General features: G+C 35.5%; 5 protein-coding genes and 1 pseudogene across 6 annotated transcripts in view; 2 read left to right on the forward strand and 4 right to left on the reverse strand.

Annotated features, from left to right (window-relative positions):
* The window catches only part of LOC128211564 (aspartate aminotransferase, cytoplasmic-like), a 13,279-nt gene extending 4,336 nt beyond the window's left edge, over window positions 1-8,943 (reverse strand). Inside the window, exons 1-8 of the mRNA XM_052916507.1 lie at window positions 8,781-8,943; window positions 6,718-6,841; window positions 5,523-5,580; window positions 4,589-4,697; window positions 3,916-4,028; window positions 2,780-3,035; window positions 1,857-2,022; window positions 394-536 (exon numbers count right to left, since the gene is read on the reverse strand). Of these exons, the coding sequence (XP_052772467.1) occupies window positions 394-536; window positions 1,857-2,022; window positions 2,780-3,035; window positions 3,916-4,028; window positions 4,589-4,697; window positions 5,523-5,580; window positions 6,718-6,841; window positions 8,781-8,937 (1,126 nt within the window). The 5' untranslated portion in view covers window positions 8,938-8,943. The remainder of the gene's footprint in view (window positions 1-393; window positions 537-1,856; window positions 2,023-2,779; window positions 3,036-3,915; window positions 4,029-4,588; window positions 4,698-5,522; window positions 5,581-6,717; window positions 6,842-8,780) is intronic.
* A 15,430-nt stretch (window positions 8,944-24,373) lies between these two features.
* LOC128211951 (omega-amidase NIT2-like) lies at window positions 24,374-25,720 on the reverse strand. Its single transcript, XM_052917115.1, has one exon. The coding sequence runs from the start codon at window positions 25,683-25,685 to the stop codon at window positions 24,831-24,833; it is 855 nt and encodes a 284-aa protein (XP_052773075.1). The 5' UTR covers window positions 25,686-25,720; the 3' UTR covers window positions 24,374-24,830.
* Window positions 25,721-32,218: 6,498 nt separating this feature from the next.
* Window positions 32,219-33,885, reverse strand: LOC128212120 (omega-amidase NIT2-like). Its single transcript, XM_052917402.1, has one exon. It carries the CDS (start codon window positions 33,751-33,753, stop codon window positions 32,899-32,901), a length of 855 nt encoding a protein of 284 aa, XP_052773362.1. The 5' UTR covers window positions 33,754-33,885; the 3' UTR covers window positions 32,219-32,898.
* A 147-nt stretch (window positions 33,886-34,032) lies between these two features.
* Window positions 34,033-54,284, forward strand: LOC128211573 (WD repeat-containing protein 91-like). 2 transcript variants are annotated; one of them, XM_052916529.1, is made up of 18 exons: window positions 34,033-34,167; window positions 36,197-36,309; window positions 38,024-38,175; window positions 38,587-38,709; window positions 39,745-39,827; window positions 40,869-40,975; window positions 42,399-42,798; window positions 43,118-43,225; window positions 43,946-44,297; window positions 44,742-44,773; window positions 45,214-45,308; window positions 45,821-45,917; window positions 46,428-46,522; window positions 47,410-47,569; window positions 48,254-48,362; window positions 48,878-48,990; window positions 50,250-50,441; window positions 51,107-54,284. In XM_052916529.1, the coding sequence occupies exons 1-18, from the start codon at window positions 34,045-34,047 to the stop codon at window positions 51,266-51,268; spliced, it is 2,616 nt and encodes an 871-aa protein (XP_052772489.1). In that variant the 5' UTR covers window positions 34,033-34,044; the 3' UTR covers window positions 51,269-54,284. The 2 variants fall into 2 exon arrangements, with proteins under 2 accessions (XP_052772489.1, XP_052772488.1); XM_052916528.1 differs by having other exon boundaries at window positions 34,045-34,167; window positions 43,979-44,297.
* A 2,775-nt stretch (window positions 54,285-57,059) lies between these two features.
* Window positions 57,060-60,106, reverse strand: LOC128210487 (uncharacterized; annotated as a pseudogene).
* Window positions 60,107-63,330: 3,224 nt separating this feature from the next.
* Window positions 63,331-70,509, forward strand: LOC128212457 (protein TEX261-like). Its single transcript, XM_052917926.1, has 5 exons — window positions 63,331-63,481; window positions 65,154-65,233; window positions 66,333-66,486; window positions 66,894-66,961; window positions 67,099-70,509. Exons 1-5 carry the CDS (start codon window positions 63,412-63,414, stop codon window positions 67,330-67,332), a joined length of 606 nt encoding a protein of 201 aa, XP_052773886.1. The 5' UTR covers window positions 63,331-63,411; the 3' UTR covers window positions 67,333-70,509.
* Window positions 70,510-72,089: the final 1,580 nt, after the last annotated feature.

The raw sequence follows: 72,089 nt of genomic DNA on the forward strand, positions 1-72,089 counted from the left end.
ATGAATCCAACAAAAATGAAGGTAGGTTTTATTCTATCAAGGGAATTATGATTTCGTCATAAAGAGTTTGTCAGGGACAGATCCAGAAATTGAAGTTAGTTACTTAGGGCACAAACTTTTGATATTCGCCCTTCCCTTTGCAATCCATAAAAAATATAACAGTGTTATACAATGCCAGTCCACAAGTACACCAGCTGTAACGCTAAATCAGCCTATGACAGATTACAATTGTTATCTATTTTATGTAACCAAAAAATATATTGAGTCTAGGTACATTTGTTTGGCCAGGGTAAATTAAATATATATTTTTCCTTTTAATACTCATATAACAATATCCATGTTAAGGTTGTGTGGGGAAATTGTCACTTGTTCACAAGCCTATCATTATTATACCATTGAGTCCAGTGTAACTGAACATTCCTCGTTGCTGGACGATATGATCCCAGTTACCAGGACAACCAATGGCCTTCAACTTCTGGTGCAGCTGATCTCGCATGAGCAGTATACGATCAGCCATTGTCTTGATGTTTTGTTTCCTGTGTGTGAATAGATGTAATAGGGTGTGAGGGGCAAAAAAAACAAGAGATGTTTGTCAAACATTATGCCCCCCCCCCTGAGCGTCATGTTGTCAGGATTATTTGGACAATTGAATGAAATATGCATGGACCTCCAAGTCAAGTTTAAGGGCCATGGGTGCAGGCAGTGTCAAGTTTTCACACAGACAAGCTTTTTGCATTCAAGGTCACTGTGACCTTGACCTTTGGCCCGATGACCCCTAAAATTAAAAGGGGTCATCTAAAGGTCAGGCTCAACCTCCAAGTCAAGACTGAGGCCCATGGGTGCAGGCATTGTCGAGTTATCACTTGGACAACCTTTTATCCTTCAAGGTCACTGTGACCTTGACCTTTGGCTCGATGAACCCCAAAATCAAAAGGGGTCCTCTAAAGGTCAGGCTCAACCTCCAAGTCAAGACTGAGGCCCATGGGTGCAGGCATTGTAAAATTACCAATCGGACAACCTTTTATCATTCAAGGTCACTGTGACCTTGACCTTTGACCCGATGACCCCTAAAATCAATAGGGGTCATCTAATGGTCAGGCCCCGCCTCCATGTCAAGTTTGATGACCATAGGTCTAGGCATTGATGATATATAACTCAGACAAGCTTTACAATCCTTTTACCATATAAGGTCACCATGACCTTGTCCTTTGACCCGATGACCCCTAAAATCAATAGGGGTCATCTACTGGTCAGGCCCTATCTTCATGTCAAGTTTGACGACCATACGTCAAGCAATTGTTGAGTTATCACTCAGACAAACTTTGGTCTACTGACGGACCGACTGATCTACTGACCGACTGACATGTGCAAAGCAATATCCCCCTCTTCTTCGAAGGGGGGCATAATAAATTGTGTTTATGTAACTGCCCATGGGGTTCTCCTCCCTCTTATGTTTAAAGTGAGAACCATGAAGAAAGAAGTATGAAAGTATGTTTAAGTATGAAAGTATGTTTATAACTGCTACATCTTGAAAACATCCACAAAATACTTTATGAGATCTTATTTTCAGCTAGTTTTTCTAACATGTGATTTTTTTTATCTTTATTTTTGAACACTTTTAATCAATCTGGTTAAGCAAAATTTCTCCAATTTTTTTACATTTGTTGTAAAAAATAAGTCCAAAAATAATAACTGGTTTTGGTCAGCTCATTACTGTTATGCGTACTGATTTTTATTATATATTTATATAATGATATATTTTGTTAACTATAAAACACTGTATACCTATTGGAATGATCCTCAAATTGAGTAAAGAAAAAAGAAACAAGAATGAACCGTAATTCAAAAATTCCTACCATTCGGCACAAAGTGGTTGGTTGTTGAGGACGCTAGCAACAATCCTGGCCCCATGGTTGGCGGGGTTGGACCAGGTCGTCCGCACGATTATCTCCATCTGCGACCGAACCTTCACCATGGCATCCGAGGTCGTACTTATCACACACAAGTTACCTACACGCTCGTCTGCAAAATCATCGAAAGGATTAATATTCCAATAATGAAATTTTCATTTATGCTCTTGCGAAATATCATATTATTTTTCCCGTTTTGCTTAATAAAAGTTGATTTTTTTGAATGACATCACAATGCCATGTGTTTCAATAGATAATCCAATTAAAACCAGTTGAAATGAAAAAAAAAATTAAAAACCTGAACATAAAATGAACATAAAATTTGTTCAATTTTGGTTTAAAGCTGCACTTTCATAGATTGAACGTTTTGACAACTTTTGTAATTATGGCCTTGGAACAAGTCTATTTTTGCAAAAACCAGTGGAAACCAGTAGTTATATAAGACTGCTGACAAAAAATCAGATCGCAGATTTTTATATTTATGTTCAAAAATTGATGTTTTATGCATTTTTCTTAAACTGTTAGTAACGGTTTCAGCCACAAAACATTAGTTTTCAAACGGAAATATGAAAATATACAGTCTGTTTCTTTGCCAGCAATCTTATATCATTGGTTTGCAGATATTTAGGCAAAAATTTGCTTTTTCCAAGACAAAAATTGTAAAGTTGTTAAAATGGTCAATCTGTGTGAGTGTAGCTTTAAGATCAAACTCATTTCACTTGTGATTTCAAATTTTTTATTCTCTATCATGGTGAGACTCATGAATAATTGCTTTCTGTGATCACTCAGTGAAGATCTTAAACCGCAACCTTTTATTAATGCCATGAAATTAGGGGAAGACGACAAATTTACATGACAAATTTACTTACTATACAACCCAAAGTTTTTGCTGAATGACTGGGCTATAAAGAACTCAAATCCTCTTGAAGAGAAGTATCTGCAGGACCACGCATCCTTGTCAAGATCTCCCGACGTGAAACCCTGGTAGGCGCAGTCAAGAATAGGGAAGAGTTTCTTCTCTGCGCACACATCAGCGATCATCTTCCACTGCGCTTCGGTGGCGTCAACACCGGTCGGGTTGTGGGCAACGGCGTGAAGAATAACAACTGATCCTGCTGGAGCTCCCTGAGGATAGAAAAATTGTTATACAGTCAAACCATGTTGGCACAATGTCGCTTGGCTCGAAAATTCCACATTGGCTGAAAATGGATGTAAAGGACTGATTTCTTTACACTAAAGGACCATTCCTGCTTGGCTTGAATGTTCCGAGGCTTGAGGTATTTTCAACGGTCACTGCCAGTTCAGGGTTTCTACTGTATACTCACTTTCACTCATCCCGTGTCATCATTTGTCTCATGGTATTCAAGTAGCTGTGTAATAGCACTTTAAAGTTAATCATTTACTAATTAATTTTACAAATACTTTAACACGGTTAAAATCTGCCATAAACGTTTTTGTAGTATCTGTTTGCAATCATCAACAAGATATTATACCCATACACATTCTGACCAAATTTGGTGCTGATTGCAAAATGCTTCTTAAGTTATTGATGAAACAACATACTGGACAACACCCGCCGTGGGTGAAGGGAACTTATAAAACTTAATTACTGTTATTTTTATTGACGAGCACTTGATATTCTTGCTATAACTTGATATTGTATGGCATGAATGTTCAAAATACAGCTTGAAGAAGCCCTATTGATCCTGCTTGGGCTGCCTGCAGGTTGAAAATATTCCTTAGTGACACTAAATAAACAATCAGTTATTACGTCCTTGCTTTCACACCTTATGATAAGGCCATATGTAATTGATTCTAAGTTTAGCATCAGGTTTCAATTCTCATTCTCATAAATAACTAACCGTTAATCTGTTATGGCCTTAGTTTTTTCCATGCTAAATTTAATTATTTCATTTGTTGTTGGTGTTTTTGGTTTTGAAGGCCCAAAGCCTACCAGCCAGATGAGACTACACATGGACTCAGGTCTGGCATGGATTAAACATACCCTGAGATCCTCCAGCATGCCGTCAATATCAAGGCCTAGATTCTTCGGGTTCCAGTACCGGTACTCCTTCACGTTTGAAAAGCCCACACTCTTGAATATACCCTTGTGGTTACCTGAAATTGTATACAGATATATAAAATATATATTTATATAAAGGAACTGCTTAATTCCTTTGATACCCCGGATATTTTTCAAATAACAATGTCAATGATTGAAATATGACCACATTGACAATTGATCGTATACATTACTAGAACAGAGAAAGAGGAAAATCCCTGAATTATGAGAGCCTTTATAGTCTAAACATATTTTATTAAACAAAATATCATACATTGCAACATTGTGTGTCAAGATATATATTATATATTGAATCAAATTCAAACGAAAGCAGAGCTTATAATGTTTCTCTCCAGGCCTTTGTGAGGTTGTACTCTCCCAGCTGAGGGAAACATTGTAAGCTATGTTTTCATTTAAATCCATGTCAATATACCACATACACGTATTTAATTGAATCAAATACATAAAATATTGAAATCTGATGGCTGAAATATATGTTGAATAAAATATGGTTAAACTAAAGTACTAAGACTGCTGAACTTTGCTCCAACATTGAAATATCACAAAAATTCTGCTTGTTACATCAAGTCGGACTACCTGTATTACTGTCACTTACCCCAGGTAGGATTGGAGACATATACTGTGTCATACTTCATCTGTTTCTTGAGGAAGTCGGCTGCAATCCTGAGGGCACCCGTCCCTCCCAGGGCCTGCACCCCGCATACCTACATGCACACACTAAACAACTTAGAATGTCATTAAATGTCATTTAATTTATTGTCAAAACCTTTTTTCCAGTTGCAGTATTTCTTATGTTTTTCCACACATGGAAGATCTGGAGAAACACTTTTACAGAGTGAGATACAAAAGATCTGGGTGTAATACCCTAGCTCTTTGTGAAGAAACCTCTTGGTTCTTTAATGTAAAATGTGCTCGGTGTAAAACACTGATACATGGGATACAACTTTCCTGGGTTAAACTATTACCGAACACACCTTTTTTTTCAGTATTACCCGTTAAATGTTGAGCACTAGGCAAGTGAGCTACTGGTGCAGGGACGATGCAAGAACTAGACATGAAAAAAATACATTAAAACTTCAGACAGGTTCTTCTTTAATTTAATAATTAAAACATGTATTGTCCTAGATGAAACATAATTTAATTCATCTGACCAATACCTTTTCAGGTTAGAAATTGAGGTTAGTGCGGGCCTAACTTAGAGGCGTAACCTTTTGACGTTTGCCCCTCCCTCAGTACCCTAATTCATATGGTTTAAAATGTTGGCAGAGGAGTTTGGGGATAATCCCCCAAGACTGTTTTTAAAAAGCTTTAGTCCGAAATGGTGCATTTTCTATTACTTTTATTCTCTGATATTGACATAAATTGTAGGCTTGGACGAATGAAAGGGGTCGGGCCCTCCCCCCCCCCCCCCCGAATCCACTTGTGCTATTTATCAATGTTTACACACAAATAATTAATACAAGTGCAATCGAGTACACTTTGTATACTAGTATATTGCCTATTTCAAAAGTACAAAGATGTTGTGTTACCCTGTTCTGGACAATTCCCTGGTCATCCTCTCCTAGCAGCATCTTGCAGGCAGCCGTTCTACAGGGAAACCAAATTACTCTTACATATAGTTTACATATGCATGTATTTGATCATTTTAGTACAAGTGTATACCGTGCTCATAATATCAGGTTAAGTTTGACATTTTTAATATCATATTGTTTCTAGGGTTTTAGCTAAAAAGTTCTAGAAGTAAAGTTTTAACCAGGTTTTAAAAAGGACAGGGTGCTAAGGTACAAAAGGGCACAGTGAATCAGGCTGTGAATCATTAAAGCATTGTGAATTTCATAGAAAATGTTTGATATTTTGCTTATTTCAATAATATTAGGTTTTTAACAACCAATTATATAAAGTTTGCTTAAATGCATAATCATATTTCAAGTTTTAATCAAAATGAAATATATATTTTATTATCTTAAGCTTTCAATTCTTTGAAGGCAGGAGGGTGCACATTTTAGTCTCAATGAGGGCAGAAGGGTGCTTCCAAGAAGAGACAGGGTGCAGCACCCATAACCCTCTAGCTAAACCCCTCAGAAAGGTGCTGCCCCCTGACCTTGCTTGGAAGCACAGTTGTGCTCTCATGGTGACCTCAGACCAAAATTGACACCATTCTGAATGAAACAATGTGCTTAAAGAGCATCAAATATTTCTTTTGTTTTGATTAAAAACGTTTAATATGTTTATTATAAGTAATTACATACAAATTTTACATATATATATATTCGACCGTTGAAACAATGAAACCTATATTACATCCCTGTCCCTTATTTCAGCACCCCGTCATTTTTTTTCAAAAACCTGGCTAAAACCCTATGTGAAATCCATAATTATGGTGCAATATATTTCCTGTTTTTAATTTATACAGAGGCCATTGAAAATCATTTGCTTACAACAAACATATTCAGTCATTGAAATTAGACTTTCGGATGAACAAGCCCGAATTCTTATACTATTGCATAGAATTATATTTTTGAACAAGCCCTGCAATATAAAATTCAGAATTTTACATTCTACCATTGCAGGGCTTGCGGGCTTGTGCTAATTTCGACCACTGCATGTTTGTCAGTAATAAAAGCTTTTCAGACCTTGAGAAATTGTTTAGTAGTGCAACATAAGTTGAATATCCCTAACCAATTGTATTTCCTAACTTAACTTTAAATAACAAAAGTCCCTTACCTGAAATCTGGTAGCCCAGCTACAGGGAGGTATTCATGGTTCAGTGTCGGGTCGTTGGCCATCTGGGCCTCTACCGTCCTCACAACCGGCAACACCCACGGCTTGCCATCATTTCCTCTGTATGCTAGAAAATAGGGATAATAGGATGCATTTAGAAAACTGTCTCATGAATAAAATCAACATGAAAACAGTCATAGGAGAAAGATAAATAACAGGCAGAGTCCAGTTGTTGTTTTTTTCAGCCTTTTTAGGGGCCCATATCCCATAATTGTCTAATGCCAATGCCTTTTTGTTTTGGTTAGGCCTAAAAAAAAAAATTGTTTGGTTAGGGTTACATCCTTTTCAAAAATAGGTAGGGTAGGTAGGCTTTTTATTTATTTTTTTATTAGGCTTTATATAAGAATGTCATTTTCATCATTGGAGAATGGTGTTAAAGTTATCTTCTATATAAGCAATTAAGGTTTTAAACTACATATTGAAAAGCAAAAAAAAAAAGATTTTTTTTATTTTTTTATTTTTTTTAGTTTTTCATTTTTTTTTTCAAACTGACTATAAAAACGTTAGGGTCGGCGCCTATTCCGTAGGTAGGGTCGGGTAACCCGAACCAAATGTATTTCTTTTTTAGGCCTTATTAAAGCTAGTTTTATGTGTCTGCTATACAAGAGCAAGTTACTGGCAACATGTACCTGTACCAAATAAGTTCCTTTCTTAAGTTAACATATTTAAAACAAATAAAACAAATAAGAAGACCTCATCATAACTAGAATGCACTGGCAAGCACCTGCCTATCATTTTATGCCTAACATTAGATTTCTGATTTTACTTCAATGTTTCTTTTTTTTTAAGAAACATTTAGCTACAAAGTCAATAGAGTGATTGGTAACAATTTGAACTTTGAATAGCTTCAGACATTGTTACAATCGGGACCAATAACAGCACAATGAATCACTGCCCTGCATTCAATATTCAGTAAATAACAAAGGCATATGGGAACCACTAGCCTACCAATAGCAAAAATTGTAAGATCCTCCTAGTGTTATTTATATTAACTGTCACTTACAGTAGGACAGTAGTTCTGGGATGATCACTATTTTCGCCTCATTTTGAAATCACATACCAAAGGCCTGGTTATTATCAGTCAGGTGCTTAAACCATAACTGTAGGTACTGACACTTTCCAACAGGTAAGGATTATTTTTAATTAAACACGAAAAAATGATCACACTTTATTTCCGCTGGCTATTTCAAGGGCAGTACGCATACGCGGAAAAATACCGTAACACTGCAGATTTAATTTCTAACTAAAGGAGAGAAAATCTTACAGTTTAGAGTGTTTAGCATAAGCATAAGTCACGTTCCCTCTTACATATACTTACCAGACATACAAGGTAAGTCATAAGTGTAATGACATGTATACAAAATGTTTGTTTGTTTGGTTTATAGTCATTTCATACCCTAACTATTTCAAACCCTCCGATTTTTGCTCATTTTGTTACCTTTAGATAGTCATTTCGTACCCGACCCATTTATTCGGCTTAATAGAGTTATTTTGGCTTATATATTTAATCTTTACTTTGCCTTTACTAGGCAAGATTCCTGGTTTTCTGGTGTCCGAGAACTACTACTGTTGAACTAGAATTTGACCTCTTGGCTTGATACTAAATATACAATTCAGAACCAACGAGAATAAAAGTTATTTAACTTCAGTTTATTGTGCATTTTTAAACAGAAATTGAGCTGATGTTTATTAAAAAGAAATTTGTATTCAGATTGTCAGAATACTATTCTTTTAAACTCTGTCCGAGAACTAATCGCCGTGCTCGTATGGCCAAGCCCAAGGTTAATGTTTTTGAGCAACTGTCAACGATAACGATGCCACTGACATCAACGCTATGATAATATCTCGAGCTAATCGACGAGTAAACAAAAAACTAGACAGTCAAATTTAACCTTTAAATATGAAAACCAGAACAAAACGTTGTTTTATAATTGATAATAAGTACGAAACATGTTGAGTACGAATAAATTATAGTGCTACAGTGCAATTTTAAGTGGTATTCTTACCACCGACACTCAGGTTCACTTTATCTTGGTGTGGATCTTGATTATATTCCGCAATCAAGGCAAAAACCTCGATCGGGGATGCCATTTCCACATCTTGAAATACGGATGATGCCATTTTCTCGTATGCCGGATGGTGATCGGTAAAGTGATCACCCATAGGTCAGGGTCAGGTCAATGTTACCAAGGTGCGTGTTTACCGGTTTGTGTTATAACCCGGTATCCGGTACCCAGTATCTCCCGGTGTCCGTATCACTCTCTGATACGGGGCTAGCTGATACCAGGATATTAGCAGATTATAAATCCCGGCAATGCATGGCACGGTATTTTTTCCTTATTGACGGTAACGTTATAACATTGCGATAGCTGTGGTGGAATTATAATTAAGATTTAATGCTCTGGTGTGTTTTGTTAATGACAGATAAACTTGCCCTCAAACTAAATGGCTATGGCTATTAAATTAATTAAAAGGTTTTTTGGTTATCGGCGCCAGATTATTGTTATGAACGAGTCTTCATCAGAGTCTCATCTGGAGTTTTCCATGTACTGGGGCCACTACTTGTTCTAGATAGTGTACATTCTTTCTATCTCTGTTTAATGTCAACTCCTCTTCCGAGTGTTACTGACATGAACGGTGCGCGCCGGCTTGTTAGTGAAAAAATAAAACACTGATGTGGCAAATCACATCATAAAAGTGAGAACTAGGGTATAAAAGAGAACACAATTTAGGTAACATGATAAAAAGTGATTGGTGAACTGGTAAAAGGATAAAAACACTGCTCGCTTATCTAATGCTTAATGGTTGCCACAGCCACCTTGAATGTGTCAGGGGTGGGGATAGTGACAATATGATTTGGCAAACTGTTCCAAAGTACAACCGAGTGAGGATAGAATGAAAATTTGTGATAGTCAGTTTTTACTTGAATTTGTCTGAAACATAGTGGGTGCATTAGTCTGGTAAATCGTATTGGTGTTTGAATATAAGATGGCAGCGTAATAGCAACATGATGATGGTATATGTTGTAAAACATTACAAGTCGGGAATCTAGTCTACGTTGTTCAAGTGAGCGCCAACCAAGACTTTCCTGCATGTTTGTAACACTGGAGAGAGGAGAGAAGTCATGTTTAACCCAACGGATAGCCCGACGTTGAACCATTTCAATTTTATTGGTGTTTGATTGTGTGTGTGGGTGCCAAATTGTGCTTGCATATTCTACCTGTGGACGGACACGGGTTTTGTTAGCTAAAGTCCTGACACTTTCTGTTTTTGTTTTTATATTTCTTTTAATGAAGTTGAGAGTATTATTTCCATTGGTGGTAATTCTCGAGATATGAGTGTTCCAGGTGAGGTCTGCTGATATGTCAACACCAAGATATTTAGCACTTCTGACTGGCTCTAAGATCTGGCCATGGAGAATGTATTGATTTCTGATGATATGCTTATTCTTTGTTATGTGCAAAACTTGACACTTGGAGGGATTAAACTCCATATCCCAATCATTTTCCCATAATTCCAGTTGTTTGAGATCATTTTGAAGGATAGCACAGTCAGAGGGAGAATTGATGGTAAGGTAAACAGCAGTATCATCTGCAAAAAGTCGAACTTGTGATTTGATACTAGAAGGGAGGTTATTTATGTAAATCAAGAAAAACAAGGGACCCAGTACAGAGCCCTGAGGTACACCAGATGTTACGGGTACTTCTTCAGAATGATCGCCATCCAAGACTACTGTCTGACTTCTATGAAGGAGAAATGCCTCAGACCACTTGAGAACCTGTGGACAAACACCATAATCCTGTAGTTTGAATAGAAGTTTGAGATGATTTACCTTATCAAAAGCTTTGCTGAAGTCCAAAAGAATTAAGTCAGTTTGATTACCTGATGAAGTGATTCTTACAAGATCGTCGGTCAGCTCAATAAGTTGAGTTTCGCATGAGCGCTTTTCTCGAAAGCCATGTTGTAGGTCATAGAGAATATTGTGTTCGGTCAGATGTGCAGAGAGAGTTGAGGCAATAATGTGTTCTAATGATTTACATAAAATACATGTAAGTGAGATAGGTCGATAGTTTGCTGGGTTGCTGGAATCACCCTTTTTAAATAGTGGGCATACAAAAGCCTTCGTCCAGGCAACAGGGATAGAGTTTGTGGTTAATGACTTTTGAAAGAGGACTGTTATAATATCAGCAATCTCGTTTTTTAACTCTTTAAGGACAAGAGGGCTTATACGGTCTGGCCCTGCAGCTTTGTTGGGTTTTAAATTGGCAAGAATTTTCAGTATGCCATTTCATTTCTGTGAATGGTTATATCACTCATCGTGGGGTAACTGCAATAATTTTGTGGTACAAGGGATCTCAATTTCTGCAAACAAGCTTGTTTTAAAGATAGAGGGGATGTTTTTGAAAATACCGATTAAAATTGGTTATTCAGAATGTTTGCTTTTTCCGTGTTATCAGATTTCAGGCTATCTGTAACGGGATCTTTGAGCGATGACACACTCTGAGAGTCTTGTTTAGAGTTTTTTAGTAATGAGTATATTCATGACCTTTCACAGAATGTTCAATCCAAAGTCAGACTAGAGTCTGCCATTTATTTTACTCTCTTAACATCTACCCAATCCGAAATTCTACATAAACATCTTGATATACTAGAAAATTGGAGCCATGAATGGGACATGGAATTTAACCCATATTAATATTAAATCGTTAACATAACAAAAAGACTAAAAACCTAAAAATCCTAATTCAAAAAATGTTCAAGAGCACAGGTTTTCAGTAAAAACATGTACCGGTAATTGCCACATTTATTAGCATCTACCGTTTTGAACTGCATCTATACTCCCCTTATGTTCTGCATGAATGGCATAATCCTGTGTGCTACGCTATAACAAAAAAAAAACCTTGACCAGATCACAGTTTGACATCATGCAAGTCGGCAATAGGATTATACTTTCTATACCACATTCTTTAACACGTCAATGGGCATTGTTCATGCTTTCAGTTGTAATACTAAATGTATACACAATAATTTTCAAACGCATAAATATCATCTAGATTATTTAGAAATTCACTGAAAATTAACAGGCGATCTCTTATGTTTTCTTTTTTTGTTTTTCATTGTTCCATACGTATTGAAACTTAATCAGAAAAAAACAAAATGTACAAATTTTACTGTGTGCTTTTCATTAATATAAATCGTTAAGACTCATTAGTGCATATTATGTCTTTGTCATCTTTTTGACACCCATCCATGAAACAGTTTCATAATGTGCCATCTTTTTCAAATTTTAACAATCAATAAAAAAAATCAGATTCAAAAATTTAATTTCGTTTTATATCTACTAGAAACAGTAATAATAAAAGTTACATAATAACAATGTAGGCCTACCATGCTTATCGATACTGGAAGTTCTGTACATAATCCGGTACAGACTTTAAGAAAACCCCGGTATCGACATAGTCAGGTATCACACACTGTTGTACCGGCTTTTCCCATTATTGATAACGGATACCGGGGTTAAACTCATACTTTAAAAATGTTTTCAAAAGCCTTAATTTGTAACAAAAAAACCCCGCATTATTGTTGCTGTGCAGCAGCTGGAACCAATAACAAATTAATCTTCTCCCAGATAGCAGCTGATAGCCGTAATCTTCTTCCTTTTAGAAATATTGGCCCCAGCGCTAGCAGATGTGGATATTCTTTATTAAATTCAGCACTTAGTGCAGTATGTATTTTACCACGTTAGCTGGTAATGTTACTTGCCGCACGTGCCCACGAGCCGGTTCTCGATCTGGACCTGAAATACATGATAAATAGTAGTGGTACCAATATTTGACACCCTCCATCATGTTCCCGGATTTTTACCTCCAGTACCCTTCATTAAAATTACTTCACACAGTTGTTCAGGACCACTCCACACAATCAGGTTACATTACTCCATATTATCCTAAATACAAATTAAGGCCCCTGATTGACTTAGGAACTTAAGTTAAAGCTTTAGGTCAAATTGTATCCAGTTAGTATAATATATAATATAGTTAGGAATTTTACTAATGTCTTCTATACCCTTCATTCTATTGACTTAATACTTCACACAATTATTGACGACCATCTTACATTTAGGTTACATAAATCATATTAATTAATTTTGAATACAATTTATTGCCCCTGATGGACTTAGGAACTTAGGTTAAAGCTTTAGGACAAATTGTATCTGGTTAGTTTAAGGGCGAATTAGGTATTTTACTTATAACTGCTATACCCTTCTTTCTATTTACTTAATTAATACTTCACACAAGGATTGACGACCGTCTAACATTTAGGTTACATAAGTTCATATTAATTCTAAATACAAATTCTGACTCTTTATTGGTAGCAAATAATATTAATGACAAGTGTTGTTTTATGATCTCAGATGCGCTTAATTGACACTAATTGGCACTAGTTGTTATTAAACGGATTGATCATTAATCTGTAGGAATTGATCGTCCAATCACAAGTTAAGGGTCGTGCAATCAAAGCTATTAATGACCAATCGTATTTTTGATGAATATACATGAAGAAATTATTGCTATCTGAACAATAAAAACAAAAATAAATTTGTTTATCTTTTCACTTTTCAATCAAATTTCCATCATTTTGCATCTTGTAATAAAGTCAATTCTACAAATGAGAATACATGTGTTGTATAAATGTTTGTCTAAGCCACTGATATCTAAAAGTTTATCCAAACAGTTACTGAGAGTATTTTGCTTTCAGGGACAACTAGCAGCATTGTACAGATAGCAGCTTTGCACGTGTCCTCGGGACAACACCTGAATTTATTCGTAAAACCCAAATGTGGATACATTCCCACTACTGCCTCCAATATAACAGGTCTCGAGTTCCATGGTGGGGTATTATACCAGCACTGTAAAGAAGTGACGAGCGTGGCAGCCAGCGAAGCACTTCTTGCCTTCAAACGCTGGCTTGAGGCATTTGGAAGTCATATTTTGCTTGTGGCACACAATGTCATGTTTGACGCAAGACTGTTAGTAGCAAAATATCAAGAAGAAGGAATAACTGTCCCAGAAACTATAGGCTTCGCAGACAGTCTGCGTTTATTTAGAACAGTTTACCCCGGGAGACAGAATTACCGCCTGGCAAGTTTAGTTCATGATATTGCAGGTGTAGACTTCGGAGCTCATGATGCCTCTGAAGACGTGTACGCGCTTTCTTCAATTCTCCAGTTGCAAACAAACCTAGATAAACTGTCGAATTATGCTACTACTGTGTCATCCGTGAAATTCAAACTTCAGGAATTAAACAACGAAAAACTATACAAGGGATCATATACAAGTTTTGTTGAGTCAAAAATAATATCAAAAGCACAGGCCACGCGCCTATCTAGGAGTGGAATTTCAATAGAACACTTGAAAAAAGTATATTCAAGATCGGGCCTAGATGGTATGCAGGCTGTATTGAAAGATCGGGGTGCAGGGAAATTTTACACAAAATTGGCATCAGCGCTTGATGCAGTTTTTAGCGAGAATAAAATTAATTTAAATTAGAATCGATCATGGCTTCTGAGTTTATCCCAGTTTTAATAGGTTCATAATAACCGTAAATTCTTGTTTCAATTCTGTAGCTATATTTCAGGTAGTAAGAATTTGATTTTCCTACTATTTTCTGATATTCTACTTAGTTCCGATACTGGAAAATATCTGATTAAAAATAAAAAAAGATACAGATACCATCGTTTATGGACGAATACAACGTTCCATCCACAACTATTCTCATGCATCAAACAAACCAATGGCGTCACTAACTTGACGTGTTTTATATTGACGTTGACGGTGGCGTTGAAATCACGCTAACTCTATCAATTTTCTTAGGTTACTTATATCTTTTAGCAATTAACCTCACCGTCAATTTTTTATTTTTTTACATAATTTTATTCATTATTCCGTTCCGTTTCCTATGACTAAATAAAAACATACCCTACCCGAGTTCGTTTTCGAGATAAATACGTCAAATTCACCGATGGGTATCTGTTTTTGGCGATTTCTTATTAAAGCCTTTTTGTCATAAAACTTAAAATTAATTATTTTTTTCTTAAATACTTATACTAAAATTATAGGATTATTTATTCATCGTACAATAAATTATATTCCGATTTTTTTTTTTGTAAAAAAAGCCGTAAAGTTATATTTTTTTACGGTTTTATCAATATTAGCGCCAAATAGCACGTGTCCGCTAGGTGGCGCTGTAATTCAACAAAAGACGGGATTAAAAAAAAAAAATTACACCTCGTTAAAGTAGAGTCATTGACGATTGTTCGTTCCAAGTTTCATTGAAATCGGCCGACATTCATATTTTTCGGTTAATGTTGTGTAGTGTATTTTATTTTTCATACGATATGTAAACCTGTTTAGTTTATTGATAAATAAAAAGTACACGCATGTAAATAAAGAAAAATCAGATCGTCTTTTCCGCAATTATATCCTTCATTACAAAACACCGCAGAAATTGTAGGTATTGCATTAAATCAAACAATGTAATGAAATAAAATTACAATCGACTTTCAAATAATCAAACTCGAAAGCACGTGGCAGTAACCAAGTGGACAACTATGTCAAATAACAGAAGGTGGGTGACATATAATAGGAAATTTACTTATTGTGAAAACAATTTGATACGAGTATCCGGATAGTATTCGAATACTTGATACGAATATCCAGATACCGATTTGGTATCCGGTTTCATCCCTACTAAAAATAGAAAAATAGTTAGTACTGCAGAACTTTTGTTAGAGTTTACATATTTTGAACAAACTTGGTATGTGGGAAGAGTTTATGTAGACTTTTCATGCGATTGTGTTTTGGGGCCCCTACGGTCAAGGTAATGGTCACTGTAATTAAAATAGACAAAACACAGCCGAAACTGAATCTTACAACGAATACTGAAGTTCTTCTGCCAATCATTGAGTATATATAACTGCCGTTTCGTCGCATTGCGGCGTTTCTTCTTTACTTTTTAATATACATTATTGTATACGTTTTTTTGCTTTCGACAGGCACATATAACATCATTAATATAAATTGTAATCATTTCTAAGACAAATCAGTGTATAGGCGAGCGCGCTGTTCTATGGCAGCTCTTTTTTAGTAGATCTACTTGAAAAATAAGAAAATGAATATTTTTTCAACTACTAAGGAAACATTAGAACGACCATCCTCGATATCTAGATACTCAGATGATACAAGCCTGACCGGCGATGGTGTCCACCCTGTAAAGCCGGAAAACGTTTGTAGTTTAGTTTAAACATATTTATTTTACAACGATTGTGAAACAAGTTATTACAACATTATATTAATCACTCTCGTTGGCACGATTTTACGCGAGAGTGTGGTCTTGTGTTGTGGGGGAAACCGGAGAACCCGTAGAAAACCCACTTGTCCGGCTTGGTGACCACAAACCAACGTTTGTAAACCCTCGACTACCGGATATAGAGTGGATACAAGCTCGCTGGAGGATTGTGTCCTACCGCGAATACCGGATACATAGTACATACAAGCCCGTTCGAGAATGGTGTCCAACCGTGAATACCGGATACAGAGTGGATACAAGCCACCTCGAGGATGATGTCCAACCGAGAATACCAGACAGAGAGTGGATACAAGCCCGCTCGAGGATGGTGTCCACCCGCGAATACCGGAAAGACAGTGTATACAAGCCACCTCGAGGATGATGTCCATCCGCGAATACCGCATACACGGTGAATACAAGCCCGCTCGAGGATGGTGTCCACCCGCGAATACCGCATACACGGTGAATACAAGCCCGCTCGAGGATGATATCCACCCGCGAATACCGCATACACGGTGAATACAAGCCCGCTCGAGGATGGTGTCCACCCGCGAATACCGCATACACGGTGAATACAAGCCCGCTCGAGAATGGTGTCCACCCGCGAATACCGCATACACGGTGAATACAAGCCCGTTCAAGGATGGTGTCCACCCGCGAATACCGCATACACGGTGAATACAAGCCCGCTCGAGGATGGTGTCCACCGCGAATACCGCATACACGGTGAATACAAGCCCGTTCGAGGATGGTGTCCACCCGCGAATACCGCATACACGGTGAATACAAGCCCGTTCGAGGATGGTGTCCACCCGCGAATACCGGAAAGACAGTGTATACAAGTCACCTCGAGGATGATGTCCATCGGCGAATACCGCATACACGGTGAATACACGCCCGCTCGAGGATGGTGTCCACCCGCGAATGCCGCATACACGTGAATACAAGCCCACTCGAGGATGGTGTCCACCCGCGAATACCGCATACACGGTGAATACAAGCCCACTCGAGGATGGTGTCCACCCGCGAATACCGCATACACGGTGAATACAAGCCCGCTCGAGGATGGTGTCCACCCGCGAATACCGCATACACGGTGAATACAAGCCCGCTCGAGGATGGTGTACACCCGCGAATACCGCATACACGGTGAATACAAGCCCGCTCGAGGATGGTGTCCACCCGCGAATACCGCATACACGGTGAATACAAGCCCGTTCGAGGATGGTGTCCACCCGCAAATACCGGAAAGACAGTGTATACACGCCACCTCGAGGATGATAATATGTCCACCCGCGAATACCGGATGCAAGTCCGCTCGAGCACGTAACTACAATTTAAGATTTATGCACAAAAATACCCACGTCATCAGATTTTGTGATACATATTTTTAAACAAGCTTACGTCAGGACAATTTGAGGTCACATTTTATAAAAAAAATGCTGTTCATTTTTAGTACTAACGTAATGCTTAGGCCAGAACAATTGAAATCACATGTTACACAAATATATACATATTATTTAAATCACAATTTGCTTTAAAGGGACTAGGCAAGAAATTTTAAAAACAAATGTCAAAATTTTACATAAAAAATGATAGTACAACGCATTGAATTTTACTTACTGGTTTATCACATCGCTTCCGACACGTGTATTTTGCAGTTTTTGTTTGTTTGTTTGTTTTCAAATTCGAAATTTACTGTGTCTGTCTACTATGAAAATATCAGTTAATTTAAGAATAGCGTCGGTACCCTTTTAGTGCCTTTTTTTTTGCATGAAGTTACGAAATGATGTCTGAAGTTTCATTTTTTCGATGTTCCCAGAAAAAAATATTTTCCAAAGATGCTTAATATTCAAGATGGCCGCAAAGATGGCAGCCATAAAATGAAAATAAACCATTTTTCATAAGCTGCCTCTCAGTTACTCCAGGTAAAATTGATACATTCACTTACATGTTTATCTGATAGCGGAATTTTATGTTTCAATATTCTTATTGTCAGAATTGACTTATTCTGTCCATAATGTAAAAAATATACGTTAATAATGTGAAAATATACTGATGTTTGTCCCTTTTTTCCATTACACATGGCATCATTATTTATCATTTTTAATTCTTTGTGATATTATTATTAAATTTAGTTTAACTCAACGCGTTTAAGTACTCCTTCTACAATTAAGTCAAATTTATACATATTTATGACCAACCTTTAACAGAAAAACGGAATCAAAGTGGGTGGGGTAAATCGATCCAAGATCAGAATTTTTCATTTAAATGGATTTGTTTCTGATATTACATTTATTTAACATAAATGATCATCAGTTTGATAAGTATAATAACTCTGAATCATTTTTTTCCTCACAGTATCCGTTATTGATATCATAACATATGAACAATATAGTCAAAACTGACAAAAAGGCCTTTATTAAATTATATAAGTTAAATTTTTACAAGTTTTACTTTTATAAAACCACTTGAAATTGACTGTATCAACCATTTTCTGTACCTTAAACATATATTAGTTTATGTTTTATTGTTAACAAAACAGAATATTAAATGTAAACAATGATATAAAAATATAGTGATGTGTAGCCTTTTGTTATTTACTTTCAATTGACACACAGTTGTTTCCCCTGTTTATAATTTTGACATTATTATAGTGTCATCTCTACCTTTTTGAATGTAAATATGGTAAGTTTTATGCATGCAAATCGACAGTTTGCATACATTTGAAGTGTATTTAGCAGTTATTTCAGTTTTATCTTATATCTTTTCAATAAATTTATTAATAACAAAATAATGTTATCAAAAGTTAATAAATTTGACCTGTTAAATGCAAACATATAAAATATTAGAGATAAACGGTTGTCTGAACCATGAAAAATGGTCACTCCACCGGAAAGTTATGGGTCAGGATTTATGTGCCAAAAAGGCAAAGTATCATAGTTATTGTTATAACTTGTTCAAGTTGGAGTTTGCACAATTTTCAAAGGCAGAACCAAAATGCGCAAATCACATGCAAAAATCTGCTCACGCAAATGCACTAGACACCGTAATAATTTACGTAAGAGAAAATATCATTCAGAACAATGATATTGCCAAACTTTCTTTTCTCCGCAACTTATACATACAAGAGTTGCAGAGAAATGGTGTTGCCAGTCCCAACTACAGAGCAGACAAACTGAAAAAGAAACTTACCCTGCATCCAGTCGGTACACAAATCACGTTTGTCACTGTTAGTGATGACCATTCTGGTTCAAGGTCAAACAGTTTTGTGTACAGTTCTAGCATGCCTGCCATAGATGCGTTTAGAAATGCCTACACAATGGGTTCTAGAACAATAGCTGAAGATAAACATTCAATCTGATGTTAGACAGGCATTTTCTAAATCGAATCCCCTCCCATGGCCCCCAACAACTGATGATTTAGATGGAATGTTGCCAAACATCATTCCAAAGCCATTGGTGGAATTTCTAAGCCTTCTGTTGTATGGCCATCGAGATGTTGGAAATGAGAAGGCACAGCGCATAGTATATTCAATTTGTCAGGTATATCTATTACCCGTAATGTTTTGGCATTGAATATAGTATGTCATTTACATCGTAATGATTTTAACTGATTAATTTATAGGTGAAATACTTGAATATAATTGTTATTGTCAAAAAAAAAATTGTCATAGATATTGCAGAATATATACATTTGTTAATAATCACATTTGATCATAGCCATTGATGGCAAATGCCAAACGTTTATTTTTCTCCATATTTTGTAAATTTATTCCCATCTAAAATAGTATGATTTCTTTCTTTTGAGCAGACATTTTGCCTTCATATATAAACTTTTAGATACATACTATTAACAGTCATGATACAAATAATATAGCTTTATTTTTGTATATACCATTATACCGTTGATGTTTTATGCATAGTACTACATACAATGGACTTTGGGACTTATTTGTTATTAATGTTTTTAAAGTATTAATTAATATTTCAGGATATCTGCAGAGCTGTGACAAATGGTGATTGGAAAATGCCAAAACATGTTCTTCTATGCACTTCTGTCAGGCATTTGTTTCGTGGTAGACAATTGACAACAATTCTCAATCGCTTAGGTCATTGTGAGTGTTATGACTTTGCATTAGTGCTTGAAACTGCAACAGCTAAAGCCATTGGGCAGTCGTCCACTACATTAACTCCCTCCATAATCACGGGGAATGCAAATGATGTATTTAGTCTTCAATGGTATGTATGTATTTCTTTAGACCTTGCGGTCAAGGATAACCCGTGAAAGTGCAAGCACTTATTTCGTGCTCGGTGTAAAGCACCGATACACGGGGTACAACTTTCCTGGGTTAAACCAATACTGAGTACATTACTTTTCCAATCACTACCCTTTAAATGCCGAGCGCTAGGCAAGGGAGCTACTTATACCAACTGTTAACGTCTTTCGGTACGACGCGGCCATGGATCGAACCCACGACCTCCCGCTCCGTAGGCGGGTGCATAACCACTAGGCCACGGAGACGGTTCAAATAGTAAAATCCCATTACCTGAAAAAGACTGTCATGTGACCAAGCGAAAATTCACTGTCAGGTCATGTGACCGCAGTGACATTTTGAATATCATATAAGGGCAAATAACTGCTTCAATATTTTAGCTAAATCATGACGTGATTGCCTCCCTTATACACATACAGTAGTGACGTATGTGTACAATTCAATGTGTACACAAAAACATCAGACGACAAGAAATTAACGGTAAATTTTGTTATAGATATGTTATATTTTGTTAACCTTGTTAAACTTCGTTTATTAAATGAATTAAAAACATTTTAAAAAATTTCCGTGTACTTAATTTTGTTCGGTACTGAATAATTAAATAACGCATTAGGTGACATTCTCCTCTCGGGTTGACAATATCAATGTCACACATGCTGATGATATTTATATAATGTAAATGCGGCTCCAATGATTCCCCATTACGCAGACTTTATTTCGAAGTTAATTAATCAATTTTTATTTAAGTTTCATAAAATTACTGAATTACCTAATCAGAACGAAAATATTAATAGTTATAAATATATGACAGAAGCCTTTGTTTTGCACTATTCATTTGTTAATATTAAACACAATTAAATGGTACAAAGTTATATTGAATGATTTTCTTCAGTGCCTTTGTTAACAAAGTTGTAACAATTATTTTAGTATGCCTTTAATTTATGTAGATTACCTATAAATTACAGTATGTATTTTGATGCACGCCAATAATATATTGTCGTTATAATATGTATTTCAGATGATGTCATGTTGTATAAGTCGTAATTATCTGTCTGTTCTGTTAGTGTTAAGCGTAAATACCCACCCCCGGGGGCTCATTATTTAAACGTTTACTCGCGCGTGACGTTTTTCCGCACTTTATTTGACAAACTATGTTAAACTACAATCACGGTTAAGAGTCCACTTCAAATAATGATTTGAATCAGTGTTAAATTACATGTATGTGCCTAGTTTAGGATGTAGTATACATTAAGTGGCGGATGTGCGATGATACTCTTTCATTAATATGCAAAATTCTACTCGCGTACATGGAAACTGGTTTATTGGACATATACGTCAATTATGTATGTAAATATGAGAAATAAGAATAAAGTCGGATTAGTTATAGTATGTGTAATTAGTGTAGCGGTGGTGACAGTATATATTAAATACAAAGGCGATGTTTCGTTTGATGTGCTCGCCTTAACCACTAAGGAGTTTGTTTACGAAGATGACAGAGTCTACGATGCAGCGGTGAAGATTCGTGCTCGAAACTGTTTGGATAGATACAAAAACGGGTCGCTGTGTGAAAAATTTGTTGCTTGCGAATCCGGAAGTAAAAGAAGCACAGGCTGTCGAAAGAGGTTTCCTAATGTAATACTAATCGGCGCGTATAAAAGTGGTACGCGCGAGGTTCTCGACTTCCTTGCCATGAATCCATGGATACGGATTAAGCGTTACCATGGATACGAAGTGGCCTTCTTCGACAAGAATTTCCATGAAGGAGAAGCATGGTATCGAAACCAGATGCCTGTTACAGTTGAGGGACAAGTTACACTTGAGAAGTCACCTGGATACATGACAAGTATAAAAGCGCCTCAAAGGATATTCCATACGTTGGGAAAAGGCGTGAAACTACTGGTTGTTCTTAGAGATCCTGTCGCACGAACATTTGCTCATTTCAGTTTTGATAAGCAAGCCGCCAACTTGAACCATGGGGGCTCAATCGAAAGATGTGTTTTTCAGAATAAATGGAACAATTCTAAACATGTGATCGATTATAATAAAATATCAAAAAATTGTTTTGCGATCAAACATTCACTTTATGTAGAATGGATAGAACATTATTTAAAGTATTTCAATTTACCATCAATTCATTTTATAAATTGGAAAGATCTGGTTCAACATCCATGTGATACGATCAAAACTGTCGAAACGTTCCTGTCTGTTGACAATGTGATTAAGTGTGAAGATTTTATTCATAACCAGGACAAGCGTTTCTATTGCCTTTCAGACATTGATAGAAATTATAGAGGTATATGCTACGGCACGAACAGAGGTAGATTTCACACCACCTCTCAGTCTGACCCTATTGTCACAGATGCTTTACGAAAGTTTTTTAAACCTTACAATGAACGTTTATATCAAGTCATAAATAAAACATTTGAATGGTACACGTTTTAATTTTTCGTATACAACAATACAAGTACATATACGGGCAGCTACGGTTGCCGTTGCGTTTAAAGTCGTTTACAAAGCGAATTCTATGTTAAAGCGAACTTGCTGGCTCAACGATACATTTATACATATTTCTCGTATATTTACGTGCTATTTCAAACTTGAACAATAAACACGTCATGGCCGGGTTTATGTAGCGCACAAAAAGTAACCCCTGCTACTTTTTACTATGCCCCGCTGCGCCTTTTTGTTTGACAGAGCCGCCTTTGATCATTAGTGCATACACACCTGTTTCTCTATATTTGAACTATATTTGATATTTATCTGACAAAACTAATTGTCAAGTCAATTTACAGGAATAAGTATAATAAGAGCTGTCCCTGTAAGTAGCGAAGGCCCCGAAATGGGTCTTGCACGTAACACGCCGTCTTCTTATGTCGAACACATGTGACAAGTTATTTTGAAATCTGTCCATAGTAGAGAACGCAAGAGCCGGGACACGACCACCTTTACTCTATGTCCCTATATGAAATATTCAGTAGTGAACAAACACTAAGTGTGACCTTGGGCTTAGAGACAGGGACACGGGTCTTGCACGCGGCACATCGTCTTGGTATGTCGAACAAATGTGGTATGTTATTTTAAAATTTGTCCATACAAGAGAAAATGAAAGTCCGGACACGATAAATTGAGCCGGACTGACAGACTGACAGTCGGATGCATTTTTAATATGCCAATCTTTCAGGGGCATAAACATAATAAATATACATAATTTTGACACTAAGTAAAGACAGACATGCGAACCTCTGGTAGTGCCAAAAGGGGTAGACTTGTTTTTTCAGAGAGGTATAGTGTTCCACAAAACTTCTAATGGCAGACAAACAATTCAAAAAATTTTGGGCATTGCTATAAAGTTGAACTATGTCGGTGACAACATGTGTCATTTGAATATTTTACCGTGTCATTTATAGTAATGACAAGGTTAAAATCATTGCACACGTCCAAAAACAGATCGAGCCGAGCTGAAGCATATAATTATAATCTTTCCGCAGCGGCTTAAAGCAGAGTTTTTTTTATTATAACATTCTTGTTGACGTATATAAACATTATAAGATCAGTTTTATTTTGAGTCGACCATCTGAATCATATTTTTTAACGGTTTATTATACGTGTCATTACATATTAATTAATACAATGCTTCGGTCGACTGTGCCTAGCCAAACAAGCTGAATTGAACTGAAAGACAGAACCCATGCCTTATCTCAGGACCTTGAATTTTGATATTACTAACATTCGATTCGCAAATACGCTGGATATCCGGGCATAGAAGATCCTGATTAAGTTCTAGTCGAAACTACGTTGTTGGGGTAAACTGCATGCGTTTCAACAAAAATATCGTTAGGATATTTATCGCATTGATTCTGCTCATTACTAGGTGTACCCGAGCACTCTAAAGCAGACTTATGCATTTTTAAAACGCTTACGACATGAATAACGTAATGTTGTCCAACTTAACGAAAAATTGCAGAAACTTGATACTTCATAATTGATGCAACATATATTTCATTGATTATTTTGTCTCATTTATAAATTAGTTGAAATTGAATGTTCAGTAAAGCCACGACATATTCGTTACAGGATCTTCGATTATACGGAATCAAACTTTTACACACCAAAGAGATTAAGTATTGTATACGATAACATACATGTATAATTGAATCATAAAGCACACTTTCACAATCTTCACGAGGATAACGACTATCAATATATATAAAATGTGACACAACCTGAGTTTCACTGATAAACTATTCAATGCACTGCAACTAAAAACCCATAGATTATGCAGCTATTTCACCCCAGCGTATTTATATCATATATGCTGTGAATAAGCTGGGATGTCGGGGATGCTATTCCATGTGTTTTAGAGTGGATCCACAATTTCAAACACTTGCAAAAGTCACAGAAACAAAACAATGGAAATTAGTTAGGTAGTCACTTAGTTTGACTTCTTTGTCGTTTCAACATTATACAGGTCATTTCTACGTTGTACTGTGATTGGAATTTGGCTTCTGACTTCATCCAGTCTTCCAAAGTCAATATCAACATAAACAATGTCCTCTTGGTGTTCCGTGGTCGCCATGACGTCGCCCCAGGGACTGACCACCGTGCTGTGGCCCCATGCGACGTAGGACGCGTTTTCATCACGGGCTGGGGATACTGTTGCAACGAACACCTGATTATCTAGTGCACGTGCTCGCTGAAGGAGCTCCCAATGGATGGGACCGGTCGTCATGTTGAAGGCGCCGGGGTATATCAGAAGTTTGCATCCGTTCTTTGCGTAAATCTGGGCCATTTCAGCAAATCTGATATCATAGCATATTCCAATACCGAGCTTACACATCGGAGTGTCGACCATCGTGAAGTCGTCCCCAGGACTCAATGTTTCTGACTCCTGAAATCGTATTTTTCCGGGCACGTCGATATCAAACAAATGCATTTTACGATGTTTTCCGATCATATTTCCGCTTGGATCAAACACCGTGCAGGTGTTATAAATCTTATCTCCATCTTTTTCTGGAATTGAACCTCCCACTAAATATATCTTGTTTTCTTGAGCAGATTTCACTAAAGTGTCCGTCGATGGTCCTGGAATTGGTTCGGCGTATTCCGGGAAATACGAAGTCCCGTACGGCGAATTGAAACATTCCGGTAAGGCAACGATGTTGGCCCCTTTCGACGCCGCCTCTTTGATGAGTCGTGATGCACGTGCTAAGTTGTCCGGCTTCGAGGCACCGACTGCCAGCTGGACAAGAGCTAGCTTACACGACATTTTGCTAAACTTTGCAAACATGACAGATAACGAAGGGTTAAAAATTAGTGTACTACCTTTAACTTTATCAAAATGTTCTCAAAAGCCTACAACTAGATACAGTAATCATGTACGAATTATTTCTCTGATTATGTTTAATAAAATTATCTAAGTACTTTTATCATTCAAAATATTACAATTTATACTCTTAATGTGTGTTTATTTCAAACTGGTTTAAAGTCTTATAAAATAAAATTGTCAAATTAAGGCTATTTATAGTATCTTTGTATCTCTTTTAGGCTGTTGAATTTAAGAATTTTACTGTTTACTTTATATATAGTTTTATTGTATGGGTCTAAGGTTTGGGGATATGAGAATATTGCTATTATATCTCAATTTCAACTCAATTTTTACAAATATATGTTAAAATTATAAATGTCCACTCCCACCTTTATGATGTTGGGTGAGCTGGGAGCTTGTCCTATTAAAAACAAAGTTTATTCCAGTATGTTGGATTTTGGAGTACATTAGTCAGTGGTAATCAAGATAGAATTAGTTCAATTTTGTATCGAACTATGTATAATTTACATGAAAAGGGTATTCTACATTGTAAATGGATTGTCAAAATTAAAAAATATACTAGATAACATTGGATGTTCAGAGTATTGGATTATGCAGAGTATACCTAATCTAAATTATTTAAAGAATAAAGTGAAATCTGCATTGTATGATCAATATCTACAAAATTGGCAAGGCAGTGTTTATGATTCTCCTAAATATTTGAACTATAGGATTTATAAAAATGAAAGGAAACTGGAGAATTATCTGCAATGTTTGCCAAAAAACTTGGCTATTGATCTTTGTAGATTTAGATGGCTAAATTTTAATTTACCTGTAGAAAAGGGTCGTTTCTATGGCTTTGAAAGAGGAAAAAGACTTTGTACACAGTGTGATAGACAAGAATTAGGAGACGAATTTCATTATATTTTTAATTGTAATCACTTTATTTATGAAAGACGTTAATATGTTAATCATAACTTCTATAGATATCCAAACATTTTGAACCATAAAAATTTAATGTGTAGTACTGATAAAAATACATTGATAAAGCTAGCACTCTTTGCAAAAATAATAATGCTGAATTTTATTTGAATCATCTTCCTTAATTTTATTTTAAAAATTAATTTGATGATATGCTGATATGTTTGTTTGTTTTTTGCTGTTCATCTTCATATTTCTATTTTTCTTGCTATTTAATGTTTTTATGCATGTTTTGTTACCTCTCATGCCCATGTGGGCCAAGAGTATGAATAAAACTTGAAAAAAAACTTGATCTCAAATAAATGTCGTGTTAAACGGGATTCTCTTCCAATCCCTAACGTCTAAACGGGTTTGTGCAAAAACGGGGGGGGGGAGAAATATTGAAATTGTATTGAGTGAAGTATTCTGTGTTTGAAATGGATATTAAGGGTTTATCTCTATATTTTACCATGTAAGTGCAAAGCTTTTTTGCACAAAACAAGCATTAAATGCATTAAAAACTTGATTTACCATTCCAATAGAACGAAATTTGACTGACACAGACAACAATTATTCGAAGCGGAACAACTCAACCCAATCGTAATAAGTCGGCCACCTCCGACAAGCTTCGAGATAGACCTCGTTAATACAATCGTAACAACTCGGCCATGGCCGAAGTGTTCCGATTGTTGTTAAACTGTGAACTGCAGGCTTGCAGGTACCCTTCATGTATGTATCGTTATGTTTTGGCAGAATGAAATGAAGAAAAAAACATCAATCTCGTAATTATTCGTATGCTAATATGCTTTTACCCGGAACCCCGATCAGATTAACTACCCACTTTTGGTACAAAACAATTTGTACGTGAAGGATGTGCCATATCAAAAACCTTTTAAAACAAATCCGTCAACGCACAATTATTTGGACTACTTTAGTATACTGTACATGTATATATTTTATCAAAAACACTTTCAGGTTTAAAGGCTTGGTTTAAGGAATGTTTGGCATGACAATGCCCTGCTGTGCATCTCCTGCTAATGACACTTATGTCACAGTAGGGGCCAATTTCCTGTTTATTGGCTCAGAGCCATTTAGGGTCCATTTCTATAGTAAAACCTCCAAAACTGCACAGCAGGATGTTCAGATCGGAGATCTGATAAGACAATTAGGCAATTAGATTAAGATCAATACACAGAGGTTGTCTGCAATACACGAGTGGGTCACTTATAGAAGGATTAAACCAGGCCTTTAATGGAAATATAAGTTTGTAACCTTGACATGCATTGTCACATGTCAACTTGCTATGGCAGCCATTTTGACTGTATTGCATGTATATAGAGAATACTAGGTTAGTGCTGCAGATGGAGGAAGTTTATCTGGCAAGGCGGAGGAATTTATCAATGAATTTGGCAGCAGAGCCAGATAAACTTTCTTCATCCACGGCACTAACCAAGTATTATATTTACCCTGTACTTTTGTTTAATTAAACACTATAAATAACCTTAAAAGTATTTTTAAAAATAAGAGTGACAACATTTTTCCCTGTTGACGTCAGCACACTCAGTATCAATGTTTAAATCGCCCTCAAAATAGTTCTCAAAACTGTTTACCTTTTTTCAATACGCTTATAGTCAAAGTCATTGCATCTTATTAAGTCAATATCAATTCAAAACATAAAAAAGACTTTTAAAAGTGCATAAACATGGATTAGTCACCAAACATTATCTGATGATGTTACAATTATTCCACAAGTCACAGAGAACAATACACAGGTCATGGTTGATGATCACAAGTGTTTAAAAGCAATTGCCACAGGTAAAATGGATTTAATTCATGTTGATAGTGTTTGATGTTCAGAAATGCATGGGCAAAGAGATCATTCATTTCTGTTGTTTTTTCATCACATATAGATTTTCTGGTCGATTGTTTTGCCAGTGTCATTATTATTCAGAGTGATGAGACTTTATGGGCGAGTGATTGTTGAGGTCGGTTGATGGCGGACTTTTGATAAGATACTGAAACATTATTTGTGGTTTGCCTCTGACATTTCAGAATGGAAAAAAGTCCGTTTTCTCGGTCACATGACCAACTGACTGTAGAAAACATCACGTGGACTACTAACCTAATAAGCTAAAATTTACACGGCACCTTGTTATTGGACCGATTTGTATGCAAGTGACAGGATAAATTTATAGTTGATGATGTCATTAGGGCTAAAACAAAATACATTTGGTTCAGGTTACCCGACCCTACCTACGGTATAGGCGCCGACCCTACCGTTTTTATAGTCAGTTGGAAAAACAAATGAAAAACTAAAAAAAATTGCTTTTCAATATGTAGTTTAAAGTGACACTCTTATTCAAAATCAATACATACACATGCATAACAAACATAATTTTTCAGTGATAAACCTTCAACTACTTACTAAATAATGCATTAATGGAAAAAGTTTGTAACCATGTATTTAATAGCTGAAAACGCAAAAACATTAAATAATTGGTGAATGTTAAAAGATTTACTGTGATCTACTATCGTCTCATAAGGTAAAAATACCGGGTTTTCTGCACCTCATTCAAATTAAACGCAGTATCCTTCGTAAGAACCATTGTTGTCGACATTTATAATTCCTTTTGGTGAATTAAAACAATTGTATGACATATAATAAATCTTATTTGGGAGTAATTATGCATCTTTAAAACCTTGAATGCTTACACAGTAGATAACTTTAACACCATTCTCCAATGATGAATATGACATTCTTATATAAAGCTTAATAAAAATAAGAATAAAAAAGCCTACCTACCCTACCTATTTTTGAAAATGATGTAACCCAAACCAAACCATTGGTAGGCCTTACTTTAAATGGCTACCAGTCAGTATATAAAATGCTCTTATTGTAATAATCACGACTAGAATGGAAATCATACACAATTAATAGAAATGTCACATGGTACATCGTTAGAATTTGTAAATCGTGCTTGAACCTTAAAAATATAATTTAGAATGAAGACCCGTTGGAGCTTTTACAACATTATAACGAAATAATTCCCCGTTGTGCATACGTTCTTTCTATCAGTTAATCATTTTAGTTTTGATAAGCACGCCGCCAACTTGAACCATGGGGGCTCAATCGAAAGATGTGTTTTTCAGAATAAATGGAACAATTCTAGACATGTGATTGATTGCAAATTTACAATATAATATCAAAAAAATGTTTTGCGATCAAACATTCACTTTATGTAGAATGGATAGAAAAGTACTTCCATTTACCATCAATTCATTTCATAAATTGGATAGATCTGGTTAAACATCCATGTGATACGATTAAAACTGTAGAAACGTTCTTGTCTGTTAACAATTTGATTAAGTGTGAAGATTTTATTCATAACAAGGTCAAGCGCGTTTCTATTGACTTTCAGACATTGATAGAAACTATAGAGGTATATGCTACGGCACGAACAGAGGTCGATTTAATACCACCTCTTACTCTGATCCATTTGTGACAGACGCTTTACGAAAGTTTTTCAAACCTTACAGTGAACGTTTATATCAAGTCATAAATAAAAAGTTTGAATGGTACACGTTTTAACTGTTCGTAATTAATTCGATCTTCAAGCGGGCTTGCTGGACCAACGATGCATTTTATCTTATTTTTTGTACGTGCTATATTTTAAACTTGTACAATGTACACGTCATGGCCGGGGTGGTGTAGCGCTGAAAAGGAACCCCCTGCTGCCGTTTCAATACGTCCAGTAGTAGTAGTAGTAGTAGTAGTAGTAGTAGTAGCGGTAGCGGTAGCGGTAGCGGCAGCAGCAGCGGCAGCAGCAGCAGCAGCAGCAGCAGCAGCAGTAGCAGTAGAAGTAGTAGTAGTAGAACGATGACGTAAACGCGACAGTACTACGATGAAACACGACAGTACGATACTACGATGTTGAAAACGCGAAATCACGAATCTACAATGGTGTTAACGCGACAGTACGATGTTACAGATGCTTTACGGTCGTTTTTCAAACCTTACAATGAACATTTGTATAAAGTCATTAATAAAACATTTGAATGGTACACATTTTTTACTTTTAATGTATAATAAGGGATGTTGGGAAGCGGGCCGTGCACGTGACACGTCGTCTTGGTATTTTATTTTAAAATCTGTCAATACCACCTATACTAAATGTCGTCATTTGCAGCACTCTATAGAAAACAAATACTAAGAATGGCCTTGACCTTAGAGGTAGGGACACGGGATGTGCACGCGGCACATCGTCTTATGTATCGAACACATGTGACAAGTCCTTCCAAAATATGTCCAAACAAGAAAAAGGTAACAGCCCGGACACGATCACCTATTACCCTATATTTACAATTGGTGCACAATCCAAGTGGACGCGAGCGCTGTTAATCGCTAGTCGATTGTTTTTCAGTCTAAGAAATGGGCATACGTTTATTATTAACTAAAGCAATATTGAAGTTTGATATTTGGGGCACTGATGACAACGCCGACGCCAAGGCTCTGAGAATACCTCAATTTCAGTTCTTAGAAAAACAAAGTGAGGCGAGCTGAAATTTAGAATTATAAGGTTTAAGCTATAAGCAGATATGTTTAATTATAATAATTTCATTGACGTATTTAAACATCATCTAAGATAACAATTATTTTTGTCGACCATCTGCATAATAAATAATTCATTCATTTCAAGGATTAATTTTACGTGACATAACATATCAATGAATACAAAGTTTCAGTCGAGTGTGCACGTGCATAGACAATCGTGCGGAATCAAAATGAAGACGAAACCCGATGCCTTACCTTAGGACCTTGATTTTTGAAATTACTAATATTCAAAACGCAAATACGCTGCTTATTCGGACCCCTGTTTCAATAAAGATCATAAGGCTTAACATCATAAGAAAGAATATAAGTATCTAATGTGTTTCCGGTACGGATAGAAAAATCCGACCCGAAAGCGCGCTCGTAAGCCTCGTTACCGGCCATGCAGCGTGCCAGAGGGTCGGATTTTTCGATCCGGGCAGGAAATACATGATTGATATTTTTTCTTGCCTATCTTAAATGATCAATTAGTGGGAAAATTGATGTAGAAAACAGACTTTTGTACATTTCACCAAAAAGCGCGTGCGACTTTGATTACTGATGTCACTAAGCGCAGTAATTCTAAATCACTATTGACGTCAACTAGTTCCTCTAAAAATCGCATTTTTACGATTATTTATTTTTAATTTTAATTAAAAGTATTGCATACATATATATTTGATTGCGCTTTATTGAAATAACATAAAATACAGTTTTCATAAACCATACAATTTAAGAAATTAGAAGTGGCGCGTTGTTGCGCGTGACTCATCTTACATGGGGGTGTAAGATGTTTTTTCCAGCATTGGTCACATGACTGGAAACACACGTCCGGTATCCAAGAAGAAGATATAATAGTCTACTTGAGAGAGCTCGGGACCACCCATATAGTCACAGGCAGAATCTATGTGATAAGTTTCCTTTTGATATTTTGTTGAAACGCACGCAGTTTACACCAAAAACGAAATTTATTTTCATTTATAATTTATTTAAAAAATAACCGATAACCACGAAATAGTTTTAACAGCACCTTTGATTAAAGTATCAAACATTAACACAGCATATCTTATTGTCCAAATATATTAAGTATTGTATATAACTGAATTGAATCATAAGGCACCCTTTCACAATCTTTACGAGTATGACGACTATCAATATAAAATTCACTGATAAACTTGCAAAATTCCCTATGTACCCTTTCCATCACCTCTGGCTGTATATAGCCCCACACTTCTGAATTATAGCTAAGAATTTACAAAACAAATGTATCAAACAAGATGAACATTATATCAATAGGGAACTGGTTACGTTTGATTAAAACCTTAAGTGAGTTCATAGACCGCAATGCATTGCCAGTCAGTGTATTAGCCGCCTGCATGAAAGATCCACCATAGGAAAACACTACACCGAGATAGTTAAAGGAATTACACACAGTTTCAACAGCTTGATCGTTATACGTCCATATATCATTTCTACATAACCGACCATCTTTTCTAAACACCACAATTTTAGTCTTAACATATACATGCTATGAATAAGCTGGGGTGTCGAGGATGCTATTCCTTGTGTTTTAGAGTGAATACCCTATATCAAACACCTGCATAAGTCATAGGAATAAAACAATGGCAATTAGTAAGGTATAGTCACTTAGTTTGACTTCTTTGTCGTTTCAACATTATACAGGTCATTTCTACGTTGTACTGTGATTGGAATTTGGCTTCTGACTTCATCCAGTCTTCCAAAGTCAATATCAACATAAACAATGTCTTCTTGGTGTTCAGTGGTCGCCATGACGTCGCCCCACGGACTGACCACCGTGCTGTGGCCCCATGCGACGTACGAAGCGTTTTCGTCACGTGCAGGGGATACTGTTGCAACGAATATCTGATTGTCTAGAGCACGTGCTCGCTGAAGGAGCTCCCAATGGACGGGCCCGGTCGTCATGTTGAAGGCACCGGGGTATATCAGCAGTTTGCATCCGTTCTTTGCGTAAATCTGGGCCATTTCGGCAAATCTGATATCATAGCATATTCCAATTCCGAGCTTACACATTGGAGTGTCGACCATCGTGAAGTCGTCCCCAGGACTCAATGTTTCTGACTCCTGAAATCGTATTTTTCCGGGCACGTCGATATCAAACAAATGCATTTTACGATGTTTTCCGATCATATTTCCGCTTGGATCAAACACCACGCATGTGTTATAAATCTTATCTCCATCTTTTTCTGGAATTGAACCTCCCACTAAATATATCTTGTTTTCTTGAGCAGATTTCACTAAAGTGTCCGTCGATGGTCCTGGAATTGGTTCGGCGTATTCCGGGAAATACGACGTCCCGTACGGCGAATTGAAACATTCCGGTAAGGCAACGATGTTGGCCCCTTTCGACGCCGCCTCTTTGATGAGTCGTGATGCACGTGCTAAGTTGTCCGGCTTCGAAGCACCGACTGCCATCTGCACAAGAGCTAGCTTACACGACATTTTGCTTAACTCTGCGAACATGACAGAAAACGATAGTTTAAATATCAGAGTGGTATCTTAAACTTTATCAAAATGTTTTCAAAAGCTGCTAGCTAGATACAGTAAATATGTACGAATTAATTCTCTGCTTATATTAAATAAAAATATCTAAGTAACTTTTATCATTCAAAATATGACTATTTATTCTCTTAAGGCGTTATTTATTTTAAACTGGTTAAAAGTATTCGCGGAAATAAAATTGTCACGTTAAGGCTATTGAGATCATTTTTTTCGTTTCTATTTTAGGCTGTTGAAATCATTATTAAACTCAAAATGGCGACCTCCTGTGGGAGGGTCGATGAATTAGTTAAAGATTATTTATTATATAGAGGGTTATCTTCCACATTAAAGTCGTTGGAATTTGAGCTGAAAAATGAAAAAGAAAAAGCATTCCGAGTAAGTGCAAATTGACGCCTGAAGCATATTTTATATACAAGTATTGGGTGGTAATTGGAAATGAAAATATTTCGGATGAGTATTATTCGGATAACATTAACTGTCAAATAAAGTTCAGTATCTAAGCTTGAGTTTAGGTATTCCAAGCTTCTTTAAGTAACTCTCCTATCTACTAATTAGGTTCCTAGTCAAATTCAATACTGATTTTCTTTGAAACTTGACACATTTACAACCCAGTTAAAATCGCGCTGTTTTTTTAGTGTACTGGTAAGCGACCCCTTTTTGGCCAGAAATGGAGGGGGTTTTATGTTACTTTTGACACAAGATGGCTTTTACAATAAAACTTTACACTGAGACAGGTAGGCTCTTTCGACAAAAACTGTAAAAAAATAAATAAAATAGCTAGGGATTCCGAATATTCCCAAGCGCAAAGTACCCCTATAATTTCGCTAAAATAAACACTGTACTGTACCAATTATTCGCCCACCCCATAAATTCTATGTTCTTACAATGTTTTTAATATATTTCTCTCTAAACTATATCTTCAAACATTTTTATTTTATTTGACCAGTCTAGTGACTGTTTAAAATGACAATTGATCAATAACTGTTTATGTATGTTTAAAACGATACAACACCTACTCAGTAAGCCATCTCTTTCATGTCTTTGCAGAAAATTTAAAAAACTACTGGGATTCCTTCTTGAAACATGAGCTACATTATCTATGCATATTTATAGACTTTCAAAGTGGGACAATGCTTGTCCGTTCAAGAATGTAATGATTATTTCAAATTTGAGTTGCTTCCCTTAGACAAAAAAATTGGTGACTACTTCACTGTTTTCAGGTTTTACCATTTGCTTTTTTGAAAATTGAACTTAAAATACAGCAATTTATGGTATTTGTATAATTTAACACCGGCTTTATACTTTATAATGACAAATCAATAATGTCATGTGATAGTGTAAGGTATAATGAAAATTAAAAAATCCTTACAGGGCCTCATGCAAATGAGCGCGCGCGTGATGACATCATCCACACGTGCAACTTTCAAGGTCAGAGGTGTAAACAATGTTTATTTGGGTCGAATTCCACATACTTACTTTCATTTGAATGCAGAAAACAGCTGATATCTGTCAAAAAAGATGCAGCAATGAAACACCAGACTGATTTTAGTAAGAAAAAATAGCTTTGGCTGGTTTTAACTGGGTGGACGAAAAAGTGGTACTTGCGAATAATAGGTCGCTAACCAATACAGTATATATTTTATCAAAACCATCTTCAGCTTTAATGGAAAGATAAATATGCAATCTAGGAATGCAGTGGCACATGTCAACTTGCTATGGCAGCCATTTTGACTGTATTGCTTGTAGATGTTTTTAAGTTATGATGTCATTATATTATAAATGCTTTTAATGTAAGAATCACTTACTAGAATTGAGGCTGAAGCATCAGTCCAGTGTGAATTTTCAGACTCATTTGGGCCCTAAATTCATCTCCATTCCCAACACTAAATTATTTACCTTTTTCCAAAAGTTACAATTCCTGTTTTATTCATTGTTTTAAATTTGATACAAAAAATAACCTCTGAACTGTTTTTTTTTGTATGGAAGAATGAGTATATTCCTAAGTGAAACAAAATGCATCACATTCTTTTTTGTCTATTTTTTAACCATTACCACTTTTTTTCATTTTTTCAAATTTTGGCAAAACTTGAATTTCCATTTCTAATCAAGGTACACATTATTCCTTGTCAAAAACACTGCAGTTCTTATATATTTAAATCATTGTTTTGCTGAACTTTGCCAGAGTTTTGGCATTTTTTTTCATTCCCTGAATCACCAGCGTTTTACCAAGCTGGTCACTTTAGAAGACTAAATTTACTATTTATTTAATACATATACTATGTTTACCTTTAGGTAAAATGGTTTATTAAAATCTAAAACAAACGGCCTATTTGCACTAGTAAAAAATTGTTAGAAGTTTTAACTGTGAGAATACATTTTGTTATATTCTTGATTTCTATTTCAGGTTGATAAAATTATTGACCAACTTCAGAGCTGCATCAGCACATATGATCTTTCAAACCTGAGGGACTATTGGAATTTTCTGAATGCTAGGCTGTTTGCACGCCTAGAACAAAGGTGAGACCTTTTGTTGCTAGAAACCACCTCAACCCCCTTTGTAGCTCACCTGAGCACAAAGTGCTCAAGGTGAGCTATTGTGATCGGTCAATGTCCGGCATCTGGCGTCAACAATTGGTTATAATCATCATCTTCTCCTAAACCACTTGGACAATTTTAATGAAACTTCATAGGAATGATCCATGGTTGGTGTTTTTTCAAAATTGTTCAAAGAAATGAATCCATGCAGAACTCTGGTTGCCATGGCGACCTAAAGGAAAAGTGTCAAGATTGGTTATAGTCATCATCTTCTCCTAAACTGCTTGGACAATTTTAATGAAACTTCATAGGAATGATCCATGGTTGGTGCTTTTTCAAAATTGTTCGAAGAAATGAATTCCATGCAGAACTCGGGTTGACATGGCAACCTAAAGGAAAAACTACAAAACATTTTTGGCAAATACTATGAGGCCTAGTGCTTGAATATTTGGTGGGTAACATTTTCTATTGGTTATCTACCATGTTTATTCAAATATGGCCCTGGAGAAAAATTGGCCTCACCCCATGGGTTACAAGTTCATTATAAATACATTTGGTTAAAATCTGATAGTTATGTAAAGTTTACTCTTGAAGCAAGGGCAGCAAGTCTTGCTATATGGTCTCCCTTTTTGTTGGAGATTGCACTACATTCTATATTTAGTAACAAGGGAATATATTTTAAATTTTATTAAGTCTTCAACATAGTCACTTCCAAGGTAATTAGTGTTCTGTTTTTAGGTTCATAGATTCAAATAATTATTATACACTTGATTCTTTAGAAGAAATTTCATTTTTACTTAATGATAAATTTATTTATCTGACCTTTCCATTGGACTGCATGGTGACTATTGTAAACTTCATGTAGATTATTCTAAGCTACAATCTTACATTTGTATCTTTTGTTTGGATAGTGAATAAGCCTTATATAAAGAAGAATTTGATTCTTGAAATATGAAGGAAGGTGATGTTGTCCTAGATGGAAGAAGAGATAATATTAGTTAAAGGTGCAGAATGAGTACAGATATTTGATTTTTAGAGCTTAAGTCAGTTTATTGATGGGTTGTGCACTGTTTGTGTGTCTATACTAAAAGTTATTTCAGTGTGCAAGCAATTTAACATAGTTTTGTCAGTGTGCAGGCAATTGAACAAAGTCCTGTCAGTGTGCAGGTAACTGAATCAAGTGCTGTCAGTGTGCAATCAATTATCAAGTTCTGTCAGTGTGCAGGCAACTGAACAAAGTCCTGTCAGTATGCAGGTATGAGAATCAAATTCTTTCAGTGTGCAGTCAATCAACAAGTCCTGTCAGTCTGTAGGCAATCACCAAGTCCTATCAGTGTGTAGGAAACTGTGACAAGTCCTGTCAGTGATTATCCTGGCAACATGTTTGACCAGCATGTATTTTCAATATTCTTTGAGAACAAATATCAAGTTATATTGATTGGATGGTTAAACTCTGTTACTCAGGTGAGCGATTTAGGGCCATCATGGCCCTCTTGTTTATAATTATTGAAATAAATGCCTAAAAATTAGGAAAAAATATACATCTTTTTTTTATTGGGTACTTGCCCAATTTGTCACAGTAAAATAAGGTGAAAAATGATAATTCTAGGTAAATAATGATAATTCTAGGTAAATAATGATAATTCTAGGTAAATAATGATAATTCTATTGATTGTCCAAATCCTCCATATGACAGGTACATGGTGAGTGTTCGGAAGCTGGAAGTGGGACTTCTTAAACTGTACCTTATCAATGCTGCCCACAGCAACAAGCAGGACAAGATACTTGACTTCTTTGAACGCATGACGGAGCTCCTCCAGTCACAACCAGAGTTTAAGGAATGGTTTGGTAGGTAATTTGTTCTTTATTTCTTCCTTAATTTGAAGACAGTAGTTTGTATATGTACCTTGTGGAAAATTTTATATGAATAAAGTAGATGTAACTGTAAGGTATACTTGTTAATTTGTTTACATACATGTACACTTAAGAGATTTTTATTTAAGAGTTTTTTATAAAAGTAAAACAAAAACTGTGGGCTAAGGGCAAGGCTGACATAACTTCTTCAATTTTGTTTGAGTTGTGAGCATTCTGCGCTAAGCCCTCACTTAGTACACTTTAAACTATTAAAAGGAATGAAATTATTGTAAAAAATGATGATGTTTTGTTTCTCCTTTTATTTTTTTCAAAAATAAGCATTATAGGTCTTCTTTATTAAGATTTATATTGAAATGTTTGGAAGCTTTTGACCTCGCATTCCAGCTTTCCCGTTTGTCCGTAACCCCCGGGAAAACCCCAACTTTGCCCTGTACTTCTCTCAGCAATGGCAAGACACGTTCTACCTGTCTCTACACAACTTCCTCAGTGTGATTCTACAAGCCATGCATATCCTTTACTGTATATGAGAGCATATCGGTACTAACAATCACAAATTGATGATATTTTTTTATATTTATTAGCGTTACTTAATTAATTAACCTGATTATTTGAAAGAAGTTGATAACTGGGGTATAACTAAAATAAAATCTAGATATTGTGAAATCTGTTACAGTGGCAATGTCAAACATATTTCCTCTTTTCTGAATATTATGTCCTCTGTTCAATTTCCTTTAAAAAAAGTTATATAGTATGAATGTTTAAATCAAACATCACTTCTATGGAGACATATTGTTTTTACCCTGTCCGTCAGTCAGTCAGTCCGTCTGTCAGTCTGTACGTCACACTTTGTTTCCGCTCAATAACTATAGAACGCTTAGACCCAGGAACTTCATACTTAGTATGCTAGTTGGTCGTAACTAGTAGATGACCCCAATTGATTTTGAGATCACTAGGTCAAAGGTCAAGGTCGCCATGACCTTGAGGTGAAGAATAGGTTTCCGCTCAATAACTAAAGATCCATTAGGCCCAGGAACTTCATACTTGGTATGCTAGTTGTTCATGACTGGAAGATGACCCCTTTTGATTTTGAGATCAAAGGGTCAAAGGTCAAGGTAACCTTCAGGTAAAAAATGGTATGTTGGCGGTGACCTTAAGCTTAAAAATGGTTTCTGCTTAATAACTAAAGAACACTTGTACCCAGGAACTTAATACTTGGTATGCTAGTTGGTCATGACTAGTAGATGAACCCTATTGAATTTGAGATCACGAGGTCAAAGGTCAAGGTTGCCATGACCTTGAGGTGAAGAAACAGTTTCCGCTCAGTTACTAAAGAATAGTTGCGCCCAGGATCTTTTGCAGTAGATGTTCACTAGTTAATACGGGTGAATAAACCAAATTTCATGTCCATCATTTATTTTTTCTGAGCTACGACCACACAATAGGGGAGACGAGCGCTTTTACAAAAAAGCAATCTCTAGTTTGATAGTTAAAAAAGCAACACATTTACCTGGTATCTGTTTGTTTCCTTGATTTTATTTTTAACCGGACCTGTGCTAATGAGTTTTGAAGGTGAGTTGCGCAGAATGAAGGAACTACAAGCAGAGAATGATAAACTCAAGGCACAGGTGAGGATGCAGTAAATAACAAACATCTAACCTATGGTTTTACTAGGTTATGATTACAGCCTAATGTTTTAGCTAGTCTGTTTTACAAAGTTTCATAAAGTTAAAGTCCAAGAACTGTCATAAAGTGAAAGTCCAAGAACTGTCATAAAGTTAAAGTCCAAGAACTGTCATAAAGTTAAAGTCCAAGAACTGTCATAAAGTTAAAGTCCAAGAACTGTCATAAAGTTAAAGTCCAAGAACTGTCATAAAGTTAAAGTCCAAGAACTGTCATAAAGTTAAAGTCCAAGAACTGTCATAAAATTAAAGTCCAAGAACTGTCATAAAGTTAAAGTCCAAGAACTGTCAAAAAGTTAAAGTCCAAGAACTGTCATAAAGTTAAAGTCCAAGAACTGTCATAAAGTGAAAGTCCAAGAACTGTCATAAAGTTAAAGTCCAAGAACTGTCATAAAGTTAAAGTCCAAGAACTGTCATAAAGTTAAAGTCCAAGAACTGTCATAAAGTTAAAGTCCAAGAACTGTCATAAAGTTAAAGTCCAAGAACTGTCAAAAAGTTAAAGTCCAAGAACTGTCATAAAATTAAAGTCCAAGAACTGTCATAAAGTTAAAGTCCAAGAACTGTCATAAAGTTAAAGTCCAAGAACTGTCATAAAGTGAAAGTCCATTTTTTGTCATAAAGTAAGAGTCACATTTTCATCATATAGTAAAAGTCAAATTAATGTCATAAAATAAAAGTACCATTTTGTAATAAAGTGAAAGTCAAAGTGTAATTGTCCCAAGTTTTGTCATAGTCTTAATAGGCTGCAGAATCATGCAAAAACTTGACTGACCACACCTCAAACAGTTTTAAAAATATTGATACAAACCTTGGAACACATGTGTTTACATAAGCAATATTCAAAATTTATGTTAGATTATGCTCCTTAATCTGCAGTGGTTTTATCTAAATTTATATGGACATTATTCTTAACTGTGTCATTGATGTATATTAATTAGATATGTAAAATTAAACTGTCACAATTGAATATATTCTTTATTAAAACAGATCCAAGAGTTAGGCAAGAAGCCTAATGTCACACCAGAGTTGAGTGATTCATCATTCCTTGAGAGGAGCCACATGGAACTAGCCTATGATTTCTCCTCACTTGGAGAGTAAGTGCAATGTTTATAAAAACTGTCTAACCCTCAGCCAAGTCTGGTACAATTTGAGTTGGTCTGGGGTTTTTTTCCTCTATAAACAAACTCAACATGAGTTTTTCAGTCTGTTAAAGGGTGTAAGTCTTTCACATTCTCTGTCTTCCAGTCTACCTTCTTGTAACACCTGAGGGTCCTTTGCATCTTGAGCAATGTTTTGGTTAAACCACTCAACCATTTCGTTACCAATAGGGTGATAGGGGGTTGTTCGGGTTTTCACCACATTTTCTAGGTTGCATAGCTCCTTAATGAGTGTTGACTTGAAAAAAACACTAATTGACATTGTCAAATAATTTATCTTATGGTAGTGCATCAAAATTCAATATCACTTTGAACCTTTTTGCTTTCATCCCTTAAAGGATTGAAAAACAAATGTTTATATAGGCCAATGGTTGTCTGTGCATCTGTAAACATTTACTTGTGAATGTTAATCAAACTCAGTTGTTAGAGACATCCATAAAAGCTTGATTCCTTTCTTAAACCAGCCAGATCCACCCATTCATGACTCGATTATTGCCCTTGAAATTATCAACCAAGTGAAAAATGGGGTCAAAAACTAGGTCACTAGGTCAAATCTTAGAAAAGTCTTTGGAACAAACAAGAGGCATTATGCATGGTCAAATATTCATGAAACTTAATTAAAATGTTTTCCTTGATAAATGCTTGGACATATATAAAACTGGGTCACATATGTTCGAAAATTAGGCCACTAGGTCATATCTTAGAAAAATCTTGTCCGGAACCATATTAGGGTAATGATTGGTCAGATTATGTTTAAACTTGGTCAGGATATACCCCTTGATGAAATATTGACCGGTTGTAAAAGTGGGTCACATGTGATAAAAAATTAGGTCACACGGTCAAATCTTACAAAAACCTTGTCCAAAACCATTTCATGGTAATGATTTGTCAGATTATGTTCATACATGACTGAACACATGATAATAATTCTAAAGAATTCAAACTTATATCCAATGTTCATAACGGTCCATTTCTCTGCAGCCATATTACATGTATATATAGGAATATTCCACCTACTTTTCATTTCTAATCCATGAACTTTGCCTAATGAGGTGGGGGATATCCATTCAACGAATTTGCTTGTTAAACTTATACTGTAGTTAGATAATGACTTAAAAACAGTTCTTTTCGAAAACCAGCCAGATCCTAAAAAGCCATGCCAGTAGAGCATTTTTTAAACACATGTGAGGTTCAATGTATGTGATTAATGTGTGTATTCCAGTTGATAGTGTGTGATTATTTTTTCCACATTGCAGTATAAATTCTTCTTTTTTGAGTTATTACTTATTATTACTTATTACTCTATAGCATATAACAGTATTTTCATACTTGAATAATCTATCTATCCATCTGTCTGTAGAGAAACAGCCATCCAAGAGCCAGTGAACAAATCTCCAAGGAAGTTTCCATTCACGTCTTCCCCGCTGAGCATTGGGAAAAAGTCTGACAAGGCCCCACCCCTGCCAGTCAAGAAAAAAGATGACAACATGAAAATGACTGCCATGCAGTCAAAGGAAAAATCACAATCAAGAGCTTCAAAATTGTTACCTACAATAAGGCAAAAATCAAAAACAATATCAGGACAATCAGGAAGTCCGGATTTGTCAGCCAATAGGATGTTAGATGCATCAGCCAATCACAGTGGAGGAGAGGCTACTGGAATTACCAATCAAAATATGTTGAAAAAGAGACTTGAAGATGCTAGTCAGAAGAGAAAGGAATTGCTCGAAAATAACTCATCTAAACACAAAGAAGAAAGGGTAACAATATTTCATCAAGTTGTCAATTTTACTTTCACCCCATCAGCCATCTAATATTAAATCCATTGCCATTGAAAATAGATCAAATCTAAAATGTTTTATTGCAAACCCCAAAAAGTTTTGTCAACGTTTTATTTCAAAGAAATTGAATAATGTTGCGGTCTGACAGAATAATTGTGTGCAGACCCATTCAACTATTCCTTGAATATGTTGAACTTCGTTGAAAAAGGACACATCACATCAATTTGAATGTTAATCTTTTCTATCTTCAGAAATGTTATACCAGTAAATCACAGCATGAAATCCACTTTGTTTTCAGAGGTCAGAGTCTTCAGTGGCATACAACCGGTCAGTTTCAGAGAATACTTCTATTGGCCATTCTCCTCGAGCTCTCCGGAAGTCAGCTAAAAGCTTGAGTGAGACTAAGGTAATTGCTTTATTTTCATTAGTTAATAAGAAATCATTTTTCCCTCAAATAGTGTGTAGCCATAGCGTTTTTTTCACAAAGATTTTTGTACAGAAATTGAAAGAATAGGTTATTGAATGGAGATCCACACTTTAAAGGGACTAGACTCCAGATGGTCTGTTGTCGCTGTTCACCCTTTTAAAAATAGCGCGTAATGGTTTCCCAGTTCTTGGTGTGTATATTTAGCATGTGGATGTCACATAATTAGTACAGGTACATATACCAGCACTTTTTATATTAACTTGGATTAACATGGTAGATAAACCAATATTTTTTAGAATGGAAAATTTCGCAAAAACGATCAAAAGAATCATGTAAGAAATGTGATAAAAGTTTCAATGCGTACACAACAATATCAATTTGATTTGTTTTTGGCAGTTTTCTTTTTTTTGCAGTTGTCTGTCTGGTGTCTAGTCCCTTTAATATGTGTTATCATGTAGATGAACATATATCATATACATATTTAACATGAATGTATTGAATATTTTGATATGATAAGTGTAAAGAAGACTTCATATATATTAGTCCTCATCCTGTATAGCATTATAGATGTGTGGATACTATTATTCATGAAGCAAAAATTCCATAATTGTTGAGGGTTCTGATTTGGTAATACTAATAATACATTTTGTTTTACAGAAAAATGTTTAGAATGAAGAAATATTTTTGTAATATTTGCAGACTCAGAGTTTGTCTTTTTCTTCACCTCCAAAGTCTATCACTGAGGTGCCACATCAAGGTCAAGGTCATCAGTCAGTTGCCATGGATACAACAAACTCTACAACTGAAAAGCAGGGAAACACAGTGTCTGAGAAAGCCAGGGAGCTGCAAACTTTCCCACCAATTACTGGTACCCATCAACAAGAAGCGTTCCATGGCAGTGCAGGGCCAAATCAGGAGTTAAAAGCTGAAGCTGAGAGCCAGGAAAGGAATTTAGAAAGTTTAGAAACAGGGAACCAGATTACCAAGGAAGTGGAGGAGACTGCTATTGCTGAAGAAAAAGACACAGTGTCAGAGCCTGTCTCTGAGGCAGGTAGGTTACTGTGGAAAAGTAATGTACATTGTATCTGCTTCTTTCATTCACATATATGTATTGTGGGTCCTATAATGCCCATGTATATAGCAGTCCCGTTGATATAAATTATAAAGTATACATAAAACTTTTGAATGAATCTGCCCAAAGTCTGACATAAGTGATTTGCATGAAAAAACACGAAAAAAGCCCAGCTTATAAAATCCAGATTTTGAGCAAGTCCTGAAAGAATTTTACCTGTGCAGGGCTTGTCCGCATGTACTCTATTCAACCTGTGTGTTTTCAGAGTCATGAATGGTTATCTGGACATTTCTGAAAGTCTTATAATCATATTTTGCTGAAATGTATGGAATATCCATCTTTTTCTGCTTTAGAAATGCAATTAAAATAAATGGATATTTCAGCATTCACTGACATTTCTATGAGGTGTGTTTTTGTTTTCAGGTCAAGAAAAACCTTTCCTTCTCCTAAGTCAAGTAAGTATACCATAACTTGCACGATGGCTTGATGGTAGAAGCTAAACTCATAATACAAAACAGTTCATCCAACCTAAATTTACTATAAACCCTATTATGTACATGTAAGTCACCTCTATAATGCATTTCCATAAACATAATACTAGAGTGGGACTTGAGTAAATTCAAACATACCCTATACTGTCAACTGACACAGTATTATGAGTAAATTGAGAACCGGTCAGCTGTGTTGTATGCCAGGTTCAGTTAAAGTCGTCAGTACATCGCCAGTGTGGACAAAGATGGAGTGGTCAGGTTTTGAATGACCACTCATGTAGTATTATGAATTTATGAGTATATTGAGCACCAGTCAGCCCTATATATTGCCAGTGTGGACGTAGATGGAGTGGTCAAGTCAAGAATGACAAATCTTATAGAATAATGTATGTATTGTATTACAGGACGAGTATAATGAGCACCGGTCAGCCATATCATATGCCAGGTTCAGTAACAGTGGTCAGTACATTGCCAGTGTGGACGTAGATGGAGTGGTCAAGTAAGTTATCTAGATTTAACTTGATTGGTTTTAATTGCGAATGACTGACTCATTATTAGCTTGTGCATTTTAGAAAGCAACAGAAGAAACATAGCAATTGTGTTGGTGTCGGCGTCATACAAAAACTTAAAAGAGTGGGTATAATTAACATGAAGCAAATAAGGGCCTCACTCTGCCTAGTCACTTGTTCGAGGTTGTATGTCAGAGGTGGCCAAAGTAATATATTGGATAACACAACAACCATGTGCTTAAACTTATTGATGAAGTATAATCTCTAGAACAGACAGGTGTTGGCGTTTTCATTGTGGCGCTCTTGTTTGAAATACTATGGAATGAAATTCTAGCATATTTATTGAAAATGAATTTAAACCAAGGTGTGCTGCTGAGCAACGATATAGCTTGGCAAGAATTCCACAATTTCTGTTCAAAAGCTTTATGGAGCTTTTGTAACTTGTTCATCATAGGAATGTAAAATAAATCTTTTCTTTACATATACCTTGATCTTTTATTAGAGTGTGGACATGGAGTCCTGAGGCCAACACTGCGGCCACTGTGATGTCCAAGTCTGCCTTCCTCTCTCTGGAGTGGGCCAGCAAGTCTGACCGATGGGTAATGCATTCATTGTTGCTAATGATTCAATGTTTGACTATCTCAAAATAAAGTTTTTTTTTAATAGCCAATCATAGTAGAGATCTTAAATATGCTAGATTTATCTTACAAACTTCAAAAGAGAAAGAAAGGTGTGTTAGAAAGAAAGGCAAGTTTTATACATATATATGTATATACAACCACAGGTACAAAATTTGGGCATGTTTCGTGGCATACATTGCACAAAAATTTTAGTTGATTTAACTTTCCAAAATCACAAAACTTGAGGCAATCTGTTTATCTCCTTTCATTTGTTCTTGTTTCCAGTTGGAGGTGTACAAAACTTTTAACCTTTGCCATAATTCACAAAGTGTTCACGATCTTCAAATGGATCTTGACATGCTAGGGACAATATTCACAGCAAGAGTTATATCTCTTTTCAAAAAAACAACTGACAAGTGTTGGCATTGGCTTAGCAGCACTTTTATTATGGGAACACATTTCACCAGATTGTTAACATGGATATTCCAGTTACTGTTGGGCAACCGGTCAGGGAACATCAGGCTGTTTGACGTTAAAGAGATGAAGTCTTTCTACGAGGCAACTGCTGATGCCAGCTTTCCTAGGTGAACTAAATGTTTTGTAGTGATGTGCTTAATATTGTCCTTTCTGGTTTGTTATAGAAATTCTTAGGCGGAATTACATGTAATTAATCATGTACCTTTACATAAGCAGGGATGTGATTTGTCAGCGGATTCGCGGAATTCCGCGGATCTAATGGCCCAAGGGACCCCCCCCCCCCCCCAAAAAAAAATAAATAAAAAAAAAAAAATTCTTATACGGCTGTGTGCTTTTGACCCCAAAAGTACCCCCAAGAACCCATGGCCTAAATGGTTTCAGCCCTCCAGTTGCCAGGTCAATCACGTCCCTGATAAGTTAAAATTTGCATGTGGAAGATGATTGTTTGTTAGAGTGAAATAACTTAACATATTATCCCCAAGGAAGACAAAAAGTTCTATTTCATCACCTTAACACAAGAACTCAAGAACTGCTTCTAATTATATATGCAGTTCTTGCACTAGGGTGATGATTTCTTGAGTGGCAATCTCTTCAGGTTCATGAAGTCAATGAAGTGTTATTATTATGCTGAAAAATAAAGGACATTCTTAATATTAAAGTATAATATTTTAATTAAAAAAAAGCTTGACAGAGTATCATTGATGAGACATTTGTGTGTGTATATACATGTCATTCTGGGAGGTGAAAGCATGAAGATTTCATATGCTTCTTTTATTAGATATGACCTAGAACCTTTTGGCTTTCACCATGCAATTTTTACATTTATAGAAAATGATGGTGAATTATCGCTATAAATTTAAAGAAAAGGTACTTCTAATATAAAAATGATATCTTATCCATTGACATTTCAAACAGATTTATTTAACTAATTAACTAAATCCGTTCAATAAAATTCATATTGAATGACCACTCATATTTTATCCTGTATTTGTAGGATTGTAGGTTTGTGTTCCAACCCGTGCACCCCTGGGTTTGTGTGTTCAGCCAGCACGGGGCGGGGCAGGAGTGGGTCCATAGGGCCTGATACAGGCCCCAGCAGGGATAACAAGATAGGCAGACTCACACTGTGGGATCTGAAAACCATGAAAGTAGAGGTGAGCTTTGCTTCGTTATCTAACATAACTAGGAGTATAGTACATTGCAGCTCAGCTTTAGCATGATGCAGGAGGTCCTAAGGTCATGATTACTTTAGAACTTGACCGCTTTATAATGCAAGGGTAAAAGTGACTTAAAACTGCATGATTAAAATATTAAAGAAATTTTAGGACCATTGCTTGTAATTTTGTGGTATAGATGATGACAGAGCTCAAAAGCGGTTAAATTTGGGGCAGTTTCCTTCATTTTTTCAAACTAATTTTAGGTTGTTTTTGAAAAAAAACAATTCAGATTCATGACAACTTTTTCATGGATATTGGGCTGTAACAACTGCAATTGTGCAGTTTAAGTGCAGTACTTCCTTATCAAATCTATACTAGTATTTTATTTAAGACATCTACATAAGTTGCTTATATTTGCCATGGGGAAATTATTTTAACAAATCAATTTTTTTCTCTTGTAACCCTACACTGTACTAAGTATATGTGGTTTTCAGGAATTAAGTTTTGTTTTTGCAATAACTCTCAAGCAATATTATGAGACTGACTGTTCATGTCATACAAATCAAAGAAGTAAATAGCGAAATATTGTTGTTCTCAAAATTTTGATTTCAAAAATGATATTTAGCCTAAATGTTGCAGAAGACATGTTATCATAAAAACCCTATCCCTGTCCATTTCTAGCGAATCCTGCCCATTGAGCCAGGTCCAATAGGAATAACAAGCTGTAGATACAACCATAATGGCCAGCTACTGATTGCTGGAGGAGTGGACGGGATCATCAGACAATATGGTACAGAAGCATGCCCTTGAATATTGCATTAAAATTTTGTCTCTTTGTTTTCAGGGTAGGAATTGTCATACTATTGGTGGTGTTGTCAGAGTCATTTAGAAATGTTTTCCTTCTTTGTTGGGGCATAATTCATAAAAAGGTTCAAGAAACTTGGTACGCATGCTACCAATGATAATACACATTCTGTGAACACATAAATTCTAGAAGGCTCATCACTCTGGCAAAACTAATTTCTGAGTAATGGTTCTAGGCCAAGGGAGAAAAATGGATGAGCAGTGGCACCTGTTGAGGCTTGTATCAAAATCATAAACAAGATTAAGCAATTAGGCTAAGTTCTGTAGAATGATGGTTTTAATTTCATTAGTATTGAAAATATAAAATGACAATAATTATTGCACTGATTGTGAACTGATGGAATTGTGAATTTTGAACCTCACAAATTTGGCAAAAAAGAAATGCAAAGTTTTTTTGTGAAATTAAAAAATCTACAAAATGCATCCATTATTACATTACAGATGTGAATAAGCAGAAGTGTGTAAGCCAGTGGCGGGCCTCTAGCGGGGAGTTGAGACAGGTGCTCTACTCCGCAGACTTTACCTCATGTTACAGTCTTGCCATGGATGGAACAGTAAGTTCTACACGGGGTCCCTTAGCGAATCGGCCCCAAGTCCTGGGCCAGTATTATTATACAGTATAATTCTTATCCTTATCCTTAGATATGTCTCATTGATTACATTTCAGTCTATTGACCAGTTATTTTTACAGTCCAAATCAAAACACTCAGATTCTACTCTAAATTTTAAAGCTGCACTCTCACAGATTGAACGTTTTGACAACTTTTTTATTTTTAGTCTAAGAACGAGCCAATTTTTGCGAAAATCCATGGAAACCAGTTGTATAAGACTGCTGACAAAAAATTAGATCGCAGATTTTTATATTCAAGTTCAAAAATTGATGTTTTATGCATTTTTCTTAACCCGTTAGTAACAGTTTAAGTAAAAAGACATTAATTTTCAAACGGAAATATGAAAATCTGCGATCTGATTTTTTATCAGCAATCTTATATCATTGGTTTGCAGATATTTACGCAAAAAAATTGTTCTTTCCAAGACAAAAAATAAAAAAGTTGTAAAAATGGTATATCTGTGAGAGTGCAGCTTTAAGTTAAATCTTAGTTTGTTATTGAATTCACCCCTGCTATCGATAATCTTACCCTGGTCCTTTTTTGTAAGGCCTAGCGGTTTTGAAACTTTAAAATAAACAAGCATATCACAAATTATATGACCACACTTTTGGCAGAAACACGTATCACAACTGGTGGCTATGCCACTTGTGAAATATAAATTTTGGTGCTCACTCGGTGAAATATATTCCGATCTTACACTTAAACAATTATTCTCAATCATTGGCAATTGAATTTTGACAGTACTCAATCATTATTTTATCCCCATTGTATGCCTTATATTATTTACTCTATATAGATTATAGTATATTCCATGACCGACAGTGTATATAGGGATTAGGCTCATCTTGACCCAAGCGTGGTATATTTTTTTTGCGTAAACCAGGTTTACCGAGGGTTGTGATGAACACATCTTACACAAGTGGCCATGATAGATGCTTTATCTCCTACCTTATATAATTAAAAAATGTAGTTTTTTGCTCGAACTCTTGGGCGTAGTGAAGAAAAGCAGCTCCATACAAGTACTTCTTTATCTTTGCCTTTTGGGTAAAATATGGATTTCCAGCATGGCCAAATATTTGGATCTACTTATCTGGGGTTGGAGATAAAACAATCACACTCCCTGCCCAATACTGCCATCTATACAGATACTAAGCCATCTTTGATAGTTTATATGTCAATGATAGTTGCCTGTGGTGTTTCAGCTATCAGAATGGAGCCTCCACAAGACGGGCCAGAAGATCCGTGACTTGCCTCTCCATGCTGGTGCAGTGTCAGACTTCTCTGCCCTTGAGGCGTTGGGAAACAAGGAGATTCCCATGGGTAAACTTCTCGCATTTGACTCTGACGGGAAATACTTGCTGGGATGCAGAGAATCAAACTCTGAGATATATCAGGTATGTTGAGTATAAAAGGAAACTGTTCCTTATTTGAAATTATCTTACTTCTCAATAAAGACAAAGGCATAAGCATGAAAGTATGGATATTGTCTGCAGCCAGGGTCGTATCTTTTACTTTGCCTGCAGGGATCATGTTGTCCACCGTTTGCATCATTGTTGTCTATAGTGTCTAATTGTCATGTCTGCTCTGTAACATTACTATTTCTCATATGATCTTTACTAAATTTGGTGACAATGTTTATGGGAATAATTCTCTTGGCCAAGGTTAGATTTAAACCTATATTGGTTAACTTTTGCTATATTCACTCCTGAGTTACTGCCCTTGAAAGGTCAAATTATACCAAAATCAAAAAGAGGTTGCTCCAAGCATTTAACATGTTTAATTTGCGGAACTCTTGTTGGTTTACTAAGTAACATTTTTTACACAAAACAATATAGTGAATCGAAGCTCTTCTCAAATGGTTGAATATAATCTAAATATCTAATTTGTGATGATTGTCTTTCATGACACATGTTTGATAGTATTAAACATTTATTCCAAAGAATATTTTTAGATTTTAGCTGGAGATGGGTCTTTCATGAAAAAGGATGTATCAGTGAATAATACCTGTATGTATTTATCCTGCAGCATCTAGAAGTTTTACAACAAAGCTATATTTCAGATGCTGAAGTCAGAGACTGGTATGAGGCACTTCATGACATTGAAAGGTCACCAGTCATCCCTGGTTACGACCTTGGACTGGTCGCCAAACATGGATACCAAAATCTGCCTGGCTGGCACCCACTGTGGCAGTGTAGTTGTGTCTACACTACTTTCACAATGAGTAGAATGGTTACCTGTGTATGCTGTTTTCTATGTGAAATTGTGTAACACTGTCCACTTTTTTTTCAAAAAATACAGGAGTAAATCTGTTTTTTGTTCATTGAGTGGAACTTTGATAATGTATTTTCCAAACAAGTTAATACAAATAAGTTGATAGGGACATGTCCAGTAGCTAAAGTACACAAGTCAAAGCAAGATGAGACTGTACTCAGTCTTGTAGTGCTGTACTGTGCTTCAGGACAAGATTGAGTTGACACAGTGTGTGTATTTTATTGCTTATGGATTGTTATCATTATTTGGAGTGATTGTTTGTTTGTTTCAAATTGTGATGTTAAATAATGAAATGTTTCATAATGAAATGTTTCATGCTATTTTGTATAAATCAGGGTCAGTTGCAATGATAAATTTGTTTTTAGGGTTATTTTCCACGTGGTCAAGGCATGCACACCATTTGTAAAAGCTCTTATTTAAGTTTGTTTTAAAAAAATCTTCAATTGTTTATTTATCACAAAATGTTTCATCTTAAAGCTGCACTCTCACAGATTGATTGTTTTGACAATCTTTTTATTTTTTGTCTTGGAATGAGCATTTTTTGTTTGAAGGTCTGGAAACAAGTGATAAAAGACTGCTGACAATAGAACAGACCACAGTTTTCATATTTATGTCTCCCCCTCTCTGGGGGAGACATATTGTTTTTGCCCTGTCCGGTAGTCCGTCAGTCCGTCCGTACGTCACACTTCGTTTCCGATCGATAACTGGAAAACCGCATGACCTAGGATCACCAAACTTGGTAGGGAGGTTGGTCGTGAGGTGTAGAGGATCCCTATTGTTTTTGGGGTCACTAGGTCAAAGGTCAAGGCGACCCCCAATATAAAAAACATTTCCGCTCAATATCTTGAGAATGGTTTGACCTAGGTTCACCAAACTTGGTAGGGAGGTTGGTCATGAGGTGTAGAGGATCCCTATTGTTTTTGGGGTCACTAGGTCAAAGGTCAAGGTCGCGGCGACCCCCAATATAAAAAACATTTCTGCTCAAAATCTTGAGAACGGTTTGACCTAGGTTCACCAAACTTGGTAGGGAGGTTGGTCATGAGGTGTAGAGGATCCCTATTGTTTTTGGGGTCACTAGGTCAAAGGTCAAGGTCGCGGCGACCCCCAATATAAAAAACATTTCTGCTCAAAATCTTGAGAACGGTTTGACCTAGGTTCACCAAACTTGGTAGGGAGGTTGGTCATGAGGTGTAGAAGATCCCTATTGTTTTTGGGGTCACTAGGTCAAAGGTCAAGGTCGCGGCGACCCCCAATGTAAAAAACATTTCCGCTCAATATCTTGAGAATGGTTTGACCTAGGTTCACCAAACTTGGTAGGGAGGTTGATCATGAGGTTTAGAAAACTCCTATATTTTGGGGGGTCACAAGGTCAAAGGTCAACGTCGCTGTGACCTCTAATGTAAAAAAATATTTCCGTGCAATATCAGGAGAATGCTTTGATCTAGTTACATTTTATACCAGTTTGATTGATTGGAAGAACTGATAAGATGTCATAGTATAGCCATGGACAGGATTCTGTGTTTATAAAAAAAAGTCTCCTTAAAGCTTCAACTGAATTTATTATGTCTCCCCAATTAATGGGGAGACATATTGTTTTTGCCCTGTCCGTCAGTACATCCGTCACACTTCGTTTCTGCTCAATAACTAAAGAACGCTTGCACTCAGGAACTTTATACTTGGTATGCTAGTTGGTCATGACTAGTAGATGACCCCTATTGATTTTGAGATCAATAGGTCAAAGGTCAAGGTCGCAGTAGATATTCACTATTTAATACAGGTGAATAAACCAAACTTCACTGTTGGTTTGTCTCCTGTCCATAATTACAAATTTCATGTCCATCTTTTTTTTTCTCAGATACGACCACACAATAGGGGAGACAAGCGCTTTTTCAAAAAAGTAATCTCTAGTTATGTTCAAAATTGAGGTTATATGGCTAAAAGCATGACTAACGCTGTAAGAAAAAATCCTTTTTCGACAGTTTTCCATGCAATTGAGTTCTGTTCTATTGTACAATTTTTAACTTATTTACTGTGAAATATGCTGTCATACTGACCGAGAAGATAGCCAAGGTCAATAATGATTTTGCGATAAATATGAGCTGCATATTTTACAGCTGATAAGTAAATAACTGTTTTATTACATTTACCACATAATATGTTATGACATCATATGCTAAACTGTCAGGTCTTTAAACAAACAAGTCAATATGGCATTTTAAAGTGATTTTTCCAGCTTTATTATGCCGTCATATAATAAACTTTCCAGTCTATAAAAAGACCAAAGGTCAAAGATGGCACTTTATTTTGTCTACAAAAATTGCTCTTTGTCCAATCATGGATGGTTTATTTTTAGATTATGTGATATTTCACATTGCTTCCTGAAATGTCATTTATTTAAAACACCCAATTAAGCTATGAAAGCAAATGTGTGTCCAATGGGCCAGAATCCCATGCTGCATGTCATAATGTAAAAGCTTGTATTTAATAGATATTCAATACATTCCTTCTTAAAGAATATATTTGAATACATAAGTTGTCAACATGTCTTCATTCCGAGATTTTTAACTGCTTTGAGGATGTAACGTATATCACAGTTATATTTATGTGTCAAATAACTGAGAAACATTGCATGATATCGATGAATAGCTTAATGTTGTATTAAATACAAAAAATTTGTATTATTCAGTTTATTTTTGTATTATTCAGTTTATTTTTTCTGCTCGTATATTTTCCATGTGTTGTTGAGTTACCGTATCTGTATGAAAATATTGAAAATGTTACTTTGATGATAAATAAAGTTTAATAAGGAGACGTTGGGTTTCAGACTGGGCAATCTTTACTCGTCCCAGCCAAATAACTGTTAATTATGATATTCAAGGGACCATTGCAATGAAATATATTTCTGTATAGTAACATAATTGACTTCGTTAAATTGTATTCATTATTCAAATAAATCATTAAGATGAGTTGGAATTTCTTATTTTATGTGGCCGAGTAAAATTGGGAAGCCCTTTTTGTGTTCCCTTAAGGTTTAGCATCATACTCGACTCGAACATTTCCTATCAAATCTTTACTAACCTGCGGACTATGATATCTTGACATTTCAACAAGCCAAATTGCATTATTCTTTCTGAAATTGTCTAATTTGACTAAATTTACCTGTCCATTTGCCAACTTGAAGAACATGATCAACTTAAAACCAAAAAAACAAGAAACTTCCTTTTATATGGTTGATAATGATTACTGATCTTTTTTGAGACTGTTTGGAAGAAGCAAAACAATCGACAAAAACTCTTGTATGATGACAGATTTATTATGTTAGGTTATTAACATAATAGCTATCTGTTATCAATAAGTTGAAAAATCAGAGTTACAGTTCACAAATATAATCATTGTCACATTTATTTACATCAAAGGTATTCCATCATGGAAAAAACTTGGGTGGTGTATATAGTTTGGGCATTCCGGTTCGTTTTTGATAAGGAGTATATGGATCATCCACATAGTGTCTGTGCTTCCTCCAGTATCCAGTGCTCATTTTGTCATACAGTTTTGTTTGCTGTTTGTTACAGAACACATGCTGTTTTCCCCTCTCAATGATCCACTCAGGCTTGGCCCACCTTCTCTTATTTCTTCCTGCCCGAGCATGGATGTATATCCCCCAAGCAAGGCGGAAAAACCTCTTTGGAACCGCTTTTACGGTCTTTTCCTTCCCCTGCTTACGACTGTAACGCACTTTTGTTCTCACTGTAGTAACGTATGGAAGGCAGACATCCAACAATGACCTGGAAAAAGATTGTCAAGTATTTTGAAAGGGAGGTAATCCATAACTAAATATTCTATCTACTACCAGTAGACAATTAAAGACACATAGCAGAGCTCATTTTTTGTGTCGCCTGAAAAGACGACATATAGGGGTTACTTTTGTCGGTGTCGGTGGCGGCGGCGTCCGCGTCCCATTTTCGCTTGTCCGGGGTATATCTCCTAAACTATTAGTGGTATCAACTTGAAACTTCATATGTACATAGATCTAATAGAGGGCAAGTGCAGTGCACAAGAACTGTTACTCTTGCTTCCATATTTTTAGAGTTTTGCCCTTTGTTATTTTTCATGCTTAAAGTTTTGTCCCGGGCAAATCTTGTAGAATATAAGAGTTATCAACTTGAAACCTCCTATGTAGATACATTGTGTAGATCTCATGGAGGGCAAGTGCAGTGCACAATAACAGTAACTCTTGCTTTCTTAGTTTTAAAGTTATTGCCCTTTGTTAATTTTCATGCTTAAAGTTTTGTCCGGGGCAAATCTTGAAGAATATAAGAGGTATCAACTTGAAACTTCATAGCTAGACAGATCTCATTGAGGGCAAGTGCAATGCACAATAACAGTAACTCTTGCTTTCTTAGTTTTAAAGTTATTGCCCTTTGTTAATTTTCATGCTTAAAGTTTTGTCCGGGGCATATCTTGAAGAATATAAGAGGTATCAACTTGAAACTTCATAGCTAGATATATCTCATTGAGGGCAAGTGCAGTGCACAATAACAGTAACTCTTGCTTTCTTAGTTTTAAAGTTATTGCCCTTTGTTAATTTTCATGCTTAAAGTTTTGTCCGGGGCATATCTTGAAGAATATAAGAGGTATCAACTTGAAACTTCATAGCTAGATAGATCTCATTGAGGGCAAGTGCAATGCACAAGAACCGTTACTCTAGCTGCCATATTTATAGAGTTATTGCCCTTTGTTAATTTTCTTGCTTAGGTTTTGTCCGTGGCATATCTCGTAAACTATAGGAGGTTTCAACCTGAAACTTATTCCGTAGGTATATCTGATTGAGGGTTCAAATGCCACCTACACTTGAAAGTTAAATGGCAACATCATTGTCTATAAATGAATAAACTGCCAATCTAACAGCTATAATGTCGACAGTAAATAATTCGTCAGGCGACACATCCGACTCGCGGAGTTCTAGTTTTTTTTTAAAGTAAAACAGGATAAGGCTAAGCACACTGTTTTTAAAAATTTCACGTAACATTCTGATATGAAGTTCACAAACTAAATTAATATAAATTATGTTTTCAGTTTGTAATTTGACTAATAAAATTAGTTACTTACGATTAAAATGCTTAAGATTTTTATTATTTAATGACACCAAACACTTCTAGGGCATTATACATGCATCCATTTTACTTCATCATACATTTATATGTATATATATATATATATGAGCCACGTCGCGACAAAACCTGTCTTAATGACCAAAATATCGATTTTGAGTTTTCTACATTTTTATATACGTGTGTTTATAACAATGAAAAATATGTAATTTTATTTTTGATATCTTGTAAACTTTTTGAGATTTTCCACTTTAAGTGGCACAGGGGTAAACGTCGATTTTTTGAAAACGCGTGACGTTATGACGTGAAATACCAACAACTGACGTAAAAACTTTGTGATAATGAAGCGAACACCTGTCTTCATGAGTAAATATATCTATAAGAATATTACTGACATAGACCGTTTTAATTGTTTTATTTTCAATTTTTATTTCGTTGCTTAGCAACATAAGAACAATTAAGAATAACACGAATCATAGCATCAGAATGCAAAAAATAACAAATCAACAACTTCATTTCCTTTCAATATAACTTTATTACAGTTATTGTCTGAAATATTTATGCATCTACAAAAGATGTCGTGAATTTACATTAACAATAGAACAATCACCGGCGACAAGGCATACACAGCTATAAAGTGTTTGGTACGGGGCATAAAATGTCCTGGTACGGAGGCCGAACGTATGGTCGGACGAATTTATATAATGATTCTTGTCGGGAATGGCTAAATCCTGCAGCTTGAACAACATCCGGTCGGGCTTGGGTCTCGAACCGGAAGGCAGGATCCTTTAGAACGTGCAGCGTGTTCTCCTCTGCATCTCGCGACGTTCTTACTACAACGACACCAGGCTCAGTGGACGAAAATCGAAAGTACTGGTACTTCCTGAAATTTAATCATGCATGACACTTGATTAACAAGCGGTTTTCATTAATAAATAAACGAAGATTGGCTACTTATTATATACTGTAACATTTGCAGTTATTATTTATATATGGGTTTTCAGTCAATCGTAAAACCATAATCAATATGTAGAAGGTATGGGCCTTTTACGAGTTATAATTGAACGTGACGTTACCTTATTCCATCGAGTGCTTTGAAATGATCGCCAAGGAAGCCTTTCCTATTTCTCCAAGACCATGCTGGATAATGAACTGCTGTGTTAGAATATGAGGATTTGTTCACAACGTCCTCCAGCTGATCCAGGCTTTCACAGTCCGTTCTCCTGTACAATCGCTTCACATTTCCAAACCCACTATCCACGAGGCATTTTGCATGTCCTGCAAGAGTTTGATAAACGGATTTATTAATTAAGAAAATGTGTATTTTGCACGATGTTAAAGTTGCAGAAACAAAAAGACGATGTTGTATAAGCAGCAGGAGAATAAAATCTTAATATGAGCAAATGTGAATATACATCTATATATTCGTATTCAAGAAATCGTTAATATGTTTATGTATAAAAATATGCATATTTTTTTTTACTATAATGACTTAGAAAGACGAACCTGGTATTTGCATAAGATACTCAATGGTACTGTGCTGTCCGGTCATGACTCTCCACATGAAGTAGCCCACGAGATACTTATTCTTATTCTGACCTGTAATGCGAAAAAATACATGAATGTGTGTTATTAATTTCCTGTACCGAATGTATCGCCCACTTACGCGCAAATTAAAGCAGAAACACACGTAAACGCACACATGCACAAAACTGCAAAGGTGCGACATTGTAAATGTTATGGACAATTACCAATAAAAATAGGAGAAATGGCGCAGAGTTAGAGTGTCTGCTTTCCGAGGCAAAGAGGTGCAAAGTCCGATCACCAGTCGGGAAACATTCTTGTGACCACTCGTATTGACACACAGTACTGGTGAGTTCAAGCAAGGAAATTGACTCGAGAGTTACTCTATAAGCTATCAGCTTTCGTCACAATTGAACTAAAATAAATTGGTATGCTAGTAATAAATTGTATATGTCTATATGCTTTGTGAAAGATTTGTTTTGTGTTTAAATTTACCTGGACAATTATCCGCGTGGATGGAGCAAGACGTTGATTGGCCGCCGTAGTTTTGAAGGGCCCAGTCTATCATTGAAATGACGGCATTTGGTCTGTGCGATTTCGAACCATCTTTCCCCATGGTCTCGTTCTCGTCGATGAGGAAATTCAGCTGGTGTGGGTCGCCATCTATTCGGAATCCAAATATACTGATCTTCCGAAGGGACAAGAAGAATAAGGGCCCCATTTGTCTGTAGTAATGCGGCAGGCAAAGTCAAACGTGAAATGGTGGTACCGCTCACATTCAGCGGTGTGACGCGTCTCCGTACTGCGACGTATACAGTCATTGTACAACTCCCGTTCCTGAAAAAATGTTATAATCGGCTCTTTCATTTACCTTGAATATAACTCACTTTTACCATAAATTGACATTGTCGTTTAATAATAGGTGAGAATAGCAGACTCGTATTTGTGATTTAAGTAAGTATGCACATCATGATTTATGTACATAAATAAAACTAAAACGTGGGGGAGTCTAGTGGATAGTTGCGCACCTCTCACCTTAAAGGTTATGGGTTCGATCCACTACACGGGTACTTTCTTATTGCTTCTCGAGAACAGGAAATTGATGCGGCGGTTATTCATATTGTCATCACAAAATAACTTCTTTGGCATACAAAAAAACTTTGTACTCTACCTGTTGTGCCTTCGTTATATGAGCGCTGTATGCATCCGCCGCTTCTTTTTTGTCGTCTTCCTCGACAGCGTCCATCATGCGTTTCCTGATTTTTTCGCATGTAGCACAGACGTCATCACGCGGAGATGCGATTTTGATATGGGGTACACATGTCGACCAAATTGTCTTGAAGGCGGTCAGCTTCAAACATCGAATGGGAACCACCGAATCTACAGCCTGTTTCTCATATTCCTTGAATGTCTTCAGTTTCGTTTCGCTTGCAGGGAGATAAGTTGGTGGAATATTGTCTCGCCCTCTTGGAGCTGCAGGCATTGGTAACCCCTCACGTTCTGCATAGTTCAGGAGAAACTTTACCACGCGCTGCACAGCGTCAAACGTTAGGGCGTGCTTGGGCCGTCTTCCAGTGTTTCCATGGGTCCTTGGAACGATCCCATTTGTTGCCATGTGCGCCATTAGACCTTGTAAGGCACTTCTTCCTATGTCATAGCAGAGGTGAAATGTTCTCCTGCAAACAATGGACCCATTAAATTTAAATGTATAACGCATCCGTTGCCTCTTTTTTCCTTTCTTAGTTGTTGCCTTGGCGCGGTCGTCTTGTAAGATGGCCATAATATACATGTCTTTTTCATTTGTGTCCATTTCTCTTAAGTTAAGTATGTTTTCATACACATTTCCTACATTAAGCTGTTGTGAACATTTCCTTTGACACCCACATCCATCTTTACACACTTTCTTTATATCTGTAAGCTCACAATTTTCAGCCACTTCAATATCGCTTTCATCTAATTCAGCCTCTCCATTGCCATCGCTGTCTGTATCTTCATCTACGACCTCTTGATGCAAAATATAATCCCTCACACGTCCTTCCAATATCCCGCCAATTGTGTCAATATCATCGTTGTCGACTTCATAATCAACTTCACATGACTCGTCTAACTCTTGTGATGCAAATGGTGTGGAAACTGGCGTTCTTCCAAAATGATTTGAGTACACACTCTCTAACTCCGGAAAATATATTATAGGAAAAACCTCATTATATCTGTCATATGAACCGGGTAGTTTTGTATTATTTGAACCATTTTTTTTACCAAATTTATCAATGATAAAACAATATATACCAACACAATTTAGTGGAAATGTGATTAAAGCAAAAAAAAGTAAAGCTCATATCTGGATTTGAACTTGAGTCTCCCGGGTACTGCACGATGATCTTTCCACTGTGCCACCGTCACTTCATTTTAACACTCAATTAACGTTATATATTACATCAACTCTTGGTCAGAAAATCGATATAATGACTCGACACTTTTTCCATCTCATTTTAAACATGATATTTCGTTTTTTAACATATTTATTCGTTTAGTGAACATATCTATTGGAACAGCATATTACAGTATTGTACAAAATACTTAACAATATAAATTCAAATACAGTAAAACAGAGATTTTCATTTTGAATGTCATTGCATCAAAATACGAATAAAATAGTAATTCTCATTTATAAAACATTACGATGTCCAATTATAAATGTATATATTGACGGGTTGAGTTTAAGACAGGGAATAAGTTAACTTAACCAGTTTTATGGGATGTTATGATGCCGATATAAGGTGATGTATGCATGTACAGTAACGTTATTTATTTACATGTTATACCTAAGGGCAAATTTATGGTAAAACCTAATTTACGCCCTCCTTTGACAGAACAAAATAATGAAATACATAAAAAGATAACTTACCTCCAACTCTGCATCCATTTTAACACATCTAAGTCAATAACCTGTACAAATATCTATTTTTTCTTCATTGTTTACAAATCTAACTTCTCAATTCCTGGATAAAATACGTGACGTCATTTAAATCCGGTTTTCCATAAAACGTCATCAATGTCATTAAGACAGGTTTTGTCGCGACGCGGCACATATATATATATAAAAGTTATGGGTAACATGTACATAAGAATGTGTATGTCAAATTACACTCACTTGAATTAAGTCATTTTTTTTTGAATACAAGTAGTTAGTTTACAACTTACTTTAATAGTCATAAGAATACTGTTTTGCCATGTAGATTTTATTTCTTTATATTTGACAAATATTTATGTTAATATAATAAACTTCATCTTATCGAGGAATTTCAATAAAAGCTCCATTTATATAAGCTACGTATTTGATGTAATAAAATGTATAATATTCCTGAACATTTTGGAAAAATGTAAAGGCAATATGGTTAGAAATGAGATTCTATATAGTTGACAAAGAAACTATTGCTTGATTTGTAGTCAGTGAACTTAATGACTGTGCCACTGGGAACATGTATCCAAATTTTATTTCTTTTACTAAAGCAGACTTTGTCAATCAGCTTTTTTGAGAAATAAGAAGAGTTCCAGAGGCCTAATTCCACTATTGCTTTATCATTTTTATTCCATATATAAATAAAATGAAGTCGCCAAATCCAAGAATACTTGACTCTTGCTTTGTTGCAAACTTGCTACCAATAGCCTTCAGTTTGAATGATATCAACAACAAACCTTGATCCACCATAGGGGCCTGCTGTCTGGTTAATGGGAGTAACAATCATAGGTCTGTGTGAAATTGATGGTGTTGTTCCCCTGGTGAGAGATGACAGACATCGTTCCTGGCAAGCTGATATCACTGCTGTTGGTTTAAGTGTTCTTGCAAGGCACCCTGTGGAATAAAGTAAATGAATTTTAAAAAAATGGAATTTTCAACACCTTAAGTAAACCTTGAGGATAAGATAGCCTGGCGCAGGAGTGAAAACAAGACAGCAGGAACACTAGCATGCAGTGTTGTCAATAAGAACCAACTGCAGACCAAAATGCACAGTTCAAATGGCAATTGGGCCAATTCAAATTTCTAAAAATAAGTGAATTTTAAGTACAATGAGTAAAGTGGTTGGTTACTTCAATATTTGAGATGGTTCAACCGAAACTTATTGAGAAGACTGAGCACGATTCTCAACAGATGGCTGGTAATCAGTAATTTTTGTGTAAAAAATTGTTCCTCATTGTTAAATCTTTTAGTGTTAACTTCTACTAGTATTATGTTTTAATTTTGATGCTTTATTAGAGGCGAGCTACCAGCACTAGCACCATGATGTTTACATTGACATCAGGAAACGATTATTATGTGTATATGATACATATATATATATATATATATATTAACACCTGATCTGGTCGATAACATTAGGTCAGACACAACTAATACATGAAGTTTTTACCAATTTATTCATAAAACCATTATATTTATTTTCTTGAACATTGTTTTATTTGAAATGCATGAGAAATTACATAGTCAGCTTGACAGGTTGGATAAATTGTGCAACCCAACTTAGTAAATATATAAACCACATTTTGTATCTCTCAGTTTGGATACAAAAGGCAAAATTTTAATGACCGTACAAGTTGACAACTAGTCTCAAGATTTAGTGAGTCTCGTGCTTTTGTCAAAGAAGTGACTTGAGACTTGATAGGTATCTAAATATATTAAAACTTTAATGTTTAAGAATAACTACAGTAATGAGCGATCAGTGATACTTTTTTATTATTTTGACATTTCTTTTGTAACCCTGTAACGCTACAACTCTCTATCATTTAACCACGGGCGAAAGAATATATAGTAATATTATGCATCGATGTTGAATAATAATGACAAATTGTTCAATATATACCCGACAGTGATTTAAACTGGACTGAATTTGTCATTAGAGTCGTTATTTTCACATAGATATATTCTGGGTCACAAATACTGTTTTATACACAACCTGTCAGCTTTACAGATACATATCGGGATACTTGATAAACAATCAACACTGGACCGTTTGCTATTTTTTGCCGGGATGGTGGACGTCTCGAGTCTGCCATAGTTAAAAAAAATCGTCAAAAGACTCGTTGACGGCCATTTAGGTGGAGTATGTTTAAGAAGTGAATTCTTTCATGACCTTCATCATAGACAGTTGTCTTCTTTTTTTTAAATAAATATCGTATGCAATTACATGCTAACAAGCAAGATCGTGTATGAACTAAAACCAAAATACAAAAAAAAACGATACTTTTGTCTTTATAGTACTTAAAAAATGAAAATTCACCAGGTTCATACCAAAAACTCTGCTGACCATGGGCGCAGCCATCTTACGTTCAGTCAAAACGTCTATTGTTCGAATCTACATTTGGGCATAGGCTCCCTACGAAACGTCACTTCCGGCTAGTTGTCAACTTGTACAGTCATTAAAATTTTGCCTTTTGTATCCAAACTGAGAGATACAAAATGTGGTTTATATATTTACTAAGTTGGGTTGCACTATTTATCCAAGTTGTTGTAATAACGCTTTCCATTGGTACGTATTGGTAATGTTTTATTAATTTGCAATGCGTTTTCGCGATGTATACTTTTTTCTAAGACCAGCAGGTCGTTCAGTAAGGCGAGCGTTTACAAAACGCTCGCAAACGTTTTGTTTTGTATCCCTGTTGCAACGCAGCGCATAAAAGTTAAGCTGGAAACCAAACAGCGAACGTTCGCCGCAAACATCTTTACTGAACGCGTTGCAAGTGATAGTCCACAGGTCAGACGACACTTTTATGAAATAAAATGGCAATTTAATTACACAAAATTCTTCAAATTTAAACACAAACAAATTACAAACCACTTTATTAAGACTTAAACCATTTTTTGAATGTCTATTATTTTAGATTATAAATTGAATATAAGTGATACTGTTGTCTAATATGATAGACAGAAGTCAATGCGAATGTCCGTCGGACAGTCAGATATGTTATGTACAGTACACTCAATGAGTAAGATGACCCACTTTCCTCAAGCACTGAGGAATGAAGTCGATGATCGCCGATTACCTCTGATGGTAAATCTGTTTCCCTCGAGTTACTCCGATTGGCTGGTTTACCGCCGAATTTAATATGAATGGTAGCGCAGGAAATCATCCGATTTTGTGACCTCACAGCGGAAATCCTTGTCTAATAAGATATGCAAGAAATAATTATTTCTTGTTCAGAAGTTATTTGTTTTTATGCTTATGTACATTTTAAATCCTAAAAGTTTCTTACCAACGTTTTAATTTGTTTTTAATTTCATTGATGTATTGCATCTGTTTGTATTCCGTCGTAAAAGAGCCGACATTTTACACAATTCTGAACCATGACCTCAAATGTCACGCGCGTGATAAATATAATGTCGAATATAATCATATGCTATTTACTATTGGTAGTTAAAAATAGCCTTCATGTTTTAGGGAATTTTCCACAGCAAATGAGGCAAGAAGAACGCGTGTTTGACCTCGTGATTTTCCGAAAATGTGTAATTAGTAACGTAAAGTAGCCTTTTTCGGGTGAAATGTGTTTATCAGTGTACTCAATCATAAGCAAGATAACGTTCATAAGATGTATGTGCAAATAGTGAAATACGACTGCATTTTTGTGGTAAGCTAACTTCATGCAAAACATGCGGAGGAAAAACAATAACAGCAATTTATTGTAGCCGTCATAAACGGTTGAAATTTTTAATTCAACAAAATTAACTTTAGCGTTGATTCTTATCAAGTGCCCGCAGAGTTTTGCGGACCCCTCTGAGGAACGCCACGTTCTTAATTCTTCGGTCGACTGATACCCCGAGGAATGCAGACACCCAATAAATTCATTATGTTGGCCGCGATAGCGAAAATACCAGGAACTTGGACACCTGATAAATTCATTATGTTGGCCACGATAGGGAAAATATGTGGAGGGAAATGGAACGTGGGTCTAAATTGTTGAGTGTACCGTATATTTCCATATGGACAGACAAAACTTCTATTTTTGTCGGTCATAATTTTTGGGGCAATATTAAAAACAGAACCCTTTAAACCATTCTTTTAGTGTCTATTTGAAAAATCCTTTTTGAAATTCCAGCCTGGTCTTTTTCCATGTAAGTGGTCCCACATGTCTGTCTTATATTTACCATTTTTTTAGTTTTCACAAACATATTTCACAAAATAATAAACTGTTTGTTTGTTTCAGCTGTGGGACTTTTCTATCTAGCGGAGCTTGTTGAAGAATATACTGTGCTGACAGCTAAAGTCATCAAATATCTCATTATTGTAAGACATTCAGTTATACATATACGCACCCTAAAATGCAAAGCCATTTTTGCTACTTACATAAAACAATTAATTTGTTATATGCTTTCCTGTGGTTTATAGAGATATATATCAGTGAAATAAAATTGATTTTTTACTGTTTCAAATTTTAGCCCGCTCTCAGATGCAAATGTTAGTGTGCACAGGGCAAATTCACTGACATCATTTCCAAAATGATGTTACCTGGGCAGCCATGTAGAGAAAAATTGTTTGTTCCAGTGTAAGATAGTTATATATTTCACCTCATGAACACTAATGTTTCACATGTGAAATATATGTTTTGGTGCTTACTCGGTGAAATAAACTGCATTCTTACACTGAAACAAACAATTATTCTCTATATCACTTTTATTTTTACTGTCAGTTCCTGAGTCGTCAGGAATTGTAAAAAAAAATCAATAGCAGCCCCTTTCAGCAAAAATGTGAAAAGGGCCTGACCTAAACATAAGACAATATTTCAGCACCTACTTGATGTATTGCTTTGCAACTTTATACAAGAGGTCACAACCAACAAGGTTACATAATGAATTAAGTTAGATAACTCAAAATGATTAACAATTAAATGTTTTAGTATTACTGTTTATCTGTGTATGAAAACATTAGTCAGTTTATAGATTTTATAACCGGTTATCTAAAAACTGGCCATATGTTTTCATACACAGATGTCAACCACAATTCCTAAATGTATTTAATGTTTATATAGCAATATTTCTTGGATACTCCACCTACAACACGGAAAAATAATGCTTTCAAGATAAATGAATGTAGTTTAACTTTTAACATGAGCATTGTCAATAATGCAACTTGTTTCATCAAAGTCACTTACATTTTACAAAAATTAAACACCATTTGACATATAACAAACATAGATTTATTAAGATCACAGGTATTTCGAAGTTGCTGCGTTCATCTGAATATACATGTAGATGCATTTGAAAGAATGTGTGTTCATCCAAGGACGCACAATAGGAGTGTAAAAAATGATTTTTTATATGATAAGACTGTATACAATAGAAGAATCTAAAAGGCATAAAACTCAACATGTATCTTAAATTTCCAGTGCACAACAGCTGTGTTCATTGGTTTCCTGCTATTTGAGGACCTACCTATTAGCTGTATAGTGTTCGGACTGGTGGGAAATGGAGCGTTTTTCCTCCTGCTGCAGGATTTCCCATACTTCAACCTCTCGTCACCAGGATTCATTGGATCAGTTGGTAAATTGAAACATTTCAATGGTTAAGGGAAATAGTTATTTTAAAACTGAAATCTTTAGACTTTGAAATTACTAGTGACATATTATTTGAAATTTGAAAAATAAACTTTTTTGGTTGATATAATATTTTATCAATTTGACTATTGAACTAGATGGAATGATTTTTTTTCTTCCTTATAATTATGTATCTTGATCAGAGGAAATTAAGAGCATCTCTACATAAACTCGAGTACCTTCGCTAACACTACTGAATACTGTACCAATGCAGTACTTGAGTTGTTTCAACAATAATATACTCTTAGTGCTACATTTGTTGCCATTTCTGTTTTAAAATTAATTTTTTGTGTGTTTTTTTCTATGACTAAATGGTAGTTTACATTTTTAATAACTAAGCTTTTTTGTTTACAGTAACAGTAGTAATCAACCACTACCTGGCCTTCTCCTATTTCACAGACGTTTGGCACCCTTTCTATGAGGTAACTATGTAAGCTAATGTTATGTTAATATTTTAACCCTATTTTTCATTTATAAAACTCTTCATTTATGTGTAAAATGTGTAAACCACATTTGTTTTTAGCCAAAATGAAAAAAAACTTGATCTTGTTCATTGCAGGTTCTGGCCTATTTCACAGTCTGTCTGTGGATGGTTCCCTTCGCGTTTTTCGTGTCCTTGTCAGCCAATGAAAATGTTCTGCCCACAGTCTCTGAGCGAACGATGTCAGAGAGTGAGGACACAGATATTGTCTCGAGCTATTTCAGCCGGAAGGGCAAAAAATACGGACTGCTGTCATTCTTAAAGAATGCGCATGGAACAATATTGCCTCAGAGAGTAAAAAAACACTTTTAACCGCATTATCTCTAACATCTATGCATTGATTACCTACATGTAGGTATTATAACTATGACCATGATATACGGATAATCTTGGTCACGTGTCTGCCTCTCCAGGGTTGTATGTAACCCTCTTCTAGGAGTTTTCTTGTTTGGTCTGGGTAGGCAATATGGGGGACAATTACAGCTCACCTGGGCCCAGCGATAGATATTTACAAGCCTAAGGATAAAACATAGTAAAAGGATTTTCAGGGTGGTAGAAAATATCTTGATACAATGATAAATGTATATAGTCAGGCTTGCACATTGTTCGGCACTTTACATAAGAGGGAAGATATTCTGGCTAGTGCTTGAATTTCTGAATTAATAAGACGGTGAGCCAGTATTTAAGAAGCAAGAACTATTCTAAAACTTTCATTACATTGAAATAGAATATATTAATTTCTATGTTTTCATAAGTAAAGATTAATATTTCTCCTGCTTGGATTACAGTGTATCAATTTTCAGGATAAAAGCTAGTCTGTTTTTCAAATTTAAAAAGTGTAAGTATTCGCATAGCCTTAGCGTCATTGTTGTGCAAAATCTCAAACCTTTCCATAACTCACAAACCCTTTAAGATATTCTATTGAAACATGGTACATTTGTTGACAGAGATAGTACGCACATGTAAAATAGACACATCATTCTGACTTTAGTAATTGTAGAGTTATGCCCCTTTTTTCTTTCAAAACAACAACAGAAAAGCTCTGCAGCGATCTTGTTTTATTTTACCCCCCAAATAATCTTTGTTTTGTATTATTCATTCAATTTTTCCTCAAACAAATTTTTCGCCTTGATGACATAATAGAATCAGAGTTTTTCAAAGATCGTATTGATTCTACTTTTAAACACAGATTTGTGTTGTTGTGGAAAAAGGACATGTCTGATAAGTTATCAACTTATAATAATGTTGAAAATGGTGCAAATTTTCACTTTAAAATACTCATTTAGAAACATGCACTGTGCATAGGTGTTCGTGGGTGTTCATGGGTTTTTCATGGAATCTTGACTAAAATGTAATAACTTAGGTGCATGTGTATTTTCAAGATTGCTTTAAGTTTTTGATGAGTTATAACTTCTTCAAATCAGTTTAAACATATTTGGGTTGTATAATGGCTTAATGCCCATTGTGTTACAAAAGCTATGGCATTGGGCCGATTGTTCAGATCTTTGTTAAGATTAACAATTTTCTTAACATTATCGTTGTTAACTTTCAAATCATAACAGTTGCTCTAGAAGATTAATGGATACACTTGTGTTCTGCTGTTATGAACAAACGTTTAAGCAGTTCTGAACAATTAGCCTCATTTCAATAATAGAACATCGTTTCACATTATCCGTCCTCATGTTATGTTTCGGAATACTTGCATGTGTATTGTATTTTATATTCTGGCATAATGTTGCCAACCTGTTGTAAAATAAATATCAATGGAGTAAATTTCATTATTGAATGAGTTAAAGTGTTTAATAGTATAGGGGCTATTCCATTTAAACACAGTGGGTGAAATTAGTGCCAGCCCTGCTAAGCAATGATATGGGAATTTCGGCTTGTTCATACATAAGTCCAATTTTAATGCCTATAAACATACACCCCACCCCAGGAAGGCTATTAAAAATGGGATCGTCACCCTTTAGAGAGTTTTTTGTCATTACAAGGGCTCAATAAGGAACAGCAGCCTCCCCCATAGGATTTCTTTATTTTGCCCTCCTGGGTTTGGTGGTAAATTTAAATTGAATAGCTCTTACAGGTTGCATGCTGGTTTTTACTTTTTTATCAATTGCCTGTTTTATTTATGCTTTAATATTTGATCATTGACTCTTGTTCAGAATACTGTACATGTGTGTTTGTTGTTAATGTTTTTCAATAGTTTTGGATCTATTAGTGCAGAATGAATAATTTGCAGAAGATATTAGTGCACTGCTTGGAGGAAACCAAAACCGACTTATTGTTGGGTCACCTTATGAACGAGCCTACGACAAAATATTGTACACTGAAGATTTCGATTTATAACTTGAGTGAGAGTCACAAATAAAATTTTAAGTTTGTATTAATAAATCAAACTTCCAAAAACTTATCTGACAAAATCTCATTTTAATGAATATGCATGAGACATGGTAGACACCTATTCTTCCCATAAAGTAATAAATAATTACATTTCATTGGGAGTGTCTGTGCAAATTTCAGCATTTGTACCTTGCGGAACCAATGAAACTGCCTCATTAATAATTTATGATTACGAAATTTTCCTAGCCTAAATGCTTATGGTAGACAGCGACGCAAAGCATAGTAGTGTATCAGAGGGTATCTGACGATTGTATGATATGTGCGTTAATACGATGGTCTAACCCCTGTGCGTATGTGAGATTACTGCTGTATTTACAGTGTTGCTGTGTTTGAGGCCCTTTAGTGCCATTTCAATGTGTTCATAGTATTAAACAACCAAATAATTGTTGTTGTTTTTCAAGATTTTTGAAATACAAGTGTATGTAAAGAGAAATCCATTTTGTATTAAATATTATAATATAAATGTTATGAATGCTTACAAAATATAGCTTGCTTACAGTAGTTAGAATTTTTGTAAGGATTTGAAGGTACAAAATTTAAAGTGCTGGTGAAAATTAAGGAAATTTGTCACAAAACTGTTATTAATGTTCGGGTGTTTTAATTGATTGACAATATGCTTATGAAATAAGACATATATTAATGACTTTTGTGCTGTTGAAAAGGAAAATTGTCACAAAACTGTTTTGATTTTAATATTCTGGCATTTTAATTGATTGGCAATGTGTTTATGAAATAAGAAACATGTGTTGTTATTAATGTTATTGTTCTAGCGTTTAAATTAATTGACAATGGGCTGATTGTTCAGATCTTTGTTCTAGTTAACCACATTTATATGAGGTGCTCACATATCTATATATAAACAAGTACAGCTGAAACAGTTGTCTCAAATCTTGTTAGAAATACTATTGGTCACAAATTCTACTTCCTGAGCCATAATGATTTGAAAGTTAACAACAATGACATTTACAATGTTGTTAACTTTAACAAAGTTCTGAACAATCGCTCCAATGTATTTATGTGTTAATGAATTGAGATATAAGGTGGGATGAACAAATACATATATGTTGCTTAATAAAGGATAATTGAAAACAGATTTTCTCATCTTCTAACAAATTTACCGGTATTGGATCCAAGAATTCAAAGTATTGTCCAAAAAAAATTGTCCAAAAAAATTGGGGCTTGTGGTGCAAAATGTATGTTGCCTGTATTGGGAAATGGGTCTTTTTTATGATGGAGGGTAAAATCAAATTTAAATTGATTCCAACATTAAATTATTGAAATTATTAAATTTCAAAGTAATGGTACAAGTCCATCTAAGAAATTCATATACAGATGAAATAAAAACATTTATTATCATTGACACCATTCATTAGATATTTTATTTATCTTTTAAACAATTATATTCACATGAAAAAGAGTTGACCATAGTAAATGTAAGTAATATTGATCTTAATGTCATACTGGTATATAAACTTGCACCTTTCTGATATGCCTAAAAAGGGCGATACAAATAAAGAATGCTTATCAGTAAGTTGGTTATCAGCTATTGATTGTATGAAGATGTATTAAATCTTCAATATATATATTCACTTCACTCTGTGTTAACCGGCAACCAGGTGAATAAAAAGAAATCGAATGTATTTATGTTTGATTTAATCATTTATATTCAAGTGCAAATGTAAACATTTATCTGATACTCATAAAGAAAATGAAATCAAATAACATGGTGACCAAAATATTTACATAATTATTATCCTGTAAAATTAAAAGCAAGATAGCACTTGAACAGCTATTGGCACAGAACTTTTCTTGTGGATAGTACAAAATAAGATCAAATCACAAGGTGAACAGAAAAGTAGACATAAGGATGAGAACTTAAGTCAACCTGCTAAAACTTAGAAATATTATTAAATCTTTAAAAATGTTCGTAAAAATGTTCGACTTTATCAAAAAAGGCTTGGTCTTTAATTAAAAAATTAAAACAATCGTGCTAAATATGGGTCAAAACACAGTCACAAAGCAGTCTAATTTGGCATATCGTTTTTGAATGAAGATGATTTATAAACAGTAATTCATTATTGAACATTTTTCATGTTTCCCACCAAAAGGTGCATTGTTTTTGTTTTTTTGTCAATGCACAATATGAAAACTTGATACAAACAAAACAATAGTTGCATTATGTTGATTTGAATTAGGTTTGAAAACGACTGAGGACTATTTATTGATGATATCATATTTCTTAAAGCTATTCTAAGACTGTGAAATGTCATTATCTGTTATTGCAGGTAACGAAACAATCAACAAATCTATTCATAATCCAGGTCAACGAAAATTCATTGGGAACAGGGTGGTTAATAAAAGTCATTGAGTCCAAAATATTTCCATAAGAATTGGTTTGTGCATTATAATTTAACATTTCTATGTTTCTCACTCTTACGGAGAAAGCACATACCAGCCACTTTTCCGAGGCCCAAGTTTTTTGTTTCACACGGAAACTGTTCAACCAACATAAGGACTTCGAAATTGCTGTGTGTAGGAGTTTACCGTGTACAGCTACATGTATGGTTCAGAGCGCAAGTACTTTAAAATCATCATATTTCAAGTTTGTCTGTCTAATAAGGTAAAAAGTGTGAAAAGTGCCATTGATATCAGTGTCGGTTTGACGGTGC

Source organism: Mya arenaria, chromosome 12, assembly GCF_026914265.1.
Source record: "Mya arenaria isolate MELC-2E11 chromosome 12, ASM2691426v1".
Classification (NCBI taxonomy): Eukaryota; Metazoa; Mollusca; class Bivalvia; order Myida; family Myidae; genus Mya; species Mya arenaria.

Coding starts and splice junctions, on each gene's coding strand:
- LOC128211951 (XM_052917115.1), bottom strand. CDS start 25,685: ATGTTTGCAAAGTTTAGCAAAATGTCGTGTAAGCTAGCTCTTGTCCAG.
- LOC128212120 (XM_052917402.1), bottom strand. CDS start 33,753: ATGTTCGCAGAGTTAAGCAAAATGTCGTGTAAGCTAGCTCTTGTGCAG.
- LOC128211573 (XM_052916529.1), top strand. CDS start 34,045: ATGGCGACCTCCTGTGGGAGGGTCGATGAATTAGTTAAAGATTATTTA. Junction 42,799..43,117: donor CTAAACACAAAGAAGAAAGG/GTAACAATATTT, acceptor CTTTGTTTTCAG/AGGTCAGAGTCTTCAGTGGC. Junction 45,309..45,820: donor GACGTAGATGGAGTGGTCAA/GTAAGTTATCTA, acceptor ATCTTTTATTAG/AGTGTGGACATGGAGTCCTG.
- LOC128212457 (XM_052917926.1), top strand. CDS start 63,412: ATGTGGTTTATATATTTACTAAGTTGGGTTGCACTATTTATCCAAGTT. Junction 63,482..65,153: donor TGTAATAACGCTTTCCATTG/GTACGTATTGGT, acceptor TGTTTGTTTCAG/CTGTGGGACTTTTCTATCTA. Junction 65,234..66,332: donor TCATCAAATATCTCATTATT/GTAAGACATTCA, acceptor TTAAATTTCCAG/TGCACAACAGCTGTGTTCAT.